The sequence below is a fragment of the Myotis nattereri genome, assembly GCF_964212035.1.
Source record: "Myotis nattereri genome assembly, chromosome: 6".
NCBI lineage: Eukaryota > Metazoa > Chordata > Mammalia > Chiroptera > Vespertilionidae > Myotis > Myotis nattereri.
The window spans coordinates 44,198,969-44,259,916 of record NC_138081.1 but is presented as its reverse complement, the minus strand read 5'-3'; the positions used below and the strand labels follow the sequence as shown (position 1 = coordinate 44,259,916).

General features: G+C 43.5%; 1 protein-coding gene across 2 annotated transcripts; it reads right to left on the bottom strand.

Annotated features, from left to right (window-relative positions):
• Window positions 1–1,306: 1,306 nt before the first annotated feature.
• On the bottom strand, window positions 1,307–38,863 carry MRAP2 (melanocortin 2 receptor accessory protein 2). 2 transcript variants are annotated; one of them, XM_081094088.1, is made up of 5 exons: window positions 38,480–38,828; window positions 19,916–20,047; window positions 19,680–19,814; window positions 15,791–15,890; window positions 1,307–2,815 (listed from the first exon to the last, which is right to left on the bottom strand). In XM_081094088.1, the coding sequence occupies exons 3-5, from the start codon at window positions 19,687–19,689 to the stop codon at window positions 2,467–2,469; spliced, it is 459 nt and encodes a 152-aa protein (XP_080950214.1). In that variant the 5' UTR covers window positions 19,690–19,814; window positions 19,916–20,047; window positions 38,480–38,828; the 3' UTR covers window positions 1,307–2,466. The 2 variants fall into 2 exon arrangements, with proteins under 2 accessions (XP_080950214.1, XP_080950213.1); XM_081094087.1 differs by lacking the exon at window positions 19,680–19,814 and having other exon boundaries at window positions 38,480–38,863.
• Window positions 38,864–60,948: the final 22,085 nt, after the last annotated feature.

Sequence of the window (60,948 nt, the reverse complement as noted above, 5' to 3'; positions counted from 1 at the left end):
CCAGGGTCTCAACCAAACCTGACCGAGATGATTAAAATGATGAGATTTGGGACTTGTGAGTTGATAAGATTTAGTGTATATATAGGACACTGAGTTGATGCTATAATAATTGAGACTTTGGAAGATGTTGGGATGAGATCAGTGTATTCTACATGTGGGATGGGTATGAATCTTTGGGACCAAATGGAAGACTGTTGGTAGGCTAATGTTCCCCAAACACGTCCATGTCTTACTCCCAGAATCTGAACCCATTACCTTACACTGACTAAGGATCCTGAGATGGGAGATTGCCCAGGTAATCCACTGTAACCAATCCCAGGGCCTTTAGAGGGGGGGAGGCCTGATGGTCAGAGACAGAGACATAAAGGAGAAGCAGAGGTGAGAGGGACCAGGAGCTGAGGAGTTAGGCAGCCTCCAGGAGCTGGAAACGGCAAGGAGATGGATTCTTCACTGGATCCTCAGGTGGAACACAGCCCTGGCCACACCTTGACTTGCGCCCATGAAGACTGCTTTTGGAGTCTGCACCCCAGAACTCTAAGAGAAGAAATCTGTGTTTCTTTAAGCCCCACAGTGTTATCTTTTGTTCAGACAGCAATGGCAAATGAATTCAGGAACCAACAGGAACAGGAAGCACTGCTGCCTGCTGGGCTGTAATGAAATTCGTTGTTTCCGACTCAGGAGTCTTGTGTCTTCCATGCACCCACGCAGCTGAGCCAGCTGGCTGGTTAGCCACGGGGGGTAAGACCTTAGATCTTCCCAGTCCTTGACATTTAGTTCACAAAAATGACAGGAGTCATGGGTATTTTTCCAACTTTTAAATATCCTTCAGTCTTTTAATAAATCCACTTCTAAATCAAATACCATTTGAAGAGCTTTTACTCTTTTTTTTTTAAGAGCTTTTACTCTTAATAAAAATAGTTTAATTTGGTTAATTATGAAGAATGTCCATATTAGAAGTTAATAAAATCAGCATTCTTTGCTACTCTTGCTCTCTTTCCTGAAAATACTCATCAAAAACAGCAGGTCTCTATTTGCAAGAATGTGTTATAGCAGCTTTAGTTACAAAAAACATTTCACTCCTTGTTCTGTTTAGCGTTAGATTCTCAAAGAAGAATATTTTCCTCAAAAGACATTATGGGAAAGGGATTTCTTTTGATGGAATAATTCCTAAATGAAAGCTGACGTGACTTGGACTACTAGGCTCCTGGAGATAGTAGAAGTTAGGAGGCATTATAAACAAGGAATAGTTATACGAAGGAAATAAAAAACACTGGATGTGTGAAAACAAAGAACCAGAGAAAATTCCTTGTGCAATCAAACGTATTTATTTTTTAACTTAAGCAAGACAGGTGGTGAACAAATCCATAATGAATACATCACCGAGATTAGCAGTTGGCCATGCATGCAACCTGGAAGTGTAAAACCCAATTATTTCTGATACCAGGGGCATGTTTAAATGTGTTGTACCAGGCCAACCTGAATATCTATTTGTGGGGTATTTACAACCCATTCGCCATCTTAACTCACAGCCGCATACTAGCCAGATGACCATCCCCTACACATCTGCCAAGCAAGCAGACTGCATGGCAAATAGCACTTGACTTGTTCAGTGGCCAAGGGGACAGCAGTGTGACCAGACACAGACAGATCAACACAGAGACACACACAGGTCACCTCCCTCACTCAGCTGATAACCTCACATTTCTTGGGGACTGGAGTTCTATGAGATATACCATGGACTGAAATTCATTGTAGGACTGTCCCCTGGTTTGAGCATGGGTGGCCAGAGGTCCTCAGAAAAGCTGTTTTGGCACAGCCGACAGAAATGTTGTCCACAGTGATGTGTGAGACGAGTGTCCTGGCATCCTGGTAGGCATTTGGGCCCGGACAAAAGCTGAGCTCAGTTAAGGGTTGAGTGCAGGTACAGACATTTGCAGGGGTGGGGGTCCTACAATCAGAAATAGGATCCAGTGCCCTAGTTTATGCGGCTTTATGTATACCCCAGCCTCGTCTGCATGCACGGTCAGAAATTCACAAAATATTAGAGCCAGTGGGGAACATCTACCCCAGACTCCTCACCTTACAGGAAAAGGATGCGGCAGCCCAGAGGGAAAGCAATTTGCTAAAGGCAGAGAATGGCCGTGGCAGGAACACAGAAGACCCCCATTCGAGAACGCTGATGCCCAGTATGTGGCCAAATTCCTCAACAATAAGGAAGGTGAGACGGTTACTTTATTCCCGCCAAAGCCCCAGATATGTTTAAAGGCATAAAAACTCAGCTTAATCAGCTCCCTTCTGAGGGGGCTCTCTCTTCTCTCTCTCTCTCTCTCTCTCTCTCTCTCAGACACACACCACTTTGGTAAATGAAGATTTCTTGCTATACAAACACACCCCAACATCTTCAGGAAGAAAATTACAGAGCATGTTTCTCAATCCAGGTCTCTGTGTGAGGTCTGGGAAACTGGCTTATTTTCCAGAACAACAGACAACAGGTGGTTCTGAAATCAGAAGATCGTCGTCCCCAAAGGAGGAGTTCTGGTCCGTGTTCACAAAGTTGGGGATGTCAAATTTCATGAGCCTGTTCAGCTCCTCCTCTGGCCGCCCGCTGCTTCTGGTGACTTCCTGCAGCTGCACGTCGCTGTCGAGGGCTGTGGTCTGCTGGCCAGCCCTGGCCTTCTCCAGGGGCTCCGCCTCATTGATGTAGCAGTGAAAGAGAGACCGGGACTCCTCATTGCCCTTATCTGGCTCCAGCGGTCTTCCGAAGTCTGACACAAAGCTGCTCATTCTGAATCTCTTCTCCGAAGGCTCTGCGTTGCTATAGAGAAAAGGGAAAGAAAGGACTGCTTACACTCTGCCTCATTCTCCTGCTGAATCGTGGTTTGGGGCATGTAGGGCAGGCCAGGCCGGCGGATTTCCACTGGGCACACACGGAGTGCAAGTCCCTGTACAGAGCGTGCAGACAAACATCAGAGCTGAGAGACGTCACTTCTGAACATGCATAAGTAAACCCAAGGCAAAGGCTCCAACATGAGGGCCCCCGGACCTTCCTGGGAAGAGACATCTTGTGGAGGAATCATCGGATTTGCAGTGGGACTCCCAGATCTCCTGCATCAGGATTACTTCAAGTGCTTCTTAAATGCAGAGTCCTGAGCTGCAGCCCCCAGAATCTCCAGAGGCAGGGCCCGCTAATCTGTATTTTCATAGAATACTCCAGGATCACTGCTCATGGTCAGGTCTAGAACCACTGGCCTATATCATGCTGCCTGAACAAAGACAATATTATCTCACAGAGGTGAGTTTCTTTTTTAAAAAAATATATTTTATTGATTTTTTACAGAGAGGAAGGGAGAGGGACAGAGAGTTAGAAACATCAATGAGAGAGAAACATGGATCAGCTGCCTCCTGCACCCCCCTACTGGGGATGTGCCGGCAACCAAGGTACATGCCCCTGACCTGGGACCCTTCAGTCTAGAGGCTGACACTCTATCCACTGAGTCAAACCAGTTAGGGCCAGAGGTGAGTTTCTTATTTGTCAACGCTGTTTGCATCCATTTATCTCATTTGACTCTCAAAACTGACCAGCACAGCCTGGCCAGCGTGGCTCAGTGGTTGAGCATCGACCCATGACCTATGAACCAGGCAGGAGGTCACAGTTTGATTCCCCATCAGGTCACATGCCTGGATTGTGGGCTCGATCCCCAGTAGGGAGTGTGCAGGAGGCACTGATGGATGATTCTCATCATTGATGTTTCTATCTCTCTCTCCCTCTCCCTTCCTCTCTGAAATATATATACTGGCCAGCAAGTCATTTGGAGCAAGAATTACTATACCAATTTTACAAACACAGAAGTTAAGGCAGGGAACAGACTACCCACTGGAGTCACAAAGCCAGTTAGTGATAGAAACAGGAATAAAACCCAGGTTTCTAACCTCTTATTTCATTCAGTGTGAAACAAATGAGCGATTTAATGGTAATAAGTCAATAAATGAATGAATGAATAAAATAGCTCTCAATTAGTCCTACAAGGACATTAAGTATTCAATAGGTTGTCCTTTTATTCCTCCTTTCTTTCCTTGACTGATAAGCTAAAAGACTTTTATGGGTAAGTTGAATACCCTAATATTCCATGGTCTTTAACCCCTTCTTCCCAGATGTATACAAAGGTTGCTTACACACAACCAGCTCCTTAATGGCAAGAATCATGTCTGATTGTGTTTTCAAATCCAAACTGAAACTAACAAAAAGTAGGTTGTGTTCAAGGAGTGTGTAACTTTCTCCATCTCAGTTGACTCTCTTCCTTCCCATCCCATCACTCAGGGTAAAGTGCTGACGGCCAAATTCCCCCGGGGTGGGGGTGGGGGTGGGGGGGACAGAGATTCAATGGACAGGTCTGGAAAATATGATCATATACACAAACCTCCAAATTAGCAAGAATCACCTGGATTTCAGAGATCGGTAATCCTATAAGCTTTGTAATCCAGCCAGTTGAGGGACTTTTCTATCAGATTGTATGGGTTACATCAAACACAGAATTTCTCTCAGAAGCCCGAGCTTTTCCTTGTAGAAAAAAAGCCTGGTTAACAAATTTCATGTAGAAAAAAAGCCTGGTTAACAAATTTCATCGTCTGCCAAACAAATGTAATCTGAAGATCATTGATTTACACAAAAGTAAATCATTAAACATTCAGTAGGTCCTGTATTCAGAATTTAAAAAAAAAAAAAATGTCTTTGGAGAGATGCTGAATGACCGCTGCTCTAATGCAAATTTAAGTGGTCTTGTCTTTTGTAGGGAGTGGCTGTCGGTTTAAGTCTCAGACGGACCTATTGGCAAAGCCACAAACAAGTCCCAGCTTAGAGGGCACAGCCCTCTTAGCATAATTAGGCTTGACCTTATGATGTTCCCTAGATCTTATCTGGGTAGCTAATGGGCTGTGGGAGGTGCAGCAAGTGCTGCCAAAACAAGTGAAACTCACAAGAACACTGTAACTATGGTGACCACTACCTTGTTTACCTCTGGCTATAAATAAAGGCTCAGGCTGCCTCTGGATCTCTCTCTGTGGCCTCAGCCAGGCTCAGGAAGATCACCCAGCTTATTCTGTCTGTCTTTTCTACATCCTTTGCTGCCTCCCCTCAGGCTCGCCTCACCTTGGCTGTACTGGCACACCACATCTTTCAGTAGGAGATTTTTCTCCTCTGATTGTCTTCACTCAGTTTTAAAAGATGTTTGAGAACAACGATGAGTATGCCAGCAACATGTGACCTAATACGCTGATACACTACCTGGCAAAAAGAAGGGCTTAACATGTTTGAAAAGGCATGATTAAGATTGCTGGGGCCCACACTCTTCTCTAATTGGAGGACTAAGAAGCTATGAAGAATAGCTTCTACCTGCCCTGGGCATCAGCTGAGTGGGAAAGCAGACCCAGAAACCCAGCTGTGTGCAGCATTACACAGGCTACACGGGGTCCATTACGCACCCTTACTGAAGAACAAAGGCACGGGAGTGCAAGAGTTTCCTCCCTCCCCACAGCAAATCCCAGGTCTCTGAGATGCCTTCTCTCCCCCATCTCTCCCCCTAAGCTTTTCCCTGAAGTTCTCTCAGTGTGAGAACAGTGTGACTTATCTGATTCTCCTCTGAGAACGAGGGAAAAGTTCGTCTTTGTACTCTCACTCTGGTAAACATTAAATATTCAGTAGGTTGTCTTTCTATTCTTTTCTTTCATTGACTGATAAACTAAAGGAATTATATGTGAAAACCTATGATCATGGCTACATCTTGCTTCAATGTAGTTTCTACTTATCCTATCACTGGGTAAAATTTACATACAGAAATCCATAGATCTTAAGTATAAAATTCAATGTATTTTTATTAATTTATACATCCATGTAACCACCATCTTCAGTCAAGATACAGAATATGTCCTTTTCCCTAGGAAGTATTCTTTCATTCATTTTCCATCCCCTTTGGGTAACACTACTCTCATCTCCATTTCCATTGGTTAGCTTTGCCTGTTCTTGAACTTCCAGTTCATTCCACTTCCTATAGGCAATCTGTCTTGAAATTTTCTTACCACAGATTAGTTTAGCCTTTTCTTGAAATGGAATCACACAATATTCAGCCTTTTGTGTCTGCATTCCTTTGCTCAGCATGTTCTTTGAGATTCATCCACGTTGATCAATGTAACAACCATCTGTCTTTTTTTTTTTTTTGCTCAGTATAATTCCACTGTATAAATACATTACAATTAATTTATTATCTTTTTAAAGGTTATCTGGGTTGTTTCTAGTTTGTGAGTAAAACTGCAATGAACATTCTTGAAAAGTCTCTTTGTACACCTATGTTTTTATTGCTCTTGAGTACATTCCTTAGAGTAGAATTACTAGGTCATATGGTAGATATGTGTTTAACTTCATAAGAAACCACAAAGTTTTCCAAAGTGGTCATGCCATTCTCCACCCTCACCACAGTGTATGACAGGGGTCCTCAAACTTTTTAAACAGGGGGCCAGTTCACTGTCCCTCAGATAGTTGGAGGGCGTACTATAGTTCAAAAAAAAAAACTATGAACAAATTCCTATGCACACTGCACATATCTTATTTTGAAGTAAAAAAACAAAACGGGAACAAATACAATATTTGTATTTGCATGTGGCTCGCTGGCCGTAGTTTGAGGACCCCTGGTATATGAGAATTAGAGTTGTTCCACATCCTTATCAGCATTTGGTGTCGTCAGTCCTTTTAATGTTAGCCATTCTCATGGGAGTGAAATGGCATCTCACTGTGGTTTTAATGTGTATTTCTCTCATAGCTAGTAATATTGAGCATCTCTTCCTGTCCTTATTGGCTATTAGTTTAACTTCTTTTGTGAAGTGTCTGTGTGAGTCCTTTGCCCATTTTAAAAGTTGTATTGTTTTTTGTTTTTGCTTTTATTTGTAGAAGGCTGGTAATATATTCTGAATACAGGGCCTTTGCCAGATATATGTATCATAAACACTCTTTCTTGAGTTTTGTAATATATTCTGCATACAGGTTTTTTGGTAGATATATGTGTTGCAAACATTTTCTCTTGATCTGTGACTTGTATTTTCTTTTTCTTAAATGAGCAGAAACTTTAAATTTCAGTTAAGTTCAATTTATTAACTTTTTTCTTTATGTTTATTCCTTTTTTATATCCTCTCTATAAAATAATTGCCAAACCTCAAATCACAAAGGTATTTTCTTATGCCTTCTTCTAGAACCATGCTAGTTCTAGAAGCCACTACCCACAGGTGACTATTTAAATTTGAATTAAGAAAAATTTAAAACTTGATTTCTCAGTCAGCTTACTCCCCTATCAGCTGCTCAATAGCCACATGTGCCGAGTGGCTGCCTAACTGGACAGCACAGAGAACATTTCCATCCTCACAGAAAGTTCCCCTGAACAGAGCTGTTCTAGGAGCTTCTACTTTGGGTATATGATCTATGTCGAGAAAGGGGTCAAGGTTCATTCTTTTCCTTATGTTTATTTCATTGTTCCAACACTGTTGTCAAAAAGATTTTCCTTTTAATTAATCTCATAGAAAATTCATTGTAGTATGTCTATAGACTAGTAACAAACAATCATAAAATGGAAAAATAATTCCATTCATAATAGCATCAAAAATACAATACTTAGGAATAAATTTAACAAAGAATGTGTAAGTCCTATAAACTGGACATTTCCAAGCAATGCAAAGGGAATTAAAGGAGATTGGCAGACTTCAGGTGGAAAGTCTTCTGACCATGTACCAATAGACATAAACTAACAGAGCTTCCTTTTCCCTGGGTCAGAAGCCCTTCTGTTTTTGTCTACTAATATTTATTCTTCAGTGCCTTCCAACAGTCATTCTTTATATTTTGCCCAGATTTTATCATTGTTATTTGCAAGGCAATTCTGAAACAAGCAAATCTGCCTTACTGGGATCTGCCTTACTCCTCTTGGTAAACATGAATCATGTGTGGTGCCACCTCCTGCAAGAAACCTTTCCTGACTCCTTCAATCTGAATTAGGTTGTTCACCTGGAGGTCTGGGCGGTTCTCTCCATTTGTCTTCTCATTCTGTATTACACCCCCCCCCTTTTTTTTTCACTTGGCTGGCACCCTCATTAAGATTATGAATTCTGTTTCTGCCTAGGTCATAGTAGATGCTCAATAAATTTTTTAAATGAATAAGTGAATGCATCCATCATGAAAAGATCTTAAAACTAAAGCAACTCTTGCTTTTGAAGGAGGCCTCTTCCATAGTTCCTACAGGGTCAGAATTCCACTAAGGCCTAAAATCAAAAATATGTGATCTTTGTGTGTGTGTGTGTGTGTGTGTGTGTGTGTATATATATATATATATATATATATATATATTCATTGATTTCTGAGAGGAAGAGGGGGACAGAAACATCAATGATGAGAGGAAACCACTGATTGGCTGCCTTCTGCACATTGGACCGAGCCCACAACCCAGGCATGTGCCCCCGACCGGAATCAAACCCGGGACCCTTCGGTCCGTAGGCTGACACTCTATCCCCTGAACCAAACCAGCGAGGGCAAGAATATGTTATCTTTAAAAGAAGTTACCCTGAGTGTGGGCTTCAGAGCCATAGTTGCAGGAGATCCTCGATGCACTCAGACTGTCCCTCTCTGTGTCTTTGCTTGTGCTGTTCCTTCTACCCTGCTTTGTCTGTCAAATCAAATCCCGTCTTCACTGTGCAACTCGAAAGTCACTGCCTCATGGAGAATCTCTAATCTCCCTCCTCTGTGCTTGCTGAATTTCACGGACCATCTCTTCCAGGGTGCATCCTTTCCCACCTCCTGTCAGAGCTACTTGTGTAGTCTACTCTCTCCTATATGCTGCTATGCTATATTTTGTGCATCTTCGCATCTCTCAAAGGGCCTTGCAGCCACTAGACCCTGAGTCAGTGGCTGTATCAGCAGCGTGTTCCAAAGTCCTGATATCAGAGAGGCACAGCCACCTCCAGCGTTTAGAGACATGCTCCTTCCTCTGTCACCAAAAGACAAGTCAGACCAGGAGGAAAGACTCCTCCGTTTGCCGAAGAAAAATACCCATAATGCTCTGGATTATTCCCCTAGGAATTTTCCAGACTTATGGCAAGATTTTACAAATGAAGCAGCTACTGCTGTGCTAAGAGTATTCGCATGCCCACTGCTGTACTCAGGTTGGTCTCATTTGTGAAAACTGGCAGGCAGAACAGCTGCAGCATCTGGTGTTTCCAGCAGTCACTTCCAGGGGACTTTGAAAGATGAGTAAGTTACAAAGATGCATGAAGAGTTAAAGTTTCTACCATAGCCAGTTTGGCCCTGTGGATAGAGCATAGGCCTGCGGACTAGAGTGTCTCGGGATCAATTCCTATCAAGGGCACGCACCTCAGCTGTAGCCTTGATCCCTGGCACTGGGCATGTGTGGGAGGCAACCAACTGATGTGTCTCTCTCACATCGATGTTTCTCTCTCTCTGTCTCTCCCTCTCCCTTCCACTCTAAAAATCAATGGAACCTCAGGTGAGGATTTTTAAAAATAAAGTGTGAAAGCTTCTACACTTAACAACCTGAGAAAATCATAATAACCACTAACATTTCTGAAACCATAGCCTGAACTGAGAGCTTTGTCTCAGGTAGCAAGCCCAGAGGTGCCAACCAAACCCTCTGTGTGTGTGGAAGTACCTCTGGTTGCATTTCAGTTTCTCTGGAAAGTTCCACTACCTTAGTAAAACCCTCAGTACAGTCCTGAACAAGTCCATCACTGTGCACTTGCCTCTTAATTGACGGGAAATCAAAAGTAACTCCTGAACTAAGGTGTATAAATTTATAAATTGAATCAAATACATAAAATAGTCAGATTTTCTCCTTTTTAATAGTCAGATTTTCTACCCGTTGCTATGGGTAGACCTCTTGGAGCGGCAGAACTTCCGTGGGCGCCACTCACTACACCCGCACTTGGCCAGCTAGCTCCTGGGGCCTTGGCCATTCTCAAAGACCTTGAGCAGGGACATTTTCCTGCTGTTGGCTGTCAGTTGCATTATATGCATCCTCTAGTCAGTGCCATATTCAGGTCATTGCAACCCAAGGTAAAATGTAATTTCCATTTTTACAAGGTCCTGAGAAATCCTGCTCTCACCCCTAAATAAAGGACATCCCCACCTGGACAAAGTCCACTTAGCAAAGCCTCCGAAAGGGTGGTATGTGAGGTGTACGATGTCTGTGGTTTGATAATTTTTTTTTTTTTTGGTTTGATAATTTTTAAAGAAGTCTAAAATAGCCAACATAAAGCTGTGATCCAAGCCTTTCCTGCTGCTCTTTCTCTGGCGGATTATGATAATAGAGACATAAATGCTTTAACAAGACACCATAGACAGTGAATGGCTCCTTACTTGAGAAAGCAGGGGGAAATGGTTCTTTTACCTTCCTTCTCCATAAAGGATCCAGGTAAGAGGGTTTTTTCCCCCACAAAACAACCGCGAATATTCCATGGGGGGAAATAAGCCCCATTAAAGCTGCTTCTTGGCCCTAAAAGCTTTTAAGAAAGGTGATGCCAACTTCCTAACAGTCTTTCTCCCTCTTCAGTGGGCTCCACTAGGGTGTACCGATACCTGGTTCTCTTCTCCTGGGCAGATTGCCCCTCCCAGGCTGGGCAGCCAGGGGTGTGTGGCTAGCTCTGCCCACTGAGCTATGAGAGGAGGGGATGTGTTCCTCCAGGATGAAGAATGGAAGGCTCTCCAGGCTTCCTCTTTCCTGTTACTGTGACCAGCGAGCTGAGTGTGGGAGATAGTGCAGCTACAAGTGGAGAAGCTTCTGTCCACCCCTTGACAACCCTCAGTAGACACGTAGATTGTGCAAGAAGTACACCTATGTTGTGTTGTCCTGAGCTGTGGAGAATGATTTTTACTGTCTTATAACCTAGTCTAACTCTTGCACACTCCCTCCCTTAACAGAAGCCACTGAGTAGTCAGTGATTCCAATTGAAGTTCTTATCCTAATATGATCCCGAGTTGAAAACTTTAGGGGGAAAACTTGCCTGTTTTATTATGTCCTGAGTTCTGTGCAGGTGAAGAGATTTCAACTCTTGCCATCCAAAGAGATGACAAATATCTGTTCTCTCTCAGGTGAACTGTGATTGATTCCGGATGGCTATCTGGAGTGGTGTTTTGAAAATGATTCTGAGGCAAAGTCTTGGCCACGCATGGACGATAACACCATTGATTAGCAATGTTTGTTGTGGGCATGGGCACAGGGAGTGGGGGCAGAGGTGGTGGTCTCTGTCATCCTTGTGTCTCACCACTGTCGAAGGGATACACATACCCTTCCCACTCTCAGCAATGATAAGACCCTAGTGAGCCATTCAAACCCACCCACCCACCCCTGAGATGCCTCCATGGGAAAAAAGAATTAAGTAGGTTCGCCACTGATCTGTTTGGAGCTTGCAGACTTGGTCAGGTATCTTAACCAGAACATTGGAATCATATTCGTGATATCCTACTTGAGGAAGTAACTGTCCTTAGGACAAACCAACCAGAGAGTTTTAAAGCAACCAGAACTCAGACATAACCGTCCTTTCTATCCATCACCAAGACTCTCTACGTAGATTCTCTCTATTCATCTTACTATTTTACTGAGAGACACACCCAAGCTGATGCTGGGGGAGAATGAGGCACCATTCTGACAAGTGTAGATGCTACGTGAATGTTTCTGGTCTGGTTGTCCCCTGTGAGGTGGGTTTTTCTTCTCCCTCCTGCTCTTCACCTGGACCCTTGAGCTGCCACCAGGACTTCCACCAGCACTGAAGGGGTGGCCTAATCTTCACTGACCATTGTGAGCACAGCATATGCCTGTGGCGCCATAGGCATTAGCTTGCTTAATCTTTACTTTAATCCTAGGAGGCAGGAATGACTGTATTTTTACAAATGAGGAATGTCAAGCATAGAGAGGCTTAAGAATTCAGCCAAAATCTCAGCAAGTCAATCTGGAAATATTTGATCCTAGAGCACACACTTGATTAGCTATGTGATAAAAGAAAACAAATCTGACTGCTTACTATCTGTGATTCAACGTAGTGGTTAATAACAGGAGTTTCAGGGTCTAACTAAGGCTTTGCCTGGTTCACAGCATTTTTCTGTTTGTTTTACCTGTGAGACCTCAAACGATTCTGCCTCATTTTTCTTATCTGTAAAGTGGGAACACTTACAGGGTTTATTTCATCTTCCTGTGGGGATTTAGTGAGATTACACATATAAAGGGATTAGTAGACCCTGGCATATAATAAACATGTTTTTAAAAGGTTTTTATTAGTATTCTCAATGATTTCATCATTCTTTCCTCCATGCCTGATTACCACAGGAAAAATTAAAATGGTTTATTTTATATTAAAGTTGGCTGAATGGAAAAAATAATGGCCATTTTAGATAAAATTTCTGCCAAATAAATGTCAAGTTTATTAAGATCAAAAAGCCTTTTCAACTGATCCATTTAGGGATTTTTTGCATGTCTGTTTCTTTCAGTTTTCTATTGATATACTGCAAGAAAATGCCATGTCTTACATTGCCCTAGACTCAAAAAAATACTTAAAATAATAGATTAGCCCTCTGAGACACACTTTATTAAAAGTAAAACAAAAAGGTAAGACGTTCTCCTTAACCTCATTGAAAGCATGTGGAGTTACAATGACCCCTGTTCTTTGATTGAGATTATTCAGAAACGCCATCAAATGAGAAACCATTTGCAGTTGAACTGAATGAACTGCCAATTAGAAGACTGGAAATGCAAGTCTCAGCTATCCAGGGTCAACATGACACGTTAAGGAAATGTACTAGTCAGGTTCTCCAGAGAAACAGTAAACAGGATCTGTGTGTGTGTGTGTGTGTGTGTGTGTGTGTTGTGTATCACCTGTTTTTCTTTCTCTCCTCTTCCTTCTTTCCTTCCTTCCTTCCTTCCTTCCTTCTTTCCTTCCTTCCTTCCTCCTTTCCTCCCTCCCTCTCTCCTTCCCTCCCTCCCTCCCTCCCTTCTCTTTCTTTCTTCTTTTCTTTTCTTTCTTTCTTCTTTCTTTCTTTCTTTCTTTCTTTCTTTCTTTCTTTCTTTCTTTCTTTCATTTTTTCCTTCCTTCCTATCTATCTATCTATCTATCTATCGATCATCTTTCTATCCTATAGAGAGAGAGGGATACAGATTTATTTTAAGGAATTGGTCCATGTGATTGTGGAGACTGGCAAGTCCAAAATCTGCAGGTAGACTGGCAGGCTGCAGACCCAGGGCAGAGTTGCAGTTCGAGTGTGAAGCAGTCTGCAGCATTCCTTTTAGCTTGAGGCAGATTAATCTGTTTCTAGAAAGGCCTTCTACTGATTAAATGAAAACCACCCATATAATAGGGATGTTCTGCTTTACTCAAAGAATACTGACTTAAATGTTCATCTCATTTAAACACACACACACATACACACAAGATCTTCACAGAAACATCTGGGATAATGTTTGACCAAATATCTGAGTACCATGGCCTGGCCAAGTTGACCCATAAAATTAACCATCACAGGAAGTCATGCTATACTTTGAGGTAGGGTGCCCATCTGTACAATCACCTGCATCCCACATCGGACAAATCCATCTCAGTAAGTACATCATAAGAATCCATCTGTCCCAATAAGGTGTTATTATTCCCTGACCACTCTATGAGATGTGCCCTAATCTGAGTTTGTACTCGACTTCTCTTACTACTGTTGCAATCCACATCATATTTCCAAATTCATGGACCAATATAATAGAAGAAAAGGTATGTGCAGATGTCCATAAGGACATGGACAGAGAAAGGGGGAAGTTTGTGTCTTTTTAAGTGTCTATTAATGAGATTCTCAACCATATAGCTCCCTATGCTTCAATAAAATGGTATTATCCTTCCATGTAAAATGCGTTTAATTTTTTTTCCAGATCCTGATGTCTGGACATAGCTGAGTATGGACAGAGCTGCTCCCTTTACCCAGACATTTGTTATAGTTCAAGTGTAGGCTGAAGACTGAACAACAGATACTGGAGACTGTATAGTGAAATGGTAATAAGAATATGGTAATTATACACCAATACTGAACTCTAAGAAAGAGAAACTTAAACAACAACACACAATCCCATTTACCATTGCAACAAAAAAATAAAGATACCAAGGAATAAACTTAACCAAGGAGGTAAAAGACCTGTACTTGGAAAACTACAGGACATTGAAAAAAGAGGTAGAGGAAAATACAAGCAAGAGGAAGAATACATCATTTTCATGGGTTGGAAGAATTAATATCATTAAAATGTCCGTATTACCCAAAGCAATCTATAGATCCAATTCAATCTCTATTAAAATACCAATGGCATATTTCACAGATCTAGAATAAATATTCCAAAAATTTATATGGAACCAAAAAAGACCACAAATAGCCTCACCAAGAATAAAAGAATAAAGTTGGAGGGATCATAATACTGGATATCAAACTATACTACAAAGTCATTATAATAATAATAAAAAAAAAAGCCTGGTACTGGCACAAGAATAGGTCTATAGAACAGAAATCAACCCACACCATTATGGTCAAATAGTATTTGACAAAAGAGGCAAGGGCACACAATAGAATAAAGATAGTCTCTTTAATAAATGGTGCTGGGAAAACTGAACAGATACATGCAAAAAATGAAACTAGACCAGGATGGCGAACCTATGACACAAATGTCAGAGGTGACACACGAACTCATTTTTTTGGTTGATTTTTCTTTGTTAAATGGCATTTAAATATATAAAATAAATATCAAAAATATGTCTTTGTTTTACTGTGGTTGCAAATATCAAAAAATTTCTATATGTGACACGGCACCAGAGTTAAGTTAGGGTTTTTCAAAATGCTGACACGCCGAGCTCAAAAGGTTCGCCATCACTGAACTAGACCATCAACTTACAATGATGCACTATCCTGTGGGGTTGTCCTTCTCCCTGGCCACAACTTATGAATAGCCCCTTCATTAAATGCTCTTCTAATTACCTAATTTTAGTATGCTACTGTGTCTGCTGGAGCCAACTAAAACAGTATTCAACATATGCTTTATTTCCCTTTTTTAAAAAAGCTGGGGGAAAAAATTCTCCAAAACATTTCTGAGTTTTTGAAAACCATAACTGAACAGACTCCTTCTAATGTTGCTCAGTATTCTTTAAGCAACCACGTAATAATTTTCTCCGTAAATCCAAAGCCCAACACAAATATTCTTTGTCCTGCTATGAATAACACATAATCTTTACTATTTCCTTTTTTAATCCTAGATCCAAGGAAACTCAGCATTAAACTCAGTGTTTATTGGCAATGATAAATTCAATAGAATAGTCAGTAAAAATTATTTCTCTACTTCTTGACATGTTTTTAAAAACTAGTTTTCATCCACTTAGTAGTCGTTGTCCTTGTTCAGTGTTTTTAATCTGGCGAGTCATCTAAATTCTCTTGGGTCTAAGCAGAGAACACATCCTAATTAATAAGCACTTCAACATAAACATCAGGCCTGCATCAGCATTAAACTGTAAGAACGAACCAAGAAACCCAGGTTCACAAAGATCCACTTGAAAACAAGCCCCAGAGGCCAGAGACCAGGAGGAAGGCAGATCCCACCCACAGGTGCCTAGATGCAGGCAGTTACCCATAACCAAGCCCTTCTCTCCACACCCCGGGAAGTAACCCCAGCCCTGGATACTATTTCTGTTTCTTCAGTTCCCTGTGGAGCTCTATAGATATTTAGGAACAGCCCAAACTTACTCTTGGTGTGGGGCTCCTGTCTTGGTCAGCAAAGTCAGCACAAAAAACATGAAAATCACGAAGACTGCGAGACCAACCCAAAATCCAATCACAATAGAATCTGCAAGACAGTGAATAGTGGGATTAGCATTTCACAGGAGCTGAAAACTGGAGCATTCAAGAAATCTGAACTTTTTGGTGCATGAAATGATTGTTGGTACATCAACAATCTATGGGACAACCCTGACCCATCCATCAACTGGGGACAGGTAAGATGCAGGGATGAGACAGAGAGAAGAGTCTGGGTCACCTCCATGTTCCCATCTCAGGTGACACTGAGAGACTTCTGCCTTATTGACCGCTGGGTTCCATTTCCCAGTAAAGGAACTGAGGACAGAACATGGGCCATCTAGGACCCCAAGATTCCACTGAAGTATCTTGAGTTAGAAAATGCCATTTTTAGCAGAAACTGCAATATACAGTTTTAAGTGAATTCTGATTCAAACCAACCGATTTTTTTTTCACTGCTGTTCATGCTGGAATAGTTGAGGTCCTCATTGTCTCTTGCTGAGAACATGCAAATGGCCTCCTGCGTTCTCTTCTATCTTTCCTTGTGCAGCTCAGTGTGAACCTGCTTTATCCCAGCTCTGATAATATTGCTCTTATGAAAAACTCTTCAACAAAGACAGTGTAGGGAGTGGCTATAGGGTTAAGCCTCAGACTGACCTATTGGCAAAGCCACAAACAAGTCCCAGTTTAGAGGGCACAGCCCTCTTAGCATAACTAGGCTTGACCTTATGGCTCTCCCTAGATCTTATCTGGGAAGCTAATGTGGGCTGAGGGAGATGCAGCAAGTGCTGCCAAAACAAGTGAAACTCACAAGAACATTGTAGCTATGGTGACCACCACCTTGTTTACCTCTGGCTATAAAATAAAGGCTCAGGTTGCCTCTGGGTCTCTCTCTGTGGCCTCAGCCAGGCACAGGAAGACGTACCTAGTCCAGTGATGGCGAACCTTTTGAGCTCGGTGTGTCAGCATTTTGAAAAACCCTAACTTAACTCTGGTGCCGTGTCACATATAGAAATTTTTTGATATTTGCAACCATAGTAAAACAAAAACGTATTTTTGATATTTATTTTATATATTTAAATGCCATTGAACAAAGAAAAATCAACCAAAAAATGAGTTCGCGTGTCACCTCTGACACGCGTGTCATAGGTTCGCCATCACTGACCTAGACCCAGCTTATTCTCTTTGTCTTTTCTACATCCTTTGCCGCCCCTCCTCAGGCTCACCAAACCCCTTGGCTGTGCTGGCATGGCACAGATAGACCCAACCTTCTCCAGGTTAAAAAAGTTTCCATACATAAAGCACGTTATACAATGCCTGGCATCTGGGAAAAAGATAATCTACATTTGCCAGCTATTACTGTTGAATTATTTTCTCCCAGCCTACCCCTACCTTAAAACCCATGTTTCACATCAGACTAGGGAACATTGTGTCCCTGTATTGACCTTAACCTTAGCCACAAATTCCTAATCCCCATGCCTTTTCAGGGGCTCTTACCTTTACCTGGCTACAACAACTGTCCCCAACCTAGAGCTGATGCAAGTCCATCCACCCTTAAAGCCATGCCTTACACCATCTCCTTCACCAAGCCTGGGCGAATTTCCCCAGCTGATGAGCTCTCTCCTGTCCTTGAACCCTGCCGCATTTTTGTCTGTGCTTCGCTACATGGGCCCTTCCTTGACCCTGTCTTGGGAGATAGTCACAAGTGTATGTCCCTAGGACAGGGATGAGACTGGACTGTCTACAGACCCTGGCACAAATACACTAGGGTCTCAAATCTGGAGGAGACAACTGAGCTGAACTATTTTACATTCTTCTAATTAAATTCTAATCAATTTTTTCTAAAGCAAAGAAAGCAGATCAGCAGTTTACCTTGTTTAATTATACTTTCATTCTACATATACTCCTGCCTAAGTTAACAGCTATTATTCAACAATGTGATGAATAGTCAGCATTCTGGATGTAAAACCCATGTATCTTTCCTGGGGTTAAGCGGGCCAAGGAAATAGAAATTGTACACTTTGCCTTATAATGGAAATGAGGCCTAAAAAAGACACAAGTACAAGGCTCAAAAAAACACATGTAAGTAAGTGCAACTGACAGGTAACAATAACAACTCAATGATGGGGGCACCACTGTGCAACACCATTGTACAAGTAAGTGACACACACCGTACTTCATCCGCTGCCTGCAGAACCAGAGCAAATTCTACGACCACACACACCAGCATCTCATTTAGCTGAGAGGTGAATCTAGTCTCATGGCTTCACTTATAAAATCTGTGTATGAGGAAGGGGTTCTCAGGAGGGGGCTTTCCTGCAATGGGAGCTGCATCCCCATCGGTCATCTGCTTCCCAAACCCAAGGTGGGCAGAGGTGGGAGAGGGTGAGTTCACGCAGCCCAGACCCTTCCCTCTGCCCTTCTAGGGCCCCAGAGCCCTGATCAAAAAGCAGCAATAATGTGGGCATGGGAGGGTCCCAGCATAGGAGGAGTCTTAGGGGGGCAGAGCCGGGAGGTTCTGTGGTTAGAATTTCAGAATCTCTGTGATTCAACAGCATTTCCAAATGTTTTCTTGATAATGCGGCACCTGTTTCTCATCAGAATGTTTCCTTTTTCCTCGCTCATTTATGCAGTTTTGCTTATTTACATTCCCCTCCAAACAAAATTCTACTTCCTTAAATTATTTCCTTTATTTCTTCTCTACTGCATCCTCTGCCGTGTGGTCCAACCACAAGATATATTCTCACCCTAAGCCCCTTTCAGGGATGAATGGAGAATCCCATTGCACCCTAGGAATATACAAGCTCTCCTGAAATTATATTTATATGCGAAGTTTCATGGGCATGGGCACTGTGGTAAACTGGGGGACACACAGCTCCTGGTCTTCATGAAAATACCCTTTTCTTGGGAGGAAGTCAGCGTAGAGGTTCAAAGAGAGTGAGGTTCTGAAGAGTGCCGTGGTTCAGGAAACCAAGGGAAGCCTTCCAGAGTGGCTTTGAGCAGCAGCTCCTGTCCTGTCAAGAGACGGAGCTTCTAAGAGAGCATTACAGTAAAGGGTAGAGCACATGGCCAGTGGAGTTCTAAATGGTGTGCATCATAATAAAATAATTTCCCCTCAAGTTGACCTTGCAAGGAACAGCGAATCAGCGTGAGGGATGATGAATGCCAAGGTCAGCATGGGAGTGGCCAGGAAATACTAAACGAGCAGATGCTTTTCCTTTGCCACATGTATATCCCCAGTTCTAGTCTGTCTTAGATTTCCTAATGTGTCCCATTAATCGGAGCCAGTTACAAACCTAAAATGTTGGTGGTGCTGCAGATAGATATTCATTCTGCAACAAGCACACATCTCTGGACTATTTGTGGGGTAATCAGGACAGGACCTGGGAGTGGGCAGCAGTTCCTGCTTGTTATGTCAACTCTTCTTAAGAAAACACAGATGCTTCACACAGGACAGTCAGCTCTCAGTTATGACTGGAATTGGACAGTAACCTCTCACATAATTATATTTCCTTGCTCTGTGCTCTCTGTGCTGGATCATTAATCAGTCCAATAACATGACACATGAGTCAAATAACACAGAGTTAGGAATGATCACAGGCTATTCTTGCCCATCATCATGAACATACACAGAGAATGCTCTCCTAGCTCCAGTTCCAGAAAACTAATGGACTGAAAGATGTCGATGACCATGTGTTACATAACAAGGTTCTTCAGAATTAATAGTTCCAGATTCTACTTTTGTCCCATTTATACAACATTTGAAGGTCCAAATGTTTACACAGATTGGGAGAGCTGGAATTGTTAGAGCTTTAATGTAATATCTCAGCTTAATACTGACATTGATTCATGTTTCCCCATCTTTCAATTCCTTGTCACTCAGAATCATCAAGGCCCTCATGTAATACCATCCATGAGCAATCAGGGTGTTTAAAGGTGGTGTTTTCTGGGACTTTGTGGGGTAGAGGACAGAGTTCTGCAAAAAGATAGAATGTTCAGGAAAAGTAATCACTGGGGATTTCACAGGTTAAGACAAATACATATCATGCTTACAATGGAAAATTGTAAACGACTTACATTTATGAGCCTTCAGTCCTTCAAAGGAAACTGGTCCAATCTCATAATACTCATATTCCCAGGAGTAGTCAGCGTTAGATGCAGACTGCTGAGATGTTCTGTTAGAAATTGTCCTCTGGGCAGACATCTCCACTGTGCACACATGGAGAAAGGCAAGTGCAGAACCTGTTAATTCACCCACAGCTGCTCAGGGACTCCGATTGCTCTTAACCACCTTTGATACTTCAGCAGGAAAATCGCTCGGGGAGGTCTTACCCACTAGGTCAGGGAGAAGCCCTCATGGCTGCCCACACATACAAAGTGGGCATTATTTCCTGTTCTCTCTCCACTAGACTAGAATGTATTTGATATCAGACACCATGTCTTCTTTTGTTGTTGACCCCCACTCCGCATAACTTACCCTAATACCTGGCACATAATCAACTTTCAATAACTGATGAAAGAACAAAAGGAAGGGGAGAGAGAGTACATCAATACCTCTGAGCTTGCGATCCAGGAGCCAGGAAACCCAGAGGTCAGAGTGGGACCATCCAGTTTGCAGCTCCGTGGAACCATAAAGGACACACTCAGGGGGCAGACTCAGTGAGCACCAAAGCCCCACTGAAGCAAGTCTTGCCCCAGAGGGGTGTCTCCAGCACAGAAGTTCTCCCACTGCAGACATAGCTGATTCTCACAGCCAATTGGCCTGGAGGTCAATTCCTCCCAGTGATAACTACAATAATCAAGGCTTAACTACAACAAGACCGTGCACAAAGACCACAAGGGGGTGCACCAAGAGTGTGCTCCTCAGGTAATTGAGGAGGCTGAACCACTGAGCCCTAGAGGACATTCAGCACAGAAAACCACGTTATCAACACAGGGAAGCATAAAAAATGTGGAGACAAAGAAAAAGGACACAAATGAGAAATGGAGGAAAGCAAACGACTGGATATAGAGTTCAAAACCACACTTTTAAGGTTTTTCAAGAATTTTCTAGAAACTGCCGATAAACTTAAACTTAATGAGATCTACAAGAAATCTAATGAGACCCTCAATGTTGTGATAAAGGACCAACTAGAAATTAAGCATACACGGACTGAAATAAAGAATATTATACAGACTCCCAACAGCAGACAAGAGGATTGCAAGGATCAAGTCAAAGATTTGAAATATGAAGAAGCAAAAAACACCCAACCAGAAAAGCAAAATGAAAAAAGAATCCAAAAATACGAAGATAGTGTAAGGAGCCTCTGGGACAGCTTCAAGTGTACCAACATCCGAATTATAGGGGTGCCAGAAGAAGAGAGAGAGCAAGATATTGAAAACCTATTTGAAGAAATAATGACAGAAAACTTCCCCTACCTTTTGAAAGAAATAGACTTACAAGTCCAGGAAGCGCAGAGAACCCCAAACAAAAGGAATCCAAAGAGGGCCACACCAAGACACATCATCATTAAAACGCCAAGAGCAAAAGACAAAGAGAGAATCTTAAAAGCAGCAAGAGAAAGACAGTCAATTACCTACAAGGGAGTACCCATACGAATGTCAGCTGATTTCTCAACAGAAACTTTGCAGGCCAGAAGGGAGTGGCAAGAAATATTCAAAGTGATGAATGCCAAGAACCTACAACCAAGATTACTTTATCCAGCAAAGCTATCATTCAGAATTGAAGGTCAGATAAAGAGCTTCACAGATAAGAAAAAGCTAAAGGAGTTCATCACCACCAAACCAGCATTATATGAAATGCTGAAAGGTATCCTTTAAGAAGAGGAAGAAGAAGAAAAAGGTAAAGATACAAATTATGAACAATAAATACACATCTATCAACAAGTGGATCTGAAAATCAAGAAAATAATCTGATGAACAGAATGAACTGGTGATTATAATAGAATCAGGGACATAGAAAGGGAGTGGACTGGCTATTCTTGGGGGGAAAGGGGTGAGGGGGATGCGGGAAGAGACTGGACAAAAATCGTGCACCTATGGATGAGGACAGTGGATGGGGAGTGAGGGAGGAGGGTGGGGTGGCAACTGGGTGGAGGGGAGTTATGGAGAGAAAAAAGAGGAACAAATGTAATAATCTGAACAATAAAGATTTAATTAATAAAAAAAATATACCTCTGAGCTTGCAACTTCAGCCTCATCACCTATACCTGAGTGAATATGTAAAGAACCTATAGAGCCCCAGCCGGTTTGGCTCAGTGGATAGAGTGTAGGCCTGTGGACCAAAGGGTCCTGAGTTTGATTCCAGTCAAGGACATGTACCTTGGTTGCAGGCTCCTCCCTGACTGGGCCCTGGTCAGGGCATGTGTAGAAGGCAACCAATCGATGTGTTTCTCTCACATAGATGTTTCTCTCTCTTTCCGTCTCTCTCTAAAACAACGGTTCTCAACCTGTGGGTCGCAACCCCTTTGCGGGGGTCGAAAGACCCTTTCACAGGGGTTACCTAAGACCATCGGAAAACACATATATAATTACATGTTGTTTTGTGATTAATCACTATGCTTTAATTATGTTCAATTTGTAACAATGAAATTGGGGGTCACCACAACATGAGGAACTGTATTAAACGGTAGCGAAATTAGAAAGGGTGAGAACCACTGCTCTAAAACATCAATGGAAAAATATCCTCGGGTGAGGATTAACAACAAAAAAAGAGCCTACAGAGAATAAATAAAATCAGCATCAGGAGTGAACTAACTCAGCATATCTCTACTGAGCATCTACCATACAACAATAAACACATGCAACCTAAGTCTAGTCAAAAGGGGTGAAGAAAAGAGAAGTGGACAACATAAGTTGCAAAAAGGGAGAAGATCCTCAATGGATGATCCTCCTAAAATTTGTCCTGTTTTTGGGATATCCCAAATGTCTTCTTTCTGAAGACTTCAGCGTAGAAAATTCTGACATTTTGGAGAGAAGAGGTTGCACTGTGCAGCATGGATGCCAAAGGTGACAGGTCAACAGAGCCAGTATTAAATACTGAACATCTGCTGTGTGCAAGACACTGTCCACTGTGGGTGATAAAGAATAACTGGCACTTTAAGCAAACATGTCGGGAGGTTCTATGCGAGGAGCTAGGGCTTATGGAAGCATTGTGAGAGCCCTAGAAGGGAGAACTCTGTGTTTGTAGTAAAGCTCTACGGTTGTAATTTCCATTCCCTTTACTCCCTTTCCCTCCTTTAAATACCTTTCATATTGCCACAGGCCAGAACTTGCGCCTGACTTGCTCAGTCTGCATGCCCTGGTTTGCAAGCCTTTCTTTTTCCTGAATAAATCCTTTCTGCTGATCATATTGTTCAAAAGATGGAGTGCTCTGAGCCAGAGTTATGTATATGCCTGTGTCAGAACTGGTGTGACTCAGGCCCAGTCAGACGAATTATTCCTCCAAAGGTAGAAGAGAGCGAGCCAATTCTCACTTGGAAAAGAAAGCTGTGCAAATTTTAAGAAAAGCTGGCCTTTAAAGAAGTACTCAGCTCCCTGACAAATGCCAGCACAAAAATAACAAAGCCATCCCCACAGTATCATCTTCGGCCTTTCTCTTATTTGAACAAGGGGTTATTTCCCTCAACAACAAAAAATTCATTTCCTCAGAAAATGAGAATTAATGACTCAAACCTAAGAGGCACTATCCTCATTCATGAGAATTTTATGAGAGGCAGAGAGGAGTAGCTAGCTCTTCAGTCGGAGGGTCAGAGATAAGTGACAGATTAAGATAAACGTAATTTTAATTGTAGAATGTTAAGAATTTCACACCATACAGGGGAAAAGTCACCGAAAGACCAAGGTCTTCATCTTTGCTCTACTTCCATTTGCTATGTGGCCAGGCAAGACACTCGTCTATCCCAGCCACATTTTCCTTCTCTGTAAACCTGCTCATCCTCGCTGCCCGAAGATGCTGTTGTCAGCATACGGTCTGGCTACATTCGCTAATAGCTACCATGATCACCCAGCTGGTTTTTTTGCTTCTACTGTTACTAACCCACTGTAATCCTTTCTCCACACATCAGCCAATGATCTTTTTTTAAAAAAAAAAAATTGCTCTTTTCATTCCTTTGCCTAATTCTTTTAATGCCTTCTCACTGATCTAAGGATAAAGTCCAAAATCATTAAAATGTCCTACAAGGTCATAACTTGGGCCTGGATGTCTCCTCCAATCATACCACACACCCTATCAAACTGTACTTGCATTGATTGCATTTCCTCAAACACTTCATGCTCTCTGCTACTTGCACACATACTGTTCCCTCTGGAAGGAGTGTCCTTCCTACCACCACACCCCAACCCATTCTTCCTTCTCTGCTCATCATCTACATCAGGGATCAGCAAATCTTGCCAACCACCGGCTCCTGTACTGACTGCAAGAATGATTTTTACATTTTTAATGGTTAAAAAAAATCAAAAGAATGCTAATATTATATGACATGAGAAAAGTACATGAATCCAAATATCAGTGTCAGAAATAAAGTTTTATTTGGAACACAGCCACCTTCGTTTGGTTTTGCATTTTTTAAGGCTTCTGTAGTATTACAATAACAGAGCTGAGGAGTTGTCACAGAGATAGTGTGGCCCAAAGGCTAAAATATTTACTTTCTGTTCTTCTATAGAAAGAGTTTGCCAACCTAGAGCAATGAAAAAGGAAAAAAGAAAGATCTGAGCTTCAGTTTTTCCATCAGGAAAACGAAGATGGCATCAGTACCTACTTCATGGGATTGCTTTTAAGTTTAAATGTGATATTGCATGAAATGTCACTCGCCAGGATTCAGGTAAGATCAATCAATAGTAGCCGGGGCTATTATTATTATTATTAGCTAAGCAATGCTAGTTTGGGACAGAAACGCCTAGGCTTGTTCTTCAGACACCAGCCACTCCCCTGTCAGCCAATTCTACCAAATTCACCACGTAGTTAATTGATCTATGTGTTCTGGACAAATGAATAAAATTACAATAAAAATAACTCAGAAGACATTTGTTTAGTTTGCTTGAAAGTTATCATGAGAAACATGTACATCCTGGAATTCATGCTGCTCCATCCATCAAAAAGATGGTAATAATCTCTCTGTTTACAGAAGGGAAATAAGATGAAGTCTGGCTTGAACATATCATTTTTATTGGAAATCAGTATTACAGACCATGTAATAAGCTGAGCAGAGGAAAGCACCAGGCTTCATCTAGTGTCAAGACTGTTAATCGAAAAACAGCAAAAGTGCATAAAACAATGAAAATAAAGCCAGGATAGTGTTTTCCGTGTTCTGTCTCAGCTGCTGGCCCCTGGCTATACTGTTCTCCACATCTGCACACATTGCTGGCCACAGCTGTGGTTTTCCTGTCACTCTCTTGGGACAGAAAGAAACACTGACACCCCCTCATTGGGCTGATCAAGGACCAGCATAAACCATAGCTGTGAAAGAGACAGACCCAAGAAATATCAACCACTTACCTACCATAGAGAAAATGTTTCTTAAATCCTCCTTTTTCTCCTCCTTACACCACCCCTGCTTATCTAATGAACCATTTAGGGATGGGGAGAGACCAAACGTAATGAAAGTCACATCTGCAAAGACCCTGAAAGTGGAAAGGCTGATCTTTGCGCTGACAAACATACCTGGAGACAAGAGTGAGTGAATAACAGAGCCAAAGGTTCTGGGCGAATAACAGTATCAGAGGTTCTTCAGGGAATGAAATGCTAGACAACCCCTCCCCAGCAGCCACCATTTCGGCAGCCTTCGCATAAAAGCAGGGGGTTTTGTTTCCACTGTTTTTCCCTCTCAGTTCTTGAATCCCAGAGACAAAGGTTTGGAGGACAGACCTCTGGCCCCTCCTTTAAAGCAGTCACCTTGCACCCTTGCAAAAGTCCATGAGGCATTATTTTTTTCATTATTTTTTTTTATCCACGAGTGATCAGCTTGGGCGGTCAACAACACAATGACACACAGCAAGCAGGTGGCTTAGCCAGGACAGATTTTGTATAGCATCCGTTATCGAAAACAAGGCTGCCTTTCTGAGCTTTGCAGAAACAGAAACTCACTGTGTCACCATTCGGAAGCTGCCAGCCTGTCTGGGTAGCAGCCCCAGAGACTGCTATTCTCACCAGGAACATCTGGCTCACAGCAGGCGGTGAGGGAAAGGTCCTCTGGCACCAGCTCGCTCGTGCCTGGGGGTGCTGAGAGGCAGGCAGGCGCTCTCTCTGAACACAGCAAACAGGAAACGCAGCACTTGAAGGAGCCCTCTGCGCCTCTGCTTCTCCCATATTTTCATAATGTTGGATCCATGATGTCAGCATCATTAAAAAGAACTTCTTCAAGAGGAAACATCCTAACCAAGCTTCCCGGAGCAGCAGTAAGAGATTAATTGTTCTTCTGAGCAGTTAAAAGCAGCCTTGCCAGCAATAATGAAAAGTTACCACCTCACCTCAAAGCCACACCTGAAAAGGAAGTCTACCTGTGCATGGGGTAGTTTAGGCCAACTTCTGGGGAGGAGAGGGATACAAATATATCTCAAATCCAGGAAGAAAGAACATGATTAGCAGGCCCCAGACACCTTTCGTGGCTATGTTAACATCACCCCTTCTCCCATGCATGGCCCCAACACTTCCATCCCTCTTCTGACTATCCAGTCTTTCCTCCTCCAACCTAGGTTCCCACAGCACTCCTGGGCACGCAGCTTCTTAAAGACACAGGTCAAGCAATGCTCTCCATCTCCCCAATTTAGTGTGATGTTCTGGGACATGCAACCTTCTATGGGGTGAATAAAGGCTCTTCATCAATATCCTCGGTGGGTTATGATGGGTACACACACCAATCAGGCCGTTGCCTTGGAATTAGACAACCTTTATTTCCATTGTAAGGAGTAAACACCAGCAGCTGAGTTTTCCCAGTGATTGCCAACTCAGGAACAGGACTAGCACATTAAAGAAAAATCCAAAAGATGCCTATAACCCCTGAAAAATGAGCATGTGTGTGCACGCACACACACACACACCCCAGAACAGACACACACACCCCAGCACAGACAGAAAGAGCACCCAGAAAGGCACCCCAGAAGCTCCCAGCCAATGCCAGAGATGCAAATACCCACGGTGACCAGCCTGCACAGAGGAAGAAGACCTAATGACCTATTCAAATTTCAGAACAAAATTCTCTACTGCAGTGCGATTCTATCTTCTTTGTCTTCCATTCACAAAGCCCAAAAGGAGGCACGCCACCTAGGACACCAACCTCTGTTCTGGCCTGAGCCATAAAAGTCTCATGAGTTACCTGTTCTTAGTCTTCCTTCCTCATATTCTTAAGAACAACAGTCCCTAGCACAACACAGAGATGTCACCCTCATGACCCATCCCCCAATCTCTCTCCCACAAAGGCATCTGAGAAACCAAAGGTAACGACCCACCAGGCCACACTCTAGTGGCTGAGAAGGCCAAGGTTGGAACTTCAGAGTCACAGCTTTGGGAGCTCACTTCCCTCATCGCATGGAGATGTGACCAGGCACCCAAATCAGAACCGATGGTACACCCAGTTTACCTCTACCTAAGTGGGTAGAGTCACACAAAGATCAAATGAGAGGCTTGGAGGTTCTGAGTTGGGCAAATGCTTAGCTCAGAGCCAGCTGGATACCCCTAAAGCACGTCTATAAGGCAACGCATCCCAGCAAAGAACTGTGCCCGAGCCTCTAACATCAGAGCCTTTGCAATCTCCTCTCAGGGCCAGCTTTAAAAATGCTGACGCGATCCTCTTCCCCAGCTCACTTCTTTTTACAGATTCCCTGTGAGCCACCACCTTCTACTTGCTCTTGTCACTTCAATTCTCAAGTTTGCAGATCCCTTTTCTGTGAATCCATTTTAAGTCAGAAACTCCTTTCACGGGTGTGCATTTTCACTTCCTCCAATTAAAGAGGTCAGGCATCTGGACCCTAGAGTCTTCTCCTCCTCCTGACAACCATCTTTGACTTGAGCATGCATCTTACTTTTGAGGTCTGACACTCTGGCTACTAACACACTGGGTTCCTTCTCCCCTTGCAAATGGACATACTCCCCAAATTTCTCTACACCAAGCATGTCATTTAAACGAGGCCTACGGCCTGCAAGCCGCGAGTTTGACATGCTTGCTCTACACTATCAACTTTTTCATGCCATTCCCGGTATATCCGAGAAGGCACTCAGTTACCCAGCAGACCTCAAAAACATGGTGATCGACAGCTGGCCAAGAAACTGTGGGTGCATGTTCCTGTCTATTCCCACTTCACCGCACAGCAGCTACTTGTTTCTAGGAGCTAAATGTGGAACACGAAGTGTTCTCAAGCCTGAAGAATTTCTCTGTCTTAAAATCAGAATCAATGCCAATAGAAGGACAACTTCCAAAACCAGAAAAAGGACTTAATATTTCATGGAGCTAGATATTCATCCAACACCTGAAATGGAGAGACAATTAATGAGTGGGACTCCTTCCTCCACCAATTGTGCAAGAAAACGAGTAAGGGGTTGAGACTCCTAAACTCGCCTCCTCCAATAATGCCCTGCGTACCTATATAGTAGTCAATAGGCCAGAAAGTAATTTTTAAAGTTAGTGTTTCCCAGCTCTGTCCCACTCTGGCGCAGTCCAGCCAATGATTATTGCATGAACCACCAGGGACTGGAACACAATGACTGTCCCTTGAGCCTCTGGAGATGTTTGCAGACAGTAACAGATCTTTGCAATACACCCCATAGTACAGGCTATGCTAGGACTGCACAGACCAATCCTCTAGTGGCCTCCGTCCTCCTGACTCTTTACCATAAGCACCATCAGGGCAGGGTCTCCCTGCTCTTCACCGCAGTACTTCCAGCAATCCACACCAGGCCTGGCTCCCAGCACACGAGCAATAAATACTTACTGAATCAATTTCTTATCATGTGGAGAAGCCACAATGTTATCCTCTTTCACTCTCTTTCCCAGCCCTGAACCTGAGGCAGAGTTCTCCCATTCTGTCAGAGGCTTCAGTTGCCCGCACAGGGAAGAAAACACACTGTAAAACCTCTGTGGGGAAAGGATTTCCTGAGACTCTGAGAGGGGTGTGGGGGTGGCAGGCCCACTGCCCCCAGTGGCCACACCTCAGCCCAGCCCTGCAGATTTAGGAAGCTGGGTTTTCACAGAGCCCTCTATGTGAGGAAGCTCTCATGAACTGAGTCAGACTGACCAAGCATAGCAGAACGATTTACAACCAGACCATCAATTTGTTGAATTATAATAAGGAACAAAATGCCCAAGTGGATCAGAGCATATTTTACACAGTCTAGGAAATAAAATTTAAGATCAGAAGAGTAGCTGGTGAATGTGGAATTCGGGCAAAGGAGTTATGTAATAGAAAAGGGCTCTATTCAGCTACCCCATTGCATGCGTGCCAGGATGCTGTGCTGTCTCATATCCCAACACAGATGTCCTGTTGCAGCCACAAAATGAGGCCATTCCCACGGTGGGGCTGGGGTCCCCACCACAGAAATGTCAGAAGGTTAATTAACTCCTGCCTTTTGCTGGATCTTGCTTTTCTTGGTCTGGACTTCAAAAAATTCTAGGCATATTGAGGCATGGAATCTCAAGTCGACCACACTGACATAGCTAGGTTTTCTGGACTCCAAATATTGTTTACTTATGTTTGCTCTATTCCTGATTTTTCAGTGAAAGGATGTTTAAAAGCACCAGAGTCAAGTCAATGACCAACTATCAAAAAGCAGTGCTTCACAGTGAGATTACACACCCATTAGGATGGTTGTTATTTAAAATAAAATTCTAAAAAACAGAAAACAATAAGTGTCAGCAAGGATGTAAGAAATCGAAACCTTTATGTTTTGCTGGTGGGAATGTAAAATGGCACAGCTGCTATGAGAGACCGTAGAGCGATTACTCAAAAATTTAAACATGGGATATCTTATGATCCCTCAATTCCAACTCTGGGTATACACCTAAAGAGAAAAAAATTGAAGGAGGGACTCCAATAGTTATTGTACAATCTCCACAACATTACTCACAATAGCCAAAAGGTGGAAGCAATCCAAAGGTACACTGGCAAATGAATGAATAAACAAAACGTAGTATGTACGTGCAACAGAATATTCAGCTTTAGAAAGAGGAAACTCTGGCATATGCTACAACATGGATGAACCTTCAAAACATAATGCTAAATGCAATACGCCAGACCCACAAGGGCAAATATTGCATAGTTCCACCGAAATGATGTACCTAGACTATTCAAATTACATAAAGACAGAGAGTAGAGTGGTGGCTGTCAAGGGCGAGGGGGCTAGGACAATGGGGCATTAGTGTTTGGTGGTTCAGAGTTTCAGTCTGGGGTGAGGAACAGGTTCTGGAGATGGACAGTGGTGATGGTTGGACAACAAAGTGAATGTACTTAATGCCACTGACTGGTACACTTAAAAATGGTAAATTTTATATTGTCCATATTTTAAAAGCTCTAAAAATTGTTTTAAATAAGGAAATAATTTAAAAAAACAGTACTTTTTGACAATGTACTTGGAAGGAATGTAACCGAGAGCTCTTCAAAGCAAAGGACCACCACAGGTGAGAAAAAATGGTGCTGGGACATCCAGACACCCTCCCCGTGGAGGCTCCCTCCGTGGCCAGCCTTCAAGGATCCAGCTTTGCTCTTTCCAAGAGCTCGTGTGGTGCTTCCTCTCCACGGAAAAGCAGTGCTCTGATGGGGCTGCAAGGAACCACCCTTCTCCAAAGCAGGGAGAGTATCTGTGCTGAAGGCAGCCACAGTCCTCTGAGAAAATAAATTTCTGTTGTTTAAGCCACTTGGTCTTTGGTATTTTGTTATGGCAGCCCTGGGAAAGTAATATAGCTGCTAGAATTAATTTTTAAAATAACAATGTTTTTTTTAAAAAAATATATATATTATTGATTTTTTTACTGAGAGGAAAGGAGAGAGATAGTCAGAAACATCAATGAGAGAGAAACACTGATCAGCTACCTCCTGCACACCCCCCACTGAGGATGTGCCCACAACCGAGGTACATGCCTTTGACTGGACTCAAACCTGGGACCTTTCAGTCCGCAGGCCAACCCTCTATCCACTGAGCAAAACCGGTTAGGGCAATAATGTTCTTTTTGATAAGATGATTCTATAAACTGTCCTAGAGAGTCCATTAAAAATGACTTCTCTTTTACCCATCACTCTTACTATAAGTAAACAACAAATATATTTTTTGGAAGAAAACCATTTTCAAAATGCCATTAATCTATCCCAGTATATGCCATCTTCAATAACTATGTTTACTGCCAGGTACATTTTCATCAACATGTACTTCAAGGAAAAAGAGCATTAGTTTTAAGCATGCTAAGATTAGTATAAGTTAATTCAGCCTAACAAAAATATTCTAAACATTGTGAGCTCAACTATAAAACATTTAATGGAAGTTGAAAAGTAAAGGCCTGTAACCCCAAAGAATTCAGGCTTCACACACACACACACACACACACACACACACACACACAGGTTAAGGTGCAACACAAAAGTCTGATGACACAAACAGACAACAGGTACAAAGGGTTCGTTAAGAAAGGGAGGGCTCATTATGGCATAGGAACCTGGGAGGGGACCTCAAAGATGGTCCTCTGAGCCCTTGTCCACTCTATTCCACCTGCCAGCCTGGACTGGCATCCCCCTTCTCTCGATTCCTATCTACCTTTGAGGGTAGGGCTCAGTCACCACTTGCCCCATGGGGTCCTGTTCAAGTATCTCAGCCCAGGAGGACTCTCCCCCCTCTCTGAAAGCCCATCACACGGGTTACTGGAATCATTTTAATAAGGAGAGAATATAAATCAGACTGCCTAAGGATCTGACTTTATCTATTACTGAACCTTCAGAGGGATGTGCATAGCTGCTATATTACACAGCTGGGTGCATTACCATTGTAATTGTACTGAGGAAACAACCACCCTTTCCATTTTAATTAGTGTAGTTTTTTGAAATACCTGGAACAATAAGACTCAGGCGAGTGAGATCTTGAATGCTTAGAGGATGAGTTGGTAAAGAAGCCTACTTCGTAGTTACTGCTCAGGTGTCTATCTCTAAGCAGCACACACTGTTCTTTACAGCCCAGAGCGGAATCATTCTTTTACAACCAAGCTAAAAGGAGAGAAATTGGGTATTTCCATCTCTATTCCTCAGAAAAGGAAGTTTAAAGCAAAGTAGTGATTTATTTAAGAGCTGGAGACAGAGCAGCAGGAAAGCTACACTTTCTGATGATCATCTTATCCTCCTGGGTCTGGGGTTCACAGCTTCTCCACCTACTCCACCCACAAGCCCCGATTACAAGAAAACCAGAGCTTGGCACAGTGAAAGCAGTCGGGCTCCAGGCACCCTGGGACTCCTCGGCTTGCGTGAAGGGGTCCAGCCAGGAGGGAGCCAGAGGGGGCCTTACCAAGCGAGGGGCAGGAAGTAGGTCCCCCATCTGCTTGCCTAGGACTCAGGATGCCAAATAAACCCCGAAACCTCGAGCATATCTGGCAAGTTCTCCTGGAGCATCAATTTTAAGAGAAGACTTGGAGGATTATTTTTTTATTAAATCAGTTCAGCTATGATACAGAGCAAACTACAAAAATCAAATGAATATTCCAGATAAACATACACTTGCTTCTGGGAGCCTTGGCCTCTGCTTCGGACTCCCAGAAACACAGGTGCACTCTCCTCCCCTGCTGGGGTAATTTAGTGGGAAATTTAAAGAGGTTCTGAGAGGAAAATATGTAGGTTTACATGATACCGTTTCCAGATCTTCATCTTATAATTATTTCTTTCCTCCCCCCGCACCCCCACTCCAGATAGAATTACATTTTCTGGGGAAATCTACACAAAGGTTAGTAGAAAGAGGTTATGTTGACAACCACTGATCCACACTCATCATCTCCTAATTTTTCTTCTTTTTCAACCAGGCAACTTCAGAGCCAACCCACAGGAAGCTGCCCCGCAGCCTGCCCTGCCTTTGCCTCCAGCGGGCGGTTTGCTGTTCGCAAGGCCATGCACCAAGAATACAAAGACGCCTTGGAAGAGAGTCATTTTTTGAAGCTTATATTTTCCCTTGAAGGGTCATTAAATTTACTTGTGTTCTCTAGTCAGACGAAGATTGCATAGATCTTGGGGAAACAAATACAAGCAACAATTAAAGCCAGATTTTAATAGCCCTAACATTAGCATCTCATACATTCTCAATTTCTGCTTTTTTTTTACTTCACCATAATGGACTGAAGAATCACATTTGCAAGGAAGAAAAAGCAAAAGTGCACATTTTCCCCTCTGTCCAACAAGACTAAGCAATTCTCATACTTCAGTCAAGGGGGAAAAATCACTTTGCACCCTGAAATAAGCCAAAAATAACATGACCAATGTCTAAAAGCTGGTCTCCAAAATAAGAAAACCTTGAACATGTCCCATAAGCCTGGACTCACTACAAAAAAAAAAAAAAAAACAGCTTCTCTCCCGATTGCTTGCTATTGGAATGTCTGAAGATAAGCTATGACTTTTGGGAATACGATAATCGTGAATATGACAGTTTTCAATCTTTAACAACAAACTGATGTCCACTTGAGAACCCTGGTAATTTTATGGGGTCTTTTCTTTCAAGCATTTATGCTTTTATCTGATGAGTCGGTCTTCTGAAGCCTGACCCCTTGGGCTCTAAATGCCCCTACCTCTAAACCTTCCACTGTCTGAAGTACATGTAACATCCAGCAAACGCACTGCTACTCTTTACTATTTCTTTTTTTGGATATATTTTTTATTGATTTCAGAGAGGAAGGGAGAAGAGACAAAAGATAAAAACATCAATGATGAGAGAGAATCATTGATCAGCTGCCTCCTGCATGCCCCCCACTGGGACCAAGCCTGCAACCCAGGCATGTGCGTTGACTGGGAATTGAACCTTGACCTCCTGGTTCCTAAATCCAGGCTCAACCACTGAGAAACACCAGCCGGGCTACTCTTTACTCTTTCAGCTGAAGCATGTATAATCCATGCTCTGAGCTGGCACATGTATGGGACTGAATCAACAATTTCATTTTTCTCCTCCACTGCCCCTTAAAATGCATACTTGGGTTCATCCGCCCTGCCCTCAGATGAACACTTGCGTTAAGTACCACGACTTTTCTGCTCAAGCAACCACTTCAAAGTCCCCAAAGAACTAAAATGTGCAGTCTGAAAATAAAAGAAACTTCAACCTCGTTATAACACTAAATCCTGCCCAACGCCAGCTAGGTCCTGCCACAGCTGGTCCGCTGCAGGGCTTGGGGGACAGTTAACCTCTGTTCCCTATCTCCACCTTATGCCCAACTGCTGCAGCTGCTCACCCCTCTGAGATCAGAGCAAGCGGACAAGACTGTATTAACTGTTTTCACACTCTTTATGGGTGATTTAGTGATATTCATTGTCCTTAACTGACTGCTCACTCCTACCATAGCTTCTAGATTTCTGGAAACTCTAGCTCCTGAGGTGCCCTTGCTCTTGGGCTGAATTTAGAGTGGCCCAGAGCAAGCCCCCTCTCCCACATGGCCCCACCTGGTCCTCAGGACATCCTCAGCATCCTTTATCCCCACAAACTCTGGGGAAGGAGGTGATCCTGTGGCCCAGGCCACCTCATGAGCTCCAATGCAGGAAACACATGTACAGTAGCTCAGCTAGTGGTCCCACAATAGTCCCCACCCCCCCCCCCCCAACACACACACACATTAGGTTTGGGATAAAGGAAGGAACAAAAGATCCCTTTGAAGAAGTCCTCTCTCAATCCTCATATTCTTGAAATGACCAATGGTTTGTGAGTTATGAAAAAGTTCTCAAATATTTACACTGAAATTTCTACTTGGTGGCCTGGTACTTTCCTTTCAAATTTCACTGACCTTGAGTAAGTGTCTCAGTCAGAACTTTGAGTTAGTACCCTATTTTTTATAAACACCAATGTTTAGAATAGCCTGTTAATTTCCAATTATTTTTAGAGTTCACTTTTCTCATACATCTCTTAAAACTGAGGAACTTGAGTACTGAAAGGGGCATTCAGAAACATCAAACTCAACATAAAATCCTCACGCAGTTTGGAATCCTCTCCCAGTCCTGACAGAAGATCACCCAGTGTGGGCTTTGATCTGCTTCTCCTTCCTCTTCCTCGGGTGCCTGAGGACTGGCCTCGTAACCGGACCAGGCTCCTTTCTGCAAAGTTAAATGCTCCCTGTTCTTCATGTGGCCTGGTTGTCAGACCCTCGTCATCCAGGACACCTTCCTCCGGATGCCCTGAGGTTGGTCTCTGTCCTCTACAACGGGGCCACCCAGAATGGCCACTGAGTAAAGTGGGCCCGGGCTCCTTTGATCCAAATGCCACAGGTTGGGGGTAGATGACAGTGGTGAAGGGCTCAGGTTGTAATGTTCTGATCCTAGTTCTACTACTTACTAGTTATGTAATCTTATGCAAATTACTCAATCTCTCTGTGCCTAGCCTTCTCATCTGAAAAATGGGAGTGGTGCCAATCATATTCAATACTCGTGGGATTGTTACAGGGATTGAGATAAAATTGTGAAACGCTCATAACTGTGCCTGGCACATAATAAGCTCCATATAAATGTCTATTAAAAGGCCTGCCCTTATCTCTGCAACCCCTGTCTGCTCCGGAGCAGCTACTTCACACTATGTGTAGTTCATTCAGAACTTGGTGGGCCATTGAAACACCCAGGGTTTCTCTCTCACATGAAGTGCTACTCACCAGGGCCACTCCTTCCTTTACTTAAAAACATTTTTTAATTAAATCTACTGGGGTGACACTGGTCAATAAAACCATGTAGGGTTTCGCCTGGTCAGTGTGGCTCAGTGGTAGAGCATCAACCTAGGAACCAGGAGGTCACAGTTTGATTCCAGGTCAGGGCATGTGCCCAGTTTGCAGGCTCGATCCTCAGTAGGGAGTGTGCAGGAGGCAGCCCATCCATGATTCTCTCTCGTCATCAATGTTTCTCTCTCTCTCTCCCTCTCCTTTCCTCTCTGAAAACAATAAAAATCTTTTAAAAAACCATACAGATTTCAAGTATAGAACTCTATCCCACATCACCTGCATCCAGCATGGTGCACTCACCACCCAAAGTCAAGTCTCTTTCCGCCACCAGTTAGCCCCCCTTTGCCCTCTTCCACCTCTCCCTGCCCTCAGCAATTACTATACTGTGGTTCATGTCAATGTGTTGTTGTTTTTTTCCTTCTTGATCCCGTCACCTTTTCACCCAGCCCCTCAACCCCCATTGGCTCTGAACCTAAATGTGGAACTAGACCTTCAACCCTAATGTGAACTCAACATTCTAGTATTACTCCGTAGTATTTTTTTGAGTCTCGTTAGAGTACCCTCCTAGATTTGTAGTGGCTAAGAGGTGCAGGGAGAAGCACAGACTTCCTGTATGTCCACTCTTTCCCTAACCTCATCCTTAGGGACAGTGTAAGACTTTGCCACATGCCTCTGCAAAAGCAGGACACACCTGAGATTGTCCATGAGGGGGAGGGGGTCAGTGACTTTATAGGTCCCTTACTTAGGGAACCTCTGTGAAATGTAAATAACAACAGTCACCCAGCTCTGAGGGCCAAAGGGGACCAGGGAACCTACCTACCTACCTACCATGTATCAGAAAGAACCTAACTAAGCTGCTACCACCCCCTTACAATAACAGGTTAAAAATAAAGGAATAAGAGATGAATTCTGATTGGCAAAATACCTCCACATTTGGGGGCCTAGAGAAATGGGGAGGAAGAAGATTACATTTTCCAGAATGTGCTGATGATATCATTTGCAAGATAAAAGATGGTGACCCCCCCTGTGGGCAGAGTGGGGTTAGCCTGGGAAGATGAATGGGGCAGCTAGGATAAGTATGCATACCCAAGCAGAAGGCAGCAGGACAAACACACACAGGGAGGGGTTGTGAGGCTGGGCCTCACTTCCTCCCTTCCTCCTCCCTTGGTCCCTATCCCTGGGGCCTTTCGTTAAAAATAATAATAACAAAAGAATTAACCCACAAGGATGTGGTTCATAAAACAATACTTACTAGTAGCTTTGGGCACATGCAATGCACTCTGATGTTTTCTCTTCCCTTCTAATGATTTCATGTTTTTTAAAATGCTGGTGTGACTCACTACACGGATGTCATTACCCCAATGAGTCAGGACCCACATGCGAAAAGCAATGGCCATGACTGTCCCTAGCTACAGACCAGCTGGTTGCTGGAAAAGAGGAAGAAGTTAGTTTGGCATAAACTGTCTTCATAAATTCTTTCCTAGGTGGTCTCGAGCTATCTTCTTTAAGGACTGACTTTGGATTGCTGCCAAGATTTCATGTTTCCCTCTTTTGAAAAGTCTCCCGGCTCTGCTCTCATCTCGCAGGCTGCTCTAAGGTGGACGCTTTCATGTGCTAGAATGCCTGCTCCTTGGGCCTCGAACAATCCAGCCCACCTGCGGCATTTGGGCTGGCCCTCCCGATTTGAGAAGAAATTGACAGAAGCTACGCTTTCTCCTGTTACCTGTTAATAGCACCTCATCTTCCATAAATACTAAAGGATCTTGCTGCTCAGAACAAAACTCTCTGTTGTGCGCAGGCACCCCAGGGGCTCATGGTGGCCTCTTGCTTTCTGGAACTCATCCTTGCAGGACTGGGCCACCTTCCTCCCTGAGTTCTCGGGGATGCGCTCCATGTGAGGGACCTAAGGAGCCTCGCAGCCTTCGTTTCCAGACCCTACTGTGAACTGGGGGATTCGGCTGGGAAATTTCTTTAATTTGTAAGAATTCATGTACGTATAGGCGTTCCCTTCTCGCCCGGGAGTAGCACAGACACTCGCCCACAGCTCCCTTTGCTTTCAGAACGCTGTGGAGTTTATGTTGCCTTCGGATTAAATCCCAGGTAATGTTGGATTTTTCGTGTTACCTTTGCTGTGGAAGCCTCAAAGCCTCAGAACAAGTTTCTCACTGGGCGACTCTGTTCCGTAATTAATTACGCAGAAAGAATGGCAGAGGGAGGAAAACGACCCCGATATTTCCCTCTCTAATCAGTAACGTGGCCTGCGGGCAGGCCCTCCGGTGCAAGCAAAATGAATTCACTGTCAAGCAGGGTTCATTCTGAGAACCCTGCCCACTGCAGGGGCGCGCGCCCGGCCCGCACACAGCGCGTCTCGCTGGAACCGGCGAGAACCCTGCGCTCACAGGTCTCGCAGTTGCAGGACATGACGGGGTCAGGCAGGCGGGGAGCAGAAAGTTTGCTCGCCCTCCGGAGAAGGTGTGACCCGGCTCTTAGCAAAGAGGAGAAAACCCACCCAAGCCCGGAGCCCCCCTGCTTGCAGCCTGTCCTAAGCCCTCCGGCGGGACATTCTCAGCAGCGGGCTGTGGGGAAGGTTTTAAACTTAGGCCCCACTTTCCCCTGGGAGCCCTCAAACCCCGGTTCTCCGCTCCCCACTCCCAACCTCCCCCCAAAATCCCAAACTAAAACCCACCCCCAAACCACATCCAGCCGACTGCCTTCGCCAGAGCCTCAAGCACTCCACTCTGAGCCCCGGGTTGCCCATCCCAGGGCACCCCCTCCCTTCCTGGCTTACCGGATGGTGCGCCCGGGCTGCCAGGCGCAGCTGCTCAGAAGTGCGTGAGCGCTGCCTGGCCGCTTTCTCTTCCTCCTCCTTTGGAAGCCCGGGCTGCCGGCTGCCTGGGGCTGGGAATCCCGCCGGCTCCGGCTCCTCGGTGCACTGCACCGGGCGGGGACGCGCGCTCCCGACCCACCGGAGGCTGCGCAGGGTGCAGGAGCCGCCTCCCCGCCCAGGATGCCGAGGCCAAGGAGAGGTGAGCTATGCAGAGCAGTCTCCTGCTAAAGCCGCCCTCACTCTCAGTCTAACCAGACCCTGCTGGTTAGAGAGGAACAGAAGTCTGAGAATATTCTTTACCACCCACCCTGGCTCCTCAGTGGGTCTCTTGGGCCAACTTAGAGTGACGGAGGTGAGCGAGAGGGCGGGGCCAGCATGCATAAGATCTATGAAAAATCCTTAGCATTGGGTGCAAGTTCAGTTAAGGGCAGGGCCCTCCATCATGTGGTACTTAAATCGCTACCTCAGTTGTCCTTCTCCTCCTGCTTCCTGGGACATGCAGGTGTCAAATGTCCCCCAAACGGGGCCGCGGATAGGAGGGGACCAGAAGTACATTCAAGTTAGCAGACATGGCTCACTCCTCATTTCCAGTCAATAGTTACTGAGTCCGTATTCCATGCCAGACACGGATCTGGGCCCTGGGGATACAGCCTGCTAGAGCGTATATTCTAGGGGAGAGACAGGAATAAACATAACGAATAAGTAAAATATGCAGTATGTGAAACAGCCCCAAGTGCTGCAGGGAAAAATAACGCAGGTAGCGGATAGAGAATGTGGATGGCCTGTGAGCAGCTTGGAATCAGGTTGCCTGAGGTGGCCCCCCAGGGATGCGGGCTTCTGAGTAAACAACTGAAGAGTGTGCGAGTCACTCCGGGCCTGGGGAGAAAGTGTTCCGCCCTCTGAGTTGTTCTTTATTGTATAGGACTTTTCTTTCACTACTCATGGGCACTGTGTCAGGCAATATCACCATTTCCATTTCACAGACGACGAAACGATGGTTTGGAGAGGTTAAAAGAATTGTGCGAGGTCACATGTTAGTAAATGGAGGAGTTTGCCTTCAAGCTCAGCAAGCCTGGGCCCCAGACCCTGGCTTAACCAGATCAGATTGCAGTGGGGAAAATACAGCAAAAGCGGCACCCAGGCGGCGGCCAACGGTGAGATTCACTCAGTCTCCCGGGGCCAGAAAAAGATTCCTGGAGATGACATTGTATTCACTGACTTTTTTTTTTTTTAAAGATCTGTGTCATCATTACATGTAAAATGAAAGTTTGCAAACCATCTGTACAACTGTGTGCAAACACCTCAGCCTCATTCACAGGCAGTTTAATTCTAGATGAAATCATTTGACCATCTGTGATGAGACTCGTTAGTCCTTCCCTAATTCTCCAGCTGCATGTTCCGTTCATCTGAATGGGATCCATCACCATGGAGTAGAGACTGGATGGTAGGTCAGCAGGGCATGGTGAAGCTGGTCAGAGAGAGCAGAGTGACAGAATGAATGAAAGCACGAGGAAAAAGAATGAAATCTTGCCATTGTGACAACATGGATAGACCTGGAGGGCATTGTGCTAAGTGAAATAAATCAGAGAAAGACAAATAGCATTTGATTTCACTTATATGTGGAATCTTAAAAAAAAACACTAAAAAAATAAACAAAACAGACCCACAGATATAGAGAATAAGCTGATGTTTGCCAAAGGGAAGAGGGGTAGGAGATGGGGATTTTATTTGTAAACAGGAGAGAGAGAGCAGAGCTATAGAACTGCTGCTGCTGCAAGGCCAGTCTCTGCCTGAGCTGTCAGAATCAGGGCCTGTCTTGGGCAGAGTGCCAATGGCTCCTGAGGCAGGCAGAGGACAGGGCACACTGTACTACGTGGAAAAGGCCACTGACCAGCAGCTTCAGAGGCTGACACCGCAGCACCCAGTGGGAGCAACCATCAGTAGGATGGCAGAGCGCCATTTCTCCCCTAGGTATCTGCCTTCCCACGCTCATCCATTTCCTTCTTCCTTTCCCTGTGCCAGCAACATCTTCCCATCTTCCCTTCATGGTCCATTTCAAAGGCCTCTTTTACCAGGAAGCCTTCCTCACTGCCCAGCTACAAATGAACTCTTACTCTAAAATCTGATACCTCTCCATGGCACTCGTCATTTTAGAGTGTAACTCTAAAATAGGCTCCTCCTATTTCTCCACAGGTCTTAGCTTAGTGCCATGCACCCAGTGGACATTTAATAAGTATTTTTTTAATATGTTTTATTGATTTTTTTACAGAGAGGAAGGAAGAGGGCCAGAGAGTCAGAAACGTGGATGAGAGGGAAACATCCATCAGCTGCCTCCTGCACACCCCCCACTGGGGACATGCCTGCAACCAAGACACATGCCCTTGACCAGAATCGAACCTGGGACCTCTCAGTATGCAGGCCAACGCTCTATCCATCGAGCCAAACCGGCCACGGCTTAATAAGTATTTTTGTTAATAAATTAATCTATAAGAATACAGCTTCACTGTCCCTTAATTTTGTCTTTTCATTGCAAAATAGTTTTCAAGCTCAGAGATATTTACTGATAGGACTGAGCTATATGTAGCTAGAGTTGTTGTTTGTCAATAGAACTTGACAACGGGTTTACTTTGAGATAAATTCTATTTGTCCCATTCTGAAATGGGAAAATTGAGGTTTAAGAGTCATTTGCCCAAGATCACCATACCAGTCAATGATAGAGACAGGACTTAACCCCAGGACCATTTGACTCCAAAGTGGGTGCTCTTCACCAAAGTCTCATGTGGCACCTCGTTCAATCATTCAGTCATGCATGCATTCATTTGAGCTTTCAACAAATATTTAAATTTACCGAGTTCAGCCATGCACCAGCCATTGTGAAAACACCAATGATTAAAACACAGTTCTTGGGGAATTTGAGGAAGGTGGTGAAAAGGTGCAAACTGCCAGTTGTAAGTAAGTACTAGGGATGTAATGTACAATGTGACGACTATAGCTAACACTGCTGTGTGATATAATAGGAAAGTTATTGAGAGAGTAAATCCTGAGTTTGTTTTTTTTCTTTTTATTGTATACTAGAGGCCCAATGCACGAAGATTCATGCAAGAATGGGCCTTTCTTCCCCCGGTTTCCGGCACTGCCTTCACTCTGGCCTGGAGCTGCCTTTCCGCCTTCCCACGCTCCCCAGAGGCGAGCAGCTGGGGCAGTGTGAACACCTGTGTCTGCCCCACCCCGGCCGCTCGGCGCCTGTGTATGCAAATTAATCCACCATCTTTGTTGGGTTAATATGCATACTCACTCCTGATTGGCTGGTAGGCATTTGCGAAGGTACGGTCAGTTTGCATATTTTTCTTTATTTGTGTAGATATGTGAGATAATGGATGCTAACTAAATGTACTGTAGTAATCATTTCACAACCTATGTAAGTCAGACCATTATGCTAACTTAAACTTTTACAGTGATATATGTCAATTGTGTCTCAATAAAACTTGGAAAAACCCATAGTTCTTGCATGCAAAGTTGCAAGAACTTTGCAAGGCTGGATCCCAACCTTCACAGCATCTGCACCAGGATTCTCTCCAAGGGCAGAAGGAGAGGCTAGTTGGGCAGCTGGCAGGCCAGGAGGCAGAGTACTGGCAAATGAGACCATGTCCCAGGGAAGCAGCAGAAAACAGGACCATAGTGAGCCAAGACTGTAAGCCCTCAGTGCACGCTCCATTGCCCCACCAGACTTCACTTACTATTATGGGTTGAATTGTGTTCCCCAAATTCCTGTGTTGAACTCCTATTCCTTAGTACCTCAAAGTCTGACTGTATTTGGAGACAGGGCCTTTAAAGAGGTTATTAAGATTAGATCAGGACATATGGGTGGGCCCTAATCCAATCTGAGCAATAGCCTTATAAGAAGAGATTAGGACACAGATACAGAAGCACTCATGGGCAGAGGACAACCATGTGGAGAGGCAGCAAGAGGACAGCCATCTGCAGGCCAAGGAGAGAGACCTGGACCAGGTCCTTCTCTAACAGCCCACAGAGGAAACAGCTCTGCTGGGACCTTAATCTTGGACTTCCAGTCTCCAGAACTGAGAAAATAAATTTATGTTGCTCAAGCCACCCAGTCGACGGTATTCTGTTATGGCAGAACTAGAAAACTAATGGATTTACAAAACACAAATTCAAAGTAAAAAATAACATTTTTAAGAATTTGAATATGGTAACCACAGAGTATAAACTCCCAAATGAGGGCCCTCTTAAGCAGGGGTCCCGTGTCACTATATGGGCCGGGTGCCCGTGAAGCCAGGTCTTGGGAATATGGGCATGGCAATTTGAAAACAACTTGGGATTCATTACTGGAGAGATGTGTGGAAGCTGTGGGAATGGGGAAAATGGCTCCATGAGAACATGAAGTGAAAAGACAAGAGAAGGAGGTTGATATCAGACGCTTGGAACATGAACTTGCAAGGAAGACAGAGAAATAGAAGGTGAACAAAGAAGGCAGAACCTGATGAGAAATGGACAGTAGTGTCTAAGAGCCAAGGTCATGATTAAGAACTGACACCCATTGGCTTTTGCATGGAGGTCATGTGGTAGGAACCCAGGCCCGATTGCTGCTGGCTAAGGAGCACGGCTGTAATTAGAGGCTACTCCGAGGAGGAGGCTGTGGAGGGGAAATGCAGTGGGACTGCTGAGGACTTTTGTGCAAGCCTGTGAAAGCCCACGGGACTAGATCCAGCCCACATTCGATCACCAAGGCCATGTCAGCCTATAGGAAGGCTGATGGAAGGTCTAACAAAGGCACTAACTGTCCTGGCCTTGAGCAACAGAGCTGCAGTGGAGTCTTTGTTGTTTGCATACTGATTATCTGAGCCCCTCACTAGCCCCATGAGAGCAGCAACTGTCCTGTCTCCATCCAGCACCAGCAAGGGTGCCTGGCACCTAGTAGGCACAGGGACATGTGTTGAATAAGTGAATTGGCTGAGGAGTTACGGGAAAGGTTGTGCGGTTGTTGTGGGGTGGTTTGTTTTTTTCCCCAATTTTTATTCACTTATTCATTTCAGAGACGTAAATATGTTTATAGATTGAGAAGAAAGACCCAGAAGGAAGAGAAGTTGCAGAGTTGAGATGAAATAACTGAGTAAATAAATTACCAGTGGATAGAACAAGAAAATAAATCAAGGTAACTGCAGCAGGCAAAAATATATCGGAATCATCATTTGAGAAATTCAGTGATTTGTTCATTCAGTGGTGAGCACCCTGCTTTATCCTGGACCCCTACCTGGAATAGGGAATTTTGGGGGAGGGGAGGAGAAGTACATGAGGAAACATAAGAAATATGCCCTTCCAGTTGCACAAGGTGACACCTTCTAGTTAAGAATTTTTTTAAAATTCTTTATTGTTTAAAGTATTACGTTATGTCTCCTTTTCCCCCCATTGACCTGTCCCCAGCCACCCCACCCCCTAGCACATGCCCTTACCCCCCTACTGTCTGTGTCCATTGGTTATGCTCATATGTATGCATACAAGTCCTTTGGTTGCTCTCTTACCCCCTCAAAGAAATTTCTTGTGGAAAAAGAGAAACAACAATGAAACTAAACAAGTGTGTTACCAAGTGTCTGAGTAATAAAGATTTGGAAACAGAATGAACGGGGAAGGGCGGGGGAGATACCTGGAGGCATTAGGTAAACCACTGTAAAGTTGGAGAGGAGATAGGTTAAAGGAGGTAGAGAGTAAATAAGGAACTGTGGGCTCTGGCACTGGCTGGCTGGCTGCTTTCAGGATCTGGAAGGCAGGGGCTGTGTTGGCCCAAGACCTGGGACAGCTCCATTTATTTTCTAGTTGACTAGGACCCATGCCAAGGTGCCCAGCAGGAAGCAGTCCAGACTGGTCTCAGAGAAGAACATGTCCCCAGTAGCTAATGTGCCTGTAAGGAAGACTTGGCAGTGTTTCAGGGAGTCCAAAAATGAAGCGAGGACCAACTGGAAAAAATGCTGAGAGAAAAAAATGACATTGTTTTCAGGTGTTAAAATATACAATACAACACAGTTACCTCTCTGATTCGGTTGTTTCCTTCAAAAAATACCATGCATCCAAATCTAAGGCAAAATCACACACACACACACACACACACACACACACACACACACACACTCCACTATGCAAAGTTATCCAAGGGAACAGCACAACTCGGTTCAACAATACAGTTGCTCAATTCAGTTTCAGAAAATAAATAGGAGGTAAATGTTTGGAAAGCTGAACTTCTAAGACATGAGACACACAGGCTGCAGTTGGCCATGTTCTAATTGTGAATCTCTCCTGAGTCGTTAATGGTTGAAGCTCTCCCCCTACTTTCCTAGATGACCTGAGAGTCGTCACCTTTTTCTTTCTCGTTGCATATATTGGATTTCATTGCCTTGTCTTGGCTTTATACTGTTGCTCTTTTCCAATTAGCACAATCATTCTTGAACATATGTAAACTGCTTTCCTCTGCCAGCTGTTCCCTTTTGTTCCAGGGAGGAGGCGCCCACCAGGGAATGGCCTAGGCCAGTGATGGTGAACCTTTTGAGCTCGGCGTGTCAGCATTTTGAAAAACCTTAACTTAACTCTGGTGCCGTGTCACATATAGAAATTTTTTGATACTTGCAACCATAGTAAAACAAAGACTTATATTTTTGATATTTATTTTATATATTTAAATGCCATTTAACAAAGAAAAATCAACCAAAAAAATGAGTTCGCGTGTCACCTCTGACACACGTGTCATAGGTTCGCCATCACTGGCCTAGGCACTTAGGAGGACACACAGGGCCCCTCCTTGTGATATTCCTCCCACACCCTCCCTTCTGATGCTCCGGTATTTGCCTGGAGCTTCCTTCCCTCTTGTTGTTCATCCTATTTTCCCTGCAGCAGAACTGCACAGACTTCCACCCACAGAGCATGGCACCAGGCAGACAAAACATTGAATGTATTTTAATTCATGTTTGGCATTCAATCAGGAAGACGGGGCTGCCAGCCACTCTGAAATGTCAACTAGAATACATTTTATTTTATTTTTTTTCATTTTACACTACCAAGGAGACACAGCGCACCAGGGAGAAACTACAGCCTCGTGGCCATAACTTGTAGCCTGAAACTCTAATACACGGATACACGAATATTTCTTTTCCTCAAAATCAAATTGTGCATTTGAGAGTGAAGTTCTGGTGGCTCCTTATTTGTTTACCCTCACAGTAATGAAGAAGCTTGGTGCACTGGGACTGGGCTCATTGACTCTCCAACAGCAAGTGGAAAAGGGAGACCGGCTTGTCCTGGCTCCTGGCTTCCTACCGTCCCTTAAATCATATCAAAGCACGCAGGAATTATCCAAAATGGAAAAACAGGTTGACTCCAGTTCTGATATTGGAGGTTCCAGCCACGGGGGTGTTCAGTAGGGATTCACGCCTCTCAGTCTGCCTGTCTGCTCTCCAGCGAGGAGGACGAGTTAATGTCTGCAGCCCTGCGTGGCTTCCTCTTCCCATGGAGTCAATTGTCCCTCCACCTGCCTCTTCCCGATCCCTTAGCCGAGGAGGAATTTTGCACTCATCGTCTTTACATGAAGGATTTCATTCTCTGGTTTCAGTTTGTGACCAAGCCAGTGTGTCCTTGCCATCACAGAACATAAACTCGCCCAGAGGCAGTGCCCCAACATGACACCGCTGAAATGGAAACCCATCACCACTTGCCTCCCAGACACCCTGCACCGCTGGTCCAGACCGCTGCTCAGTCATTCCACACCCTCCTTGTTTCTCCCTCGTCTCCAGGAGCATCAGGCAGCCGGGGCCCTGGTGAACTTGCCTGGGAGAGGCTGCCTCTCCCTCTCAGCCACAGCCCCATCACCTTTGACTCCCTTCCCCTCCAGTCTTCCTGCACAACTCACATCTATAGACAGAAACACACACACACACACACACACACACACACACACACACAACACACAACACACACACACACAGTTTTAAATCTATTGTGATGTTACGATCTCAAGAGGAGCAGCCACTAATCCTCAGAGCTCGTACTCCATGCCATGTGCTTTGTAGACATTACATGGAATGCTCACAGCAATTCTGTGAAGCAGCCACTGTCATTATCAGCCCCACTTTACAGAGGAGGAAACTCAGGTTTAACAAGAACAGGAACATGGTCCTGAGAAGCATTCAGCTTACTGCTGCCTCTCAAATTCTCACTAATACCTGTCTCAATATTTTGACTCCACCAAAATATGTGTCTTTATTTTGTAGAAACTGACTCAATGTGAAGAAGGCTGAAGAGAAAGAAGGTGGAAGGGGAGGAAAAGGAGATATATGTGTATGTGTGTGTGTGTGTGTGTGTGTGTGTGTGTGTGTATAAAAGCTCAGAAAGGAATGTTGAAAGAAAATTTTATTGTTTTCAAAGTAGCATCTGCATTTTATAGGAAGCTGAAGAGAAGAAAAGGAAATGTTCTATAACTTCACTAACATAAAACTACCAAGGAGAGCATTTTGCATTTACTTTTAGGTTGTGGTAAATCCGGTTGTTTACAACTGTTTTTACATAGTAATCACATGGTACCTATAAATTTGTAGTTTTTCACTTAATCCCAGTATATTATAGGCATTTTCTATTTTACTATATAAGCTTTATAAGCATTAACTGTTCATAGCTGGAGTATTTAGCTGAGTGGGTGCCACATTTATTTAACTATCTCATTATTGACACAGAGGTAGATTCTAGGTTTTTTCTACTATACATTTTGCTGTAATGATATCTGCATTCATCTTCTATAATGGCAGGTAGAACAAATTTCCCGGCAGTTATTCTCTCTGTACTTTAATTTTTACCTTTTACATTTGCAGATAGCTTGCAGATGTTCACCAATAGGTGGTGCCAGCAATGCCCACCTTTACAAGAGCCTGTGTGGGTAACAGCAGGCAGACGCTAGTAAATGTTTCTGTTCAAAAATTCTAATTTTCTACTTATCTTACTAAGTTTATAAATGAGAATCCAGTTTAGCCTGGACACAAGAAATCTGAGGGCAGGGAGAGGATACCATCGTTAAGTATTTGAAGGTGGAGGAGCTGGGGGAGAATTGTTCTGTGGCCTCAGGTGGAGGCAGGTTTCAGCTGAGTGAGGGGAACTTGCCAGGTGGCCCCAGAGTGTCCTTGGTGGCTGGACAAGCCCCAGCAAGGACTGATTCTGGGAACTGGTCACCCTGCAGGCTGACGGGGTGCTCTGTAAGATCTCTTCCAGCCCTGAGATGTGGCGACCCTAGAAGTTATACCAAATGAGTCTTTCCTTTTGTAAAAAAAAAAAAAATAAAGGAATCAATTACCATAATTTTGAATTGCTTAGAGCAAAAAAGCAAGATTTTTTATTGTGCTGGGCATTTATTTAATAAATATGTATTGTGCGTTTATCATGATTCATCACTCTTTTGATGCTAGGGATGCAAATGTGAGCAGAACAGACAAAAATGTGTGCCTTCAGGGAGCTTACAAATACCTGACAGTTTTCAAAGTGTTTTGTGTGCGTATTTTCTCATGCGGCCTCATGATGAGGGCGTGAGGTGAGCAGGGAGGGCTGCTCCCCGCTATGCACGAGGAGGCTAAGACTTAGAAGTTTCAGAGCTTACCCAGGAGCACCACCGAGTTGGGGGGAAGAGTGAAAGCCCAGTCGAACTAGCTGCCGCCCAGTGCTCAGGGCACTGCCATGTCACCTGCCCTGTGGCCCCTGCATGGAGGGCGGAGCCTGGACTCCTACAGCGCCCCCTCCAACTTCAGGAGTGGGGGGCATGCCCTGTGTTCCCTAAAAGTCACTGCATGTTTAAAAATTATATATTTTATTGATTTTTTACAGAGAGGAAGGGAGAAGGATAGAGAGTCAGAAACATCGATGAGAGAGAAACATCGATCAGCTGCCTCCTGCACATCTCCTACTGGGGATGTGCCCGCAACCCAGGTACATGCCCTTGACTGGAATCGAACCTGGGACCTTTCAGTCTGCAGGCCGACGCTCTATCCACTGAGCCAAACCGGTTAGGGCGTCACTGCATTTTTAATGTAGCAAAGAGATTAAACCTTAGTGCTCCTTACAAGCCTAATATATTTTAATTTCTAAGCTCTGAGGTTCTCAAAGGCTAATGTATTTGTTCATTTTTTAAAATGTCATGCCTGGCACATAGCATGTGCGTTATCAGTGTTTGTTGATGGAGAACCACAACTCATAAAAATCAAATGCTATTCCTATATTGTGTTTGTAAAGTATGCTGTTCTTGTGAAATCGCAGTCCCTAGGAAACTGAAGGTTATATAGCATTTCATGCGACTCTGAAGAAACCAGAAGGGTAAAATAAGGGTCTGCATATCGCTTACAAAAATGCGTGGTGATCTGTGTATAGGACTGATGCGTTGGCAAAACAGGGGTATAACCTACTCTTCATTTCAAAGCATAGATTATTTTGAGAGTTGCATGATTATTTCTTAGTGCCTCTCAGCATGTCCTTTTAAATTAAATTCTGACCTTTAGTTTGCCAGTATTTGAACTAAGTTCTGCAGTATTATCACTGGATTGCATTTACCCAGAAACAGAGTTATCTTGTGGCATCATGGGCACACATATATGTATACACATATATACACATAAGTGTCATATATTTATAAATGCATGTAACACATTTATATATTATAGGTAATACTTGAAAGAAGATTGGAAGGGGAAGGGGAAGAAGATCAGGTGATCATAACTTAAAGCTCACATCTATGCAGGTAGATGTGAAAACCTGCCAAAGCTCAGTCCTGAGGACAGCTCCATACTCATGTGTGTCTGTGCTCTGGCAAAACAATCAGCCACCCTTGTTCATTTGCAAAAAAAAAAAAAAAAAAAAATTTAAATCAATTAATGAAACAAAGCTGTTTGGTGGGATCTAAGCAATGAAGGAGAAGCAAAGTAGCAGGCGGTGAGGACGCAGGGTCAGAGTTACAGAGACCTCGGATCAAACCTGCTTGTGCTCCGTTTGGAGACAAAGCCTCAGTCACCAATAAGTAACAGCTAATTCTGTTTCCATCTCAGAGTCACATAAAAAGTGTGATCCAGGATGGGCCGCTTCAGACGAGCATCACCGCGAGATCTGAATGGGTTTTGCTCAGAGAGACTTTCACAAAACTGGAGTGTCTCCTGGGCGCTGAAGCAGCTGCTCTCTGTGGTGCATGCTGTGGTTTTGTCCTGTGCCCAAGAGCATCTTCTAGGGCCGGGTGACTTCCTTCTCACAGGAAATGGCGACAGCTTGGGGAACGCAAGCAAAACATAATAAAGGGCAAAATTTGCCAGGAAGAAGTATTTCCAATTCAAGTAGAAAAGGAGTTGCTCACTGTCTGCTGTTTTGGAAGGTCTCAGAACGTGGCTCTTTCCTTTGATGAGAAGAAGAGTGGACTCTGGGAAGAATGCTTTCAACATGGGTTCCCCAGAGCCATGCTCCCCCAGGCCTTCCAGTGAACAGCCACTTGATGACAGGAGGACCAGATTAGCAGGTCTGCAACCCATTCTCCCTGCTGTTAAGTGGGCAGGAAGAATGGATTGCAGGAAGTAAAGAATGTGACTTGATCTAATATCCTTGTAAAGATATTAATGGCAGGTCTCCTGCCTAGCAAAGTAATTGAATTAGTAGTGGGACAGGCTCAGCCATGTGTACCAGCTTGCCCAGGATGGCTTCTGCTAAACAAAACAGATTTGTGAATTTCTGGGGCAGGGCTCTCTGAAAAGTCACGTAAGCTGCGGAGCCTGCTGAATAGAAAGGGGAGAGGTCTCAAGACTAAAATGGTCCTCTTCTAAGTGAGCGACTCGACAGCACACATTGCTTCGTGACTGCACAGATGCACCCGGGCCAGAAACGATCCAGTACTTTGAGAAAGGGCCTGAGGACGTGGAGCTGGCGGTCCTGCACAGGTTCCCGCTCACTCTTTGTCTCCTTGAAATGCTTAGTAGAACTTGAGCCTGGGTAAGATCTCTGCTTGGTGTGAGTCTGATTTGACAGACCCATCCTTGTGACCGGTCGGGAGTCTGGTAAAGGAGGAGGGAAGGGTGTGTTCAGGTTTTCAGTAGCAGATAGCAGGCTGTCGGGGGAGCTACGTGCCTTCTTGGGAGGCCCAGAAACTGAAGACAAGTATCCATTTTTGTTGTTGTTAATCCTCACCTGAGGATATTTTTCCATTGATTGTATTTATTTATTTTTTTGAGAGAGAGAGAGTAGAAGGAAGAGAGAGAGAGAGAGAGAGAGAGAAACATCGATGTGAGAGAGACACATGGATTGGTTGCCCCCCACATGAGCCCCAACCAGGGCCAGGGATTGAGCCTGCAACTGAGGTACATGTCCTTGGCCAGAATTGAACTCGGGACCCTTCAGTTGTCAGGATGATGCTCTATCCACTGAGCCAAACAAGCTAGGGCAGTGGTCGGCAAACTTGCGGCTCGGCAAACCGCAGCTCATGAGCCACATGCGGCTCTTTGGCCCCTTGGGTGTGGCAGTATTTTGTGGAAGACCCACACTCAAGGGGCCAAAGAGCCGCATGTGGCTTTTGAGCTGCGGTTTGCCGACCACAGAGCTAGGGCAAGACACGTATCCATTTTGATGACCTGTGAGATCTGCCATATGTAAGGACCTGGGACTTGGTCCTCAGAGAATAAATAATCTAAGTAGATGACTATTAAGAGGATAAAGGGATGGAATTTAGGAACCCAAGTATAGATGTCATTCCCACCACACAGATTTCTCTCAAATTCAAAATAAAGGGCTTTCATTATAAACTGTTCTTTGACTCTGAATTCAGCAAAGCTAAATCTTGCCAGATGGATGAATGTTTGAATAAAAGTGGTCAAACAAGACAATCATGCCAAGCAGGAATGCAGATATTTTCCAGGTAGCATGGGGATCAGTGTGTTCTTCATCCTGCCTCCTGCCTCTTACCAACTCCACCACTTCAGTCTACAAAGTTCACTTTGTCCCCAGACTTCCCAATCACTATAATTTTCTACCCATTTCCTCTTACTTTTGTTTTCATTTCTCTGGGCTCAGCCCTAGAGGATAAAAACCAATGTTCCCAAGAACTTTCTAATAATGGAGGGAGCATTCATTTCCTTTAGTCCTCCTACAGTAACCCTCTGTACAACTCAAATGAGTCAGGAAGCAGCATGCCACCTGATTGGATTCAGAATATGAATGTGCATGTGGTGGCTTTAGTCACCAGAATGTCACCAGTGAGGTGAGGATGAAGAGATTGAGCTGCCGGGTCCCTCCAGGACCAGGTGAAATCATTTAATTCACAAATCAGACAAACTAAGCAAGGTATGTCTTTAGAGGGTAATTAAAGTGTTTGAAAACCAGTTCTTCCCTCCAGCTTCCAATAAAAACTCAGGGCTTGCAGTGCTAATGGGAGAGCAGTTCTTCCCAAATTCTAATGGATGTTCCCTCAGATTTTGGAAGCAGAATGAAAACCAAAGAGCAATCAACTGTGGCTCCATTTCAGACATCTCACTGGGCAGGCGAGGTTTAACTTTACACCAAATGCAAGGTTTAAATCGACAACACATGCTCCTTAAATTTCATGCAGACATCACGGGTTTCTGCATCTTCTAAAGAAGATAATAGAGTATTTGCAACAGAATTAGAGACCAGAGACCAACACACCTCTCCCCAAAGACAACTGTTTGTTTATATTTAACATACATTTATATATCTGTAGGGTGCAGCTATAGGGTTAAGCCTCAGACTGACCTATTGGCAAAGCCACAAACAAGTCCCAGCTTAGAGGGCACAGCCCTCTTAGCATAATTAGGCTTGACCTTATGCCCTCCCTAGATCTTATCTGGGTAGCTAATGGGCTGTGGGAGGTGCAGCAAGTGCTGCCAAAACAAGTGGAACTCACAAGAACATTGTAACTATGGTGACCACTACCTTGTTTACCTCTGGCTATAAAATAAAGGCTCAGCTTGCCTCTGGATCTCTCTCTGTTGGCCTCAGCCAGGCACAGGAGATCCACCTAGGCCCAGCTTATTCTCTTTGTCTGTCATTTCTCCATCCTTCACCGCCCTCACTCAGGCTTGTGAACAGTTGGCTGAACTGGCTCGGCACATATATCATTTACTACAGTTCTTGCATTGTTATAAGTACTTTATTAAAATTAACTCACTTCATTCCCATAACAACTATATGAATGAGGTAGGTATTGTTGTGGTCTTCATTCCCACTTTATAGTTGAGGAAACAGAGGCATTGTGAGTTTAAATAAGTTGCCCAAGGTCACACAGCTTCCCTGATTCAAATCTAGAGTCTGTTCCAGAATCTATGCTCTTATATACTCTGCCATGTTGTCTTTTTAAATGTTTTCAGAAAAAATATTTAAAAGCATTTAATTCATTCCCTATCTTAAAATCTTCCTCCTCTATCTACAAAGATAAATGCATGGAAACCTCGGCATATGGGCTGAGGACTCTCCAGCGAAGAGTGCACAGATATCACTCACAAGACGATGGACAAAGTGGGCAGCTGTGTGCCTTTGTTTCCATCATCTTGCATAAGCCTGCAACGTCCCCTCTTGTCCCGGTTCTGCCTCCATCAATTGGGTCTGAGTGGAGGGTCCCACCTGTTTCCTGTTTCCTGTTCCATGCTCAGGCCCCCACATTGTTGTCCATTGAGGATGCCAAACGACCCTCCTAAGATCACTTATTCATTCATTCATTCATTCATTCATTCCATAAACTCCTTCCATGTGCCAAACCTGTACTTGGCATGAAAACTGAGAGCATTTTCTAGGTGAGTGAATATATGAGAATGCTACCAGAAATATAATAAACACTAGAGGCCCGGTGCACAGATCCGTGCACTTTGAAAGGAAATTAATTAGAAGGTGGCCAGCAGGGTGGGGCTGGACGAGATGGGCCGGACACGCCCTGGAGCCAACCTCCTGAGGTCCCTCCCTGGCTGCGCACCTGGGGTGGCGTGGGCTTGAAGGGCAGAAATTAACCCAGTACAGATGGTGAGGACAAGAGCCACAGGGCACACACCTGAGTCCAGACCACTTCCTTTGTTACTATCATTCTCTAAGAGTGAGAAGTGGCGATTGGTACCAGAACCCACTTTGCAGTCTCTGCAGATTGTTACTTAAGTATAACGAGCCTGCATATTCTTCTTAGACAAAATGGCTATCATTTCTTCCTATAATTTTCATAATTAGCCAAACTACATACACAGAGACCCCAAGAGCTATTTCCACCTTCTTCCCCAGAGCTGTGTTCTCTGCTCTTAGCTTCATTCTGCTGCAAGTGGCCAGTGTTTTGGAGAGAGACCATCTCATCAAGCAAACATCGTTCGGTTTACTCACAGCTCCATTTCCTCTTGGAAGAGCACCTTGGCTCCAAGCAAAATGGTCAACGCAATAGCCGTAAGCGTTGTGCATGGTTAGCGTTTCTTTTCCATACTCTCTAGGCAAAGCCCCAAATACCCTTTGGAGACTTCATTCATTTAATAGCTATTTATTGAAACATGTCTAAGTACGTACAGTGAGTGGTAAATGTGCCAACCAGTGTGACAGGGCAAATCTAACTAAAGGATCTCTCATCTGGAGAAGCTCAGTGCCCTACCTAGTGTGGACAGAAGCCCTTGGCACAGCTACAGATTGGTGACTAAGTCTGTCTAAGGAAAGCCTTAGGTGCCTCTGTGCTCAGTGACCCCAGGGGGCTTTCAGAACTTGGTTAAGCAAGGGCAGTGTGAGCCATTGGATGGCTTCTCTGGGACAGTAGCAGGAGTTTGGAAAGGGAGCTTGGAAGAGAGATCCGAGTGGTGACCTGCAGTGACCATGAAGCAATCGCCGAAGCTATGTGCTAAGAACCATGTTCTGAGACACCCCCTCAGGCAGGTAAAGGAAGGCTGGTGACACCCAGCAGAGAAGGGCAATGAAGCAACAACAAGCCAAAGCCCAGCCCTCATGCTGATGGAGCAGGTAGGTTTACTTCATATACAGGCCAATCTCCTCACCCTCAGCAAAAAATTAGCTGTCCCTAATGATACCTGATTAAATTCTTGGTGTTGTATGACCAGTCTGGGGATTCAGAGTTACATAAAGGCAACATGTTGTAAAATGGGATGTGGTAAGAGACCACAGGAAAAAGCAATTATGGACTCAGATATGGTTTTTATGTTATTTCCATTTGAGACACAAGATCTGAAGAAGGCATTTAAAAAAAAATTCTATTCTAATGGACACATTAGGGCTTTGATTGATAGGGTATAGGAAAGAAATATAGGTTTAAAAAAAAAAGATGCTCAATCAATACTTCCTTTCGAACCAGTGGACACACAGATAAGGATTTGGAAGGCAAAACCTAAATTCATGCAGCAGGTCACATAGCCTTTGACCAGTTTATGGTTTGGGATTAGGAAGACCACTTGGTTTACAGACTCCCACACTTGAGAGTGTCCACAGCTCTCCCCAAACCAACCAGTATAACGGTTCCACCCAATTCCTTTTCAGCTGGAACGCTGGCACGTTTATTTCCTAGCAGAAAAGTACACTCATGAGCTCACACTTGTTCTCACTAGCCTGACTATTCCTAAGCAGCCAGCACATTACCCGGGCCCCCCCGTGTCTCTTTAGAAGGGAATCCAAAGCCATAGAACAGAAAGAAAGGGAAAAATTCAATCACGACTTTTGATGCCGTGATTCCAAGGGTTTGTAGTACCTCCTTTGAGAGAGCGACAAAGACATCAGGAGGTAGAGATTCACAAGGTTATGTGCTGTGGCAGCAGGGGAAAGCCATTTTACAGCAGTTATAAGAGCCTGAGAAAGCATTATTTTAAATCTCTTCACCAGGAGCTTCTGGCTCCTATCATTACTCAGGATGACCATCCTTGCCCTAAGCCACACAGGTTGCAATGACTACATAATGCAGATTATTTCCTTCTAGCCAATCACTTATTGAGTATAATAATAATAGCAAGTGACCCTAAATTCTGGGAAAGTTCAAGGTCTGCTGCCTCATAACCTGATGCCCAGAAATGCAGGCTCTCAGCAATGTGGCTCTGAATTAATAAAGGAAAATGGCAATCAAAGTTTTACTCTTTTGCTTTCATCCTTTTGCCAAATTTTAAGAACTTTACCATGAAAATACCAACAAATTAAGGAAATTAAACTCACAATTCTAAATGGTTAAAAATTTTTCACTTCTTATTTTTAACGAGAAAAATTATATCATTCCTTTATGTGTATTTGTGTTGTAAGTACAGGACCAGGAAAATATAATTCAGTGAGAAAATTCAGGACAAAGGCAGGAAATAAAATCTATTTAAAATAAGCCAGAGGTGACTTAAATTTTGTTTGTTTGTTTTTCACAAAATTATTTTCCCATCACTTCTTCACTTGGAGAAAGTCTGTTAGCAGGGAGAGGATGAATTTTACCAAAGAGTTATAATCATCCTTCTCTGAGCAAAAATCACAATCTGACCAGAATGTCTTGCTAGCATTACTACCACAATTAGTCACTGCTCCTACGGGTGAACCTCCCCCTATATTTTCATTTTAGTATTTTCTAACTGAGGTTAAAATCATCATTTATGACATGGTGTGGCTCTAAGAAATAAAGAAATGAACAGTGAGATTATAGAAAACAGGAAGAGATTATGTATGATCATATTGATCCTTGAAGTTGTGTCTGCAGGACTCCATCATTTTGGCCAGTGTATTGTATCCTAGGATTGTCATAGCAAAATCCCATGAACGTGATGGCTTAAAACAACAGAAATGTATTTCTCATAGTTCTGGAAGCTAGACGTTCAAAATCAAGATATTGGCAAGTTTGGTTCCCTCCGAAGGCCCTGAGGGAGAGCCTGCTCCATGCCTCTCTTGCAGCCTCTGGTGGTTGCCAGTAATCTTGACATTTCTTGGCTTGTAGATCCATCATCTTAACATCTGCCTTTATTATCACAGGGAGTTCCTCCCTGGGTACCTGTCTGTGTTTTCTTAAAACTATGCTAGTTGTAAGGGGCCCACCCAACTCCAGCATGACTTCATCTTAACTTGTTACACTTGCAAAGACCCCATTTCCAAAGGAGGCCACCTTCACAGGCACTTCAACATAGTTTTTTTGTGGGACATAATACAACACACAACAGTCAGAATTTTAACAAAAATGACTGAAGGGCAAGGAACCATTTTGTATCAATTATCTCACTGCTAAAAATGTAAACCTTTAGCGTAACCGATGAGATACGGATGTCAGCAAGTTATGTGTCATACAGGTCAACACTGACAAGTGACTTTTTAAAACAGACCCATCTAGTCAGTGCCCTTTAGTCTCATTAAAGTTGCTCATTCATTTGAGTTGCTACACTTAGTCTCTAGAAACAGCCTATTTGAAGTTGACTTTTGGCATCCAGACTTCTCTGTATGAGACCAAAATTTCAGGTGTTGGAGGTTATGCCACTTACATATTGGATGCCGAGATAGGGGACACAAAGTGGCTACCACTTTGGAAGTTTCCTGCATGACCCACCAAACGTGGCCTGCTTCCAACGGAAGGCCAAGACAAGAGCGCTTGGAAAGTAGCTTCTCGGATTTCAAAATAGTACTAGGAGAATTGCCTTAGCAGACGTTCCACTGAAATTGGCTTCATTTGGTGTTGTTCCCGTCATCCTTGGAGGGGTCCCGGCCAGGAGCTCCTTACCTTGGCCATTCAAGTTAAGACATTCCGCCTCTTAACAAGTCAATGGGGTAGTTTAGAGAAAAAGTCAGAGCAGAGAGAAATCATCAAGCTTTGTGACTGACTCTATTTCTATCTTTTGGAATTAAATATGGGAAGCCCATGATTTGGGAGCATTGTCAATGCCATGAAATTAACAACTACATAGTAATTACTTTCACTCCACAATCTTCCCCAACATTTTACAGTGAAAAATTTCAAGCATATAGCAAAGTTGAAAGAATTTTACAGTAAAAATCACCTAGAGTCATTTATTAATATTCACTATCCTTGCTTCTCCATATATCTATCCACTAGTCCAACCCTCTAGCCAACTATCAATCTATCTGGTTTTTATGCATTTTCAAGCGAATTACAGACATCAGTACCCATCTAACTAAATACTTCCGCATGCAGACTGTTAACTAGAGATTTCTTTTTAAACTGTAGGATAACCCACATCACCTAGGAGCTATTTATAGAGGAATGCATAGCACTTCCATGAGGATATTTCATCTCAGGGTAAGTGTTCAGGTAGCATATTCCTTTTCCTATTTCAGTGAATATCTAAAATACAAGACAGGCATTGTTATAAAGTTTATATTAAGATATTTCATTAAAAAATGAAAAAAATTAATTGAGCCAACTTATTGACAAATACTGTCCCTTCATCTCTCCCTGGGCATATATAAAAGAACTGGATTGTTATTGTTTCAGAATTCAGGCCTCACAGGTAACTGTCTTATAAACACACTGAATGTGCTGGCAAGTTCCCTCCAAAGACTACAATTACATCTCGACTGGGGCATCTCTCATGCTGCTTACCTACACTACAATCCTCTTTCAAATACAAGTTTAAACTCTGGGTCTAATCAATAAAAACTCCATTAAGCGTAACTTTATATTTTATTAATATTTGTCAAACTCTCTACCTTTTCATTAAAAAAGAAAGTGCTCTTGCCCCATCTATTCTCATGGGCTGCTATGCATTGCCTGGATAACATAGCCCCATTCTGACAGAAAAAGGTTCAGGTAAAACATAGAATTGTATTGATTGAATGGAGAGCAATAGCAAGGACAGGGAGCTTCACACACTTAACAAATTAATGAAGCAATTACCTCTCTAGAAGACCAGAAAATCAAATACTGTGAGGCACTTTCTTCTCTCCTCCTTCCACATAGGAGCCTCTCTTTTGGCCTGATTATAACTTCCCTCTTTTTAAAATCCGCACGTTTTCATGCCTCCATGCCTTTGCTGCTGCAGGTCTCACACTGAGGAATATCCTTCTAAATGCAAGTACCACCTTTGTGACAGATGTTTGGAGCCCTCCCTGATTATGGTGTAATTGGCTGTGCCCTTCCATGTCTTCCCGTACCCAATGCCCACATCTCTGTTTTTTTGTTCAATGGGCTATCTGGTGATTAGTGGAATAGATGTGTGGTGCCTCATTACAATGGGCAGATGTCAGATGTAATCTTTTTATCCTTAGGAACCAATATGATGGCCTAGAGAAACCAGTGTGGTGGCCCCAAAATATGCTGACTGCATGGAGTATGAGGTATGAAAACATACTTGAGAATGAGAAAATCCAGACACTCATTCTGTGTTTACAAATTTCAAACATTTTGAGGAAATGGAATAATTACTAGTCTGCTCTACTATGTTTACAACATCAGGGACAGAATACAAGGCAATCCTTTGGGTGCACTAAATAGATCTTGAATACAGTGAAATACATTACATTTCCAAAGATGCACAGAGGGCTTGCCATCAATGCTGTTATCCTATGGGGCACATAGACGTGCACAAGCTCCATCTGTTGTATGTTGATTGTCCTCTGGGAAGGTGATAATTTGGGTGTGTACTTTCTGATAATTCTTATATCTAAAACTTCCAAACTTAATGTGCTACTAATTTATATTATCATTTTGTTTTGTTTTTTCCTTCAGGAGAAAAAGCCTACAAATGTTTCTGCCTTGACCTCACCAACACCAACCTCTTCATCTCCAATCATAAAATAAACAGATAGAGGACTTCTTTATGAAGCCTTGGTTTTGAAAATGGTTTCCTTACATGTCAAAAAAATAGCTTTTCATTTATATTTCATAAAAAGGATCCAATCATCAAATTCAAGCTCAGGTTCATATTTTATATCCAAAAGCTTGTTAAAACGCTTGAGTCCCTATGTAATCTCAGTTATCTTTAATTGAATACATTATCCATAATTATCATAAAGGAGCACATCATTTAACAGGAAATTGAACCAACCAGAGAAACATATGCCTTCTCTCAGTCCAATTTCACACTGAATCTACCCCAAAGAAGTGGAAGCAAGCCCCTCTGGAGTCAGCCTAAGATGGGCTGGACTGCGGTTCAGTCACTGCCCTTGGGAAAATACGCATCCTCTCTAAACCACTGTTTCATCCCCTCTGAAAGAGGAGTAGTAATAACAACATGTCATAGAGAGCTTTGAATTACGAATAATAAAAAATTGGTACCGTGTAGTGCCTGGTGTTGGTGAGGTCAAGCAGGTTCACAGTAAGTGTTTTTAATTACATTATGGTTTCATCTGCCAATTAATATTTTCTCTGCCTTGTTGCTGTTTCCTCGGTCTGGAGAGCATCCCTTGCTCATCCTTAACTCACCCAATCAGGCAAGCTCATCTTGGTCCTTAAATACCGGTGTCAACTCTGGAGAAAACTTCCCGACTCCCTCCCACTCCTCCAGGACAGGTTAGTCACCCTAGAAAGTCCTGCTTACTTTTGTCATTGTCCTTAGTATACACTGTAATATAATACGTATTGACTAGTCTACCTCCCCTACTTCAGTGTAAGTTCCTTGAGAAGAGAGAGTGTGTCTTGGTCTTTATTCTCTTAGTATCTTTACTCCTAGCACCATGTCTGCATTTGGAAGGGAAATAAAAATAAGGGCTCTGAAAATGATTTCATTCAGACAGCTAAAATTAAAATAAACTAGGCATTAATGGCATTTTAATTAAGAATTCAGAGGGAAATTTCCTATTGTGCCAAATATTTAAAAATTTCAAATTTCCGAGTTAGTCATTACTCTCCTCAAAAAATAAAAGGGTAGTTCTTTTCTGTTAATCTAAAGAACTTCAGATTCTGGATCTAGTGTTTTCTTTGACTACCATATAAGTAAAATAAAACGGCAATCTGTCATAGGCAGATTCAAGCATAACATGAACAGTGTCCAGAATATATGTCCATATTGTCCAAAGTCCATAATAGTGTCTCCACAAATCGATAGGTGAATTAAGAGTGAAGGAGAAACACTCTTTTTTAGGTGAAGTTAAAGCAAGTTTGGGGAAAAGGTTAAGAAGGTTCAAGGATGAGTATGTGCAAGCTGATTTTGTGTATTTAATTCTCTGATGAACTGTGTGTGTGTGTGGTGGAGTGATGCTGGTTCCAAACTGGGGCTGGAATATGTAAGAATCCTCAATATTTCCCCCTTCAAATCCCTCTTCACACACAAATGTTTCATCAATTAAGGTTAATTTAATTAACAAGATCATCTTTCAAAATGGAAACCACTGCAGGGTAGGAAGCGGAGTGAGGAATCCTTTGAAGGCTGTAGTGCCGCACTCCGTTTGAATTAGAATCACACCTTGCTAACTAAGGTGGGAGGCAATCTTGCACCAGAAGAAAATGAGACAAATCTGGCTCTGAAAGGCTCAGGCTC

Excerpts from the sequence above, each read along its gene's own strand:
- MRAP2 (XM_081094087.1), bottom strand. The coding sequence starts at position 20,042 with ATGTCTGCCCAGAGGACAATTTCTAACAGAACATCTCAGCAGTCTGCA. Across the intron at positions 15,891-19,915 it reads AGGACTGAAGGCTCATAAAT|ATTCTATTGTGATTGGATTT; the intron begins GTAAGTCGTTTA and ends ACTGTCTTGCAG. Across the intron at positions 2,816-15,790 it reads ACAGGAGCCCCACACCAAGA|CAACGCAGAGCCTTCGGAGA; the intron begins GTAAGTTTGGGC and ends TTTTCTCTATAG.